The sequence below is a fragment of the Ascaphus truei genome, chromosome 4 (assembly GCF_040206685.1).
Source record: "Ascaphus truei isolate aAscTru1 chromosome 4, aAscTru1.hap1, whole genome shotgun sequence".
Classification (NCBI taxonomy): domain Eukaryota; kingdom Metazoa; phylum Chordata; class Amphibia; order Anura; family Ascaphidae; genus Ascaphus; species Ascaphus truei.
The window spans coordinates 361,626,142-361,698,230 of record NC_134486.1 but is presented as its reverse complement, the minus strand read 5'-3'; positions in this window follow the sequence as shown (position 1 = coordinate 361,698,230).

The following is a 72,089-nucleotide window of genomic DNA, read 5'->3' as shown; positions in this document are numbered from 1 at the left end:
TTTACCACAATATATATATATGTATATACGTGTCAAAAGGAGTGCTGCTGGGCGTGGCTAATTGTATAAAACAAGAAACAAAGAAGTCCAGAGCAACATCCAATGTGACAAAAATACACAGTGAAATACCTATATATCTCTTGAAAAAAGGGTAATTTAGTTAACCCTTTGGCCAAAGCGTATAAGCCTGCGAGCCACTTTCAAGGCATGACGATAATATCGCAGGTCCTTTAATTTTATTGATGATTTCGTCCACGATGTTCAAATTAAGGTTCCTAACCTCTTACTTTACAAGTCCTATATTCCTATATATATTTCCAATTTTAACCTAGTTAACCTATCCATATAGGTACAATAATACAATCCCAGCTAGTAAAGGTTTCACTGTTGGGAGCATAAGGTTGGATTGGGTGCGACAGTAAAGCAAAGCTGATTTTCCCTTATGGTATAATTACACATTCATATTAACTTGGATCGGTCTTTTTGTGGGAAAGATGTATCAAAGAAATACCACCAAGGCAGATAAGGGTACTCCAACCTGAAAATGTGTTCGCTCACTTGTTGTTTTTCTTACTTGGCCTATTTACTAAGGATTTAGTCTTTAATTAGCTGCTTTCCGCTGAGATAGAACCTGGCCGATTAAAAACAAAAAGAAAGAAAACTGCTAGTCTGTGTGACCCCTTGCAGGTGGCATTCTGAAGTCATTAAATAGAAGCAGTATTTTCATCAATTAGTTACTGCATGCTTGTCAGGCCTGTCAAGACCAAAGGCTGCAATGAGTGAGACTGAGTGAGATTTTATGACCGTCATCCCTTTAACTATTGAATCAATGTGTTTTCACGTGACGTATTTGTGTGTGTTATTGCATGGCATGCTCCGTCCCGCTATTTCAGGTCTCCATTCTGCTAAACTGCTGACCATTTTGGAATGTTACCAAAAAATAAATAAAATAAATGATACCAATAATGATTTCTGGCTGTGCTAATTCCATTGAAGTCTGTGATGCTGAGAACAAGTCAGACTGTTTTACAATGATGGAGCTTCACTCCAAATGGCTTGACACAGATTTTTTTTTTTTTTTTATTATTGCTGACTGAGCGGTGTGTCCGGTTTGTAATCATTAATGAGTTTTTCCCTGCATCTCTATTTAACCCTTTCAGTGCAGTAGGGGTCTTGGTGCCTGAGTGCCATAGCGGTCTTGTGGCTGCGGTGGCCATTTGGCCACGGTAGAGGAGGGACCCCCCCCATCTCTGTTTCCTCACTGGTTAGATGGGAACGCAGAGGGCGATTGAACCTGGAAAAAAAACCCCAGCCCTTTGAGCATGATGTAATCACGTCACGGAGCCTCCGGAGTACCAGTCTCCATGACGAGTGAGTACGTCCTGGGACACATACTCAGGGCCTCACTCACTGAAATGGCTGCGCACTAGCTACACTGATGTGAATGACATAATCCACAAGTACAGTTTTAGTGAGAAAAGTCCTAAAACTATTCACTGTATTAAACAAATGTTCACCCAACTTCTATATATATATATATATATATATATATATATATATATATATATCAATTAGTTAGCCACAGAACGGTATCATATATTTATTTTTTGATTATTGAAGCTCAGCTAACACAGTACTGATACCTCTACATGTATATATATATATATATATATATATATATATATATGCAAATATAACTGTATGCTCATCTGCATGTCTTAGGCAGGTCTGCAACCCCGCCTTTCCCCATTATCACCCAGCACACAGCACTTCCACTGCAGCAAGGGATTCTGGGAAATGACATGCAAATGAGGTGGCACTGTGTGCTCATTTGCATGTCATTTCCCAGAATCCCTTGCTGCAGTGGAAGTGCTATATGCTGGGTGATGATGGGGAAAGGCGGGGTTGCAGACCTGCCTAAGACATGCAGATGAGCATACAGTTATATTTGCATATTTGCTTTCCTGTGGAGGGTTTTTGTCACTTTTTTTACTCACCATGACTTAACTCAGTATTATGGTTTATATATATATATATATATATATATATATATATATATATATATATATATATATATATATATATATATATTAATTGGAAGATTCAACAGCGCCTGGGTGTGTACTAGCCCCACAGTAGACTCCTGACAACAAACAAACCACAACAAATGTTAGCACAGATAACCCGTATAAAACAATTGTAAAAATGTGTTATTATAAAATATATATAGGAACTCAGATGGTGGTCATAAGTATTGATGGTGAGTGTGTGTAAAATATAAAAAAAAATGTAAAAATTGTATATGTATAATTGTTGTGTGTTAAAAAATATATTCAATAAAAAATGATGAATGATGAACTATTATTGCAAAAAACACTGAAAAATATGATTATCAAAATATAATATGATTAGGGGAAATGTATTAACCAAAAAATGAAAATGTTAAAAAATGAAAAATAAAAAATAAAAAAAACCGTGTAAAAAATTAACTAAAAAATAAACATAAAAAATATATATGTGTTTTCCACAAAAAAAGTTGATGATTTTGTATGGAGATTACAACGTCCGGGCTGCTTCTTCTTTGGGGTCAGCAACCTCCCAGCAAATTCTATTGGAGAAACAATAGAAAAAGCGCTCGATCCATGTGTAAAATCTGGTAACAAAATTTTAATAAAAAATCACAAGACAAATGCACACTCACAATTTGTCAATGCAAATTAAGCATTGTATGAGTAAACCCATGCGCCAACAAGTAGCTACTCACCGAATGTTTACTTCAGTACATCAGACCTCACTGCTACCGGTGCATCACAGTCAGATGTCCCTCCAGAAATTCAGGTATACAGTCTGTTGTTCCAACATTAGATGCTGTATGTGGCTCAGGGAACGTCCTCCCTCTCCTGGAAGCAGCCGCACGAGCTATTCCACCAAACGAGTACGCGTTTCTTCCGATTGACGGATTTCATCAGGGGACCCTGATGAAATCCGTCAATCGGAAGAAACGCGTACACGTAGGGCACGTGGTTTCAAGGAGCTACGTTTGGTGGAATAGCTCGTGCGTCTGCTGCCAGGAGAGGGAGGACGTTCCCTGAGCCACACACAGCATCTAATGCTGGAACAACAGACTGTATACCAGTATTTCTGGAGGGACATCTGACTGTAATGCACCGGTAGCAGTGAGGTCTGATGTACTGAAGTAAACATTCGGCGAGTAGCTACTTGTTGGCGCATGGGTTTACCCATACAATGCTTAATTTGCATTGACAATTTGTGAGTGTGCATTTGTCTTGTGATTTTTAATTAAAATTTTGTTACCAGATTTTACACATGGATCGGGCGCTTTTTCTCTTGTTTCTCCAATATATATATATATATATATATATATATATATATATAAAAAGAAAAAAAGAAGTGCAAGCTCCATAACGTAACTATGTGACACAATTTTAATATGGTTTAAAAAGAGATAGTCTCTAGGGCCTGCACTCACAAGAGGACAGTAAAATCTCGCATTTCAGAGCTGTATCTCCTACATCGATTCAGAGTGTAGTACCGGTCCAGTGTCGGGGGACACAAGGGGTATGCCGTCTGGTTCTGTTGAAGAATTCCTCAGAATGGGGCCGTCTCTGGTGGTATAGGGCCGTAGCTGAAGTCCACGGAGTTCCCAAGATCGGCAATGAGCGGCTTGTATCCACAAACAGCTGGCTTATCGACAGAAGCTGATAGGCTGCAATGCAAGTCCTATTCGCACTGTCTCTGTCTCTCTATGGTGACATCAGCACGTCAAAAACATCGGGACCAACACTGGACCGCTATTACACTCCGAATTGGTGACGTCACCTCTACAGAGATACAGCTCTGAAATGCAAGATTTTACTCTCGTCTTGTGAGTGCAGGTCCTAGAGACTGTCTCTTTTAAACCATATTAAATTTGTGTCATAGAGTTATGTTATGGAGCTTGCGCTTCTTTTTTTCTTTTAGTTATCTTCATGATTTGGCAACATCATTTTTGAAGCTACAGTTTGCTCCATTAAGATCATCTACTGGATACTGGACTTTACATTCACTTTTCTACACTGGAACTGGTTTGAAATACTTATTCACTTTTTGTATATACTTAATCATATCACGTGTACAGTTACACTTTATTGATTAATTAATCACTTTATACACTGATAAATGTAGTGGCTTTAGCTGTCCTATATACAACTGTTCACTTTATCATTTAGTTCACTGGTACACCCTATAGCGCTGCTTAATTGTTCTTGTTTGTATGTATGTGTATATATATATATATACACACACACATACATACAAACAAGAAAAATTAAGCAGCGCTATAGAGTATATATATATATATATATATATTTATAAAAAATTATTAACTCCATTGGAAGACCATGCCACGAAACATGAAGTGAATATTTCCTGCTGCTTTCATAATAATCTCTGTCGTTTAAATTTCCAGACTTAAAATGAACTGTGAAAGAGAAATATTAACTCCTGAAATACACATTGCGAAACAAATAAACAGCTTGCCTAGTTTATTCAAGCATTGCGATCATGTAATGTGTGTAATATTGACACTTTTTTTGGTACGTTATATTTGTGCGAGAGAACATCCATGTATTGAACTGCTACATATTTAGGCAATGGAGACAATTGGTATTAGAAAGGTCAGGTCGGGTCGGGTCAGTGAAATGTAGTAGATCTCCCTCTTTATGTTCGATCAATGGACACAAATTTGACAATTGCACTCATTTGAATAATGCTGTTGTTGAATTGCTCTGCCTTACCATGCTGTTATTCCTCCCTGGGCAGAAATTGATGGTTTACAAATGCTCCAGTCTAGAGGTCAGATCCTCCTGCCTCAGTTCAAAGGATGTTGTAATCTGCTTCCAGGGCTTGAAGACAGTGGGATTCAGAGAAACCACTGAAAAAGCTTCAATGAACTTAATCACAGAGCAGAACAAAGTCAGTGCACTGGGAGTGGCCTAAATCACACTTTTTTAGTCAACAAGGAGTTTTTTTTGTTATTTTTTTTTTTTTTAACAAAACGTTAGGAATGCCAAACAGCAAAACTATAAAACAGGAAGATCCATTAACATTAAGGCCCATATTGACTAAATGGTGCTATGCCATAAGACACCTCTTGGCTCCGGAAGGCACCGTAGAGTCTCTTAATTATCAAAACATATTTATGTCTGGTAACAAGATGGTATTACAACAGTAAATATGTGCCTGATACACAGGTCATCTGGTTTAGTATCACTTGTCTTCATCTATATCATTTCATATAGTTAATCACTTAATAGAAGTGCATGACCCTAGATGCTTCCGCACTTGGAATATACAAACTCGACTCTGGAATAATGGATGGGACTTTCTAAAATAATGATCAATATTGGTCTTACGCCTTCAGCACCTGTGAAAAGATATACACATTCTATATAAATGTACCAGTGCAACTTGTGTACGTGTATATTTGAGCAGATAAATTAAAAGCCATTGAATGATTATTCCCACCACAAATATCTGTACATTCTTTCTGTATATACCGCCTACCAAGTTCAGTAGCATGAAGCCTTTTATCTCTTTATTCTACAATCATTATAACTTATTTTTTGAGACATGTTTCAACCTTGATGGGCATCATCAGTGTGACGTTGGTTTATACAGTACTTGCTTTGCAATATTTCTCGGCTGGGTAGGTTTACCATATACATTTTAAGTTATGGTGGGTGAAAAAGGAAACAAAAACCCTCCACCGTTCGCATATAGCCAATAAAGAATATAACTTGTGAGTGAGAATATGTCTGTGAGTGGTTTGACTTGCTTTGCTAGTCCCGTGCTGTGCTTAAAAGCTGTTTGAACGGCAATGCATTTGCTTAAATGGGCTCTATGTGAATGGATATTCCAGGCAAAAGGTGACAAATTGTGTGCTCATTTGCATGTCATTTCCCAGAATCCCTTGCTGCAGTGGGAGCACTGTATGCTAGGTGATAATGGTTAGAAATACACACACACACACACACACACACACACACACACACACACACACACACACACACACACACACACACACACACACACACACACACACACACACACACACACACACACACACACACACACACACACACACACACACTGAAAAAGGCCTTTTGGAAGACCTACCCAGCCTTGAAAATTGCAAAGCCAGCACAACGAGCCTCACACTGATGAGACCCGAAAGGTCAAAACAGCTGTCTGTGAGTTGTTTCACTGACTTTGCATCTAATCCCATGCTGTGCTTAAAAGCTGAACAGCGAGCATTGGCTTATAAGGGTTCCATGTAAAAATGGATTTCAGGCAAAAGGTGACACAGTTTGCTCATTTGCATGTCATTTCCCAGAATCTATATATCTATATATGTAGCCCGCTTCCTCTACTTCTCCCTCCACTGATTGGGCCTATGGCAGTGAGGACATATGCATAATTATGATGATATCATATAAGCATGTCCCATCTGGTCAAGTGTTCCTTCCTGAAAACAAATAGTTCTACTTAATTTTGAGAGAAACAGCAATTTAAATGTTCGTGTCATGGATGATTACATTTATTCAAGCAAGAACATTATAACGGTATTTTTTTTGTGTGCCAAGAAACCTTAATATGTATCAGAAGGTTTCTTAAAATATGTTAGAATTAGTCGGGTAGCTTGCGCTGTGTTCACTGAATTGTTGTATGCCTCCTCTAGAAGCAGGAGATTAGTACATCACAACAGTGAAACCAGCCCATGCAATAACTGTGGAAGCAGTTCCACAACGATGGGTTGTATGTATTAACTGTGCAGGTGCGTCTGCAAAAGGGAAAATCCATTGACATGTGGCATATGACCAAAATGTGATGAACACAGAGGATATTTCAGGATTAACTCACTTTTATACTATATATGGCAGGGAATCTCACAGCTTAAAACAGGTATAAAGCAGTACTGTATATCTGAAATTGGGGTCAAAAAGAAAGTAGTACATTTTAAAAATTGTATATTGGGTATAGGGGTTATTCAATAAGCTCCGAAGCAGTTGATCACACAGCATGGCTGCTGCAGGACTTATTGAATATGCCTCTAAAGTGATGCTATGCAATAAGAGACATTATTGAGCTATAATGGTGAGTGGACCATAAGGTGTATTATGGAGCCATTAGGACCCATATATACTAAGAGATGCTATTCTATAGGGCACATTTGGGCAACAGACGACACCTCCTATATGCAAATGTTGATGATGTTATTTATTATGGCATGTGTAAAAATGACTTTTAATTGCTGTTGACATGAAGATTTGTGTAGTTATTAGAGGGCCATATGGAGATAGCGCCTTCCAAAGCTTAAAGTATGGCAGAGCCGAGTGGGTAGAGAAAAAAAGGGGGGAAGATTTGATGAGCATAGTAGATGTAAGGTAAATGAATATTTCCCATAATATTGTAAGATAATAACATTTCTTGTACATCATATGAGTAAGGGAGCAAGGAAGGATTTATGTTCAATTAGATGCAGAGTAATATAGAAAGCACTGGGATGTATATATTAGCATAGTGGAGCCACTTGCTATATGCATGTACAGAACAGATGTAGCTATGGTTATTAGTCCCACTGGTGCATTATAGTGGGAAATTGTGCGTTATCACTGCCATTGAATTCTCTGATATTCTGCCTTATAATGAAATATTGAGCAGGTGAAATAACTTTGGCTACATCTATGATATGACAGATGTTACCATATTTATTTATTATCAGCAGGGCTGCAGATAGATTTCCAGGGGCCCAGGACTGGAGTTTCGACCGCCCCCCCCCCCCTCCCTGCATCTCCTCGCGAGCCCTATCCTCTCACCATGTATTTCTCTCCCCCCCATGTGTCTCTCACTCTCTCCACCCTCCGCAATCACTTAATTACCCCCCTCTCCCTCAATCCCCCTCTGTCCCTCAATCCCCCTACCCACACACATGATACCCATACAATACCCCCCCACAACCCCCAAAATACAGTACCCCCCACAACACCAAAAATACAATACCCCCCCACACACCAAAAATACGGTACCCCCTCCACACACCCAAAATACAATACTTCTCACACACCCAAAATACAATCCCTCCCACACACCCAAAATACAATACCTCCCACACACCAAAAATACAATACTTCCCCACACACACAAAATACAATACCCCTTACAAACCCAAAATATAATACCTCTCACACACCCAAAATACAATACCTCCCGCACACCCAAAATACAATACCCCTTATACAGCCAAAATACAATACCTCTCCACCCACCCACCCAAAATACATTACCCCCTCCCACCCAAAATACAATACCTCCAACCCAAACTACAATACCCCAACGCACACAAAATACAATACCCCTTCAACAATCAAAATACAATAAAATAAATCCCACCCAGCCAAAATACAATACCTCCCACACACCAAAAATACAATACTTCACCACACACCCAAACCACACACCCAAAATACAATACCCCTTACAAACCCAAAATATAATAGCTCTCACACACCCAAAATATAATACCTCCCACACACCCAAAATGCAATACCCCATACAAACCCAAAATACAATACCTCCACACACCCAAAATACAATACCTCCCACACACCCAAAATACAATACCCCTTACACAGCCAAAATACAATACCTCCACACACCCAAAATACAATACCCCTTACAAACCCAAAATATAATACCCCTTACACAGCCAAAATACAAAATCTCCCACCCACCCAAAATACAATACCCCCACGCACACAAAATACAATACCCCTTCAACAATCAAAATACAATACCTCCCACCTACCCAAAATAGAATACCTCCCACACACCCAAAATACAATACCACCCACACACCCAAAATACAATACCCCCTCCACAAATACAATTCCCCCCACACACCCAAAATACAATACCCCCCCCACAAATACAATTCCCCCCACACACCCAAAATACAATACCCCCCCACAAATACAATTCCCCCCACACACCCAAAATACAATACCCCCCCACAAATACAATTCCCCCCACACACCCAAAATACAATACCCCCCCCCCACAAATAGAATTACCGCTCCACAAATACACTTACCTCTGGTTGCCAAGGCCAGGCTCCGGCACTCCCCAGCTGCTGCTTCTTCCCATGCCGGGCCTGCCTCTCTCTCCCACCGGTGCACACCCAAAGCTGGTCTTGACTTCCGGGTGCACTCAGCTTCCAGCACGCCCTAGCGGGAGAGGCCCGGTGTGGGAAGAGGCGACAGCAGCTGAGTAGAGCCAGGGCCCTGCGATGGCGGCGTAAACCAGAGGACTGGCAGCTGGATGCAGAAGCTGGCAGTCCGGGCCAAACTTCTAGCCCCGGCTGAGCCCCCCACAGCCATCGGACCCACGGCACGTGTTCCGGCTCTCCTCGCCTGTCGGCGGCCCTGATTATTGGCACTATCGCAGTCTAATTAATAAGCTCCATAATATTTGTGGGACAAGAAAACCTAGGGAGACTTGGGGAACAGGTCATTTTGAGCAGCTTAAGGGCAAAGTACACAGTGCAAAGCATGCACTACAGAGGGACATTGATAATAGCCTGACTGAAGGTGAGCTGAGATCCATCACAGAATACAATGCCGCATTTAGATACAGATCAAGAGACAAACGTCCCGGCCACAGCTCTATCCTGCAACATTGCATTTTACATAAAACTGTACAAAATCATTGACATTGAGGTAGTCACTTTATCTCCCTGTGCCCCAGGCACCAAAAACATAGATTGTAAGCTCATCTGGGCAGAGACTGTGTCTATAAGATCCCTAACAGCACTGTACTGTAATTGTGAAACGCTTTGTGTCCTACTGTATTGGGAGAAAAGCACTATATTAAATCAAGTTATTATTATTTATTATTAAACAATTTTACGTGTTGGGTCCTTTGTACCTCACCCAAAGAGGAATTGTCTTTTAGACATTCTAATGTACACAGACTAGATAGTGAATAAACATTCCTGGTATATATACTGCATTATGCACTCAGTTGTTGGAGCAGGGACAATATACTGAATTGTACTGAAAATGTTAAAGGACTGTTTGATTTGCTCCACAAATTGTTGTTGTTAATACTGGCAGCTTTTGATAGATCAATATTTGACGGTCAAGGAGCGATGTAGAGTGTTTGAACAATTTCTGTTGAGATTTTCGAATACACGCTTCCTATTACTCCAGTTATTTTAAAGCAGTAATACTACCCCCCCCCCGGACTTTTTTCTTTCTTTCTTATTTGTATATGCAAAGCTTGTGACAATGTATAATTCCACATTCTTACCTAAGCTGGCCATCATTTGGTGCTCCTGTTATAAATCTGTCAAAATCCTGATTGTGTGCCTAACATTATGGCCACTTTTCAGTTTCAATCAATCCGTCAGTCAGTGTAATCCAGCAGCTACAATGTATCCTTATATTACTACGGTAACATTATCTATTGTTACAGTTTGCAGCTCAAACTGCTGGGAACATTGGCAACAAATTATCCCAAACAGTGACAAAAAGTGTTGCAAAGATCTTGCACTGCTTGGGAGGTGGGCTGAACCTGCTTTAGAAATCAAAGGATGCTTTAAAACATATTAAAAAAGGCATTAAGAGTTGAATAATAATAATAATAATAATAATAATAATACAAAATACAGAATTATTTAATACTACAGAACAAATTTATTTAAAAACAAAAAAAAACGATAAGATTTCCCATGTTTTGCTTTAATACAATTATTTGTAATTCATTGAGTTAGTTACATGTTAGACTTTCATAGGCTTTTCATGTGTACCTTGTTAAATGACAAATGCTGTATAACTGGTATGGTGTTAAATGGTTATACATGAATTATAAGGAAGGGCTGATAGGAAACAATGTTCCTTTTTCACCAGATAATTTAGTAAAGATCAAACATGAAATAAAAAAAATGATCTCCAACAGTGACCATTTTCTTTTAATTTATGTGCAAGAAAGCAGAGAAAAAATACCCAGTTCTTGAAATGAACGATTTCTTTAGGTCTGCAGAAACCTTAATGTGATTATCTAGGTTACAATGTTGGTAACGCCAAAGACGCAGCTTGCCACAGCGTTTCAATGAACTTTTACTTTCTTTGTTAACTATCCAAACAAAAATATCCCTTTGTCCTTCTGGAAATAAATACCCGCAGGAAGAGCTGAAACAATTAAACATGGTACGGCGGGAAAAGATGTAACCATTTAAAAGCCAATTAAGAACAAAAGACATATTTTTTAATGAATGCTAATGGCAGAACAGCGAGCGATTTATAGAATGGGAGGGGAGCTATTTTCATTTTTTTTTTTTTATAATGGTTGTGTGTCAGTCTTGTGTTGCCCCCTGTTAACCAGTTTGTAAGGCAGGGGAGGGCAATAAAACATGCCAGACACCAAAAAGGCAAAAACACAGTTCACAGATGTTGTAATGTTATGAGATAATTTTAGGGACTGAATGGGGTGAAAAGGCTGGATTTGTTAGAAAAGGGAATACCTATGGAGGCCTTTTCTGTGAGCAATACCATGACTTCATTACCATGTCAATTCTGGGAAAAGGCCCTGATTTAACACAGCAGTTGGCTGGATCCATATGGAGCCGATGAGACTCTGAATGAATAGTGAATGGAAAAAAACTGCTGGAATCTGCCTTTCACTTTGTTCCCATGATGACCAGTGTAAAAGACCTGAGAGCAATTCTGCACAGATGGTCTAAAGAGGTACGAAACTGGCAGGATTTAGTTTGCTTTTAATCTGGCCTGTCTGTTTTCTTTTCTTTTCTTTTGTCACTTTTTTTTTTTGTTATACCCGTTTCATCCCACAGAAGTATGTGTTTCTAACTTTCCTACGGCAAGAAAAAAAAAGTTACAGAAAGTATCACAAAGGGGGTACATATCTCATTGGAGTTGCAATAAACTGAAAGCGTTCAGCCATGCAACTTGTCCCGTGCTGTTTTTCAAATATGCTCAATATTTCTAATAATTAATGCAGGTCTGTGCCAAGTCCCACTCATCTTATTTCTTGTCTCGGCCTTCAATGGCATCTTACTTTAATTTAAATCAGTATAATTACCATATGGAATGTCTATTTAGTCCAAGACCACTAAATTTACTCAATTCTAATGACAACGATGCTAACAGCATTCTGTTGGCAATTTTAGGACTAATGAACAACGAGATAAGATATATAAGATAAGATATATCGAACATTCTTTCCTTGTATATAAGTTGGTCTCATGTGAAGGGGAACGCTGCAGAGATCCTAATTCGGTAATAATGACTTAAGACTGAGTTCTAAACAAGTTTTGGAAAGTTCACAATTTTTAGCTTGTCTTTTTTTATGTCTTCATGTAAAAATAGTCATGAGTGGAAACAGCATTCAAAGTAATGGAAGCAAATGATGACGCAAGATGGTTAACTCTATATTGCAGTTGAAAAGACCTGTTATTGCAAAGTGTATATGGGAGGTTGTACACCTAAACTCCTATACTTAGGCAGGGCGTTGTACGATAAATACTGTACGTGTGATATAATGGTCAATGACTTAAATGTATTTATTTATTTATAAAATGTTTTACCAGGAAGTAATACATTGAGCGTTACCTCTCGCTTTCAGGCATGTCCTGGGCACAGGTGGCAATACATTGTTACACATTATATTTACAGACATTTCGTGGACAGTTAGGGACCATATATGTTGTGGACGTATTTAACAGCTACAAACAAGACTAAAATGTGAAACAGCTGAGGTTGTGAGATTGCAAAATAACAATCTATCATCTACAGTAAAGTGAAACCACTCAGCAATGTAATATTTTTTTCTGACATTTTTAGAGTTGCTTTATAATTTAAGATATACTCAATTGCTGTTCAAATTTAGGCGGCAACGCTTGAACACTGCAGTGGCCATTTTTGGTGGAGTTCCCACAAAACTGTTTTGTATCTCAATATTTCTCCAAATAAGAAGAATTATAAAGGGGAATTCACAACGGAGTGAGTGTATGTTTTGCAGGCCTGGCAACCTGTAAAGAAAGAGGCAGCCATGTTTTAACTACAGGTTTACCTTTATCTTTATATTTCTGAATACATGAAAAAATCCACAGTAGTTACATATTTGTATGAAACTTTGGTAACAAATAAATAATTTTAAATGGTTCATTAAATGTCTGCCATGTTTTATTTTCTTAAAGAAACTCAGCTGTTATTATTGCAGTGCAGGGATCCATACACCATTCTTCCTCTAAATAAAGCAGTGTAAATGTTGTGTTATTTGCTATTGTAGCATTTAAAGCATTTTTTACAATACAAACCGGCGGGTTGTCCGCTGCGGAACCGCAAAGTCTGGTTCCCGAGAAACTTACCGGTTTAGTTACCGGTGCTTCTTCCTGAACATATAAATGTCCGTCCAATAGGAAGCTGCAGCGACATCCCCTCAACCATGTTGAGGCTTCCTATAGGCCTGTGAGACCAGTGAGATGTGGCGGCCATTTTACTTTCACTAGAGTTTAGGAAAACGTTGGCAACTGAAACAATAAGTATCTCGGGAACCGGTTCTGTAAACAAAACAATAGTAAAAGTGAGATTGCTGCTTTTAAAATATGGATTTCTGGTTTAAATGAAAAATGATATTAAACATATCTAAAACAAATCAGAGAATATGTTACATAGATAAGTGCTGTCACTCCATTGTGGGTCAAATACTAATTTCTAATAGATGCGGGGTCACATTTAGTAAGCAGTGCTTTGCAAGGGAGCACTGTATGTTCAAGTGAATAAGTTCTAAGGTACTTACGGCTTAGCATTGTTTGGTAGTATATGTCCCTTCCTGCTTTAATGCTATTGCCTCACTTATCATTATAAAATGCAGTTGTAATAAAATGAAAACACTGAAGCTTTTGATACCATGTTTACAACTTTCTCCATGATTTATAATAATGTTTCTATGCAAGACTAAAAATCTGACTCTAAACAACACAACAACTATAAGCAACATGGAATACATAGCACGAAAATACAATACCATACACACTGCTTTCATTAAGGGACTGATAGGGTCTGGTTTGTTATTCAGATACAGATGCAGCGGCCGTTATTCGAACATTTCACGCGTTGTAGACCTCGGAATACCCATGTCATGGCGCGGGATTTCTGCCAACCGTACCGCCTTAAGACGCGAGCGCATGCGAGTGCAGAAAATGGCATTTTACTGTTCTGGTTTTTAAACACCTGAAATTGACACAGTAGCACAGTACTGTACACATTACAATTCATTCATTTCATTGCACGCAAAGAAACAGAATCCATGAAATTCAAACAAAGCAACCGCGATAAACACGTGTGCCTGGGGTGATTGGCTGCATTAATGACGCGTGGAATACAGCAACGCACATGAAAACGGCTCTGTGATTTGTTCGAATAACGGCCGCTGCATCTGTATGAGCCTATAAATGCTAGAGAAAACAGTGGGCCTATATACTAAGCGTCGCAAATGGCATCTTTGGAGCAAAATTGACGCACCGTCACAACCACTGTCTGTAATTGCTACAAAACAACAGCGATTCTAAAGCTGAGCCTGTTGTGGGAATCGCTGGATGTTTACGCTTACACATTCATGTGCAAACACTGAGGTTACATGCCTTTACGGTCAGGATTCAGGAGCATCCTCACAAGTGCCAATACAGTAAATCAAAAGGCTCCATTGCATTATCTGCTTTCCTTTCTGGCTTTAAAAGTTAGAACAGATGTCACAAGAGAGGACAAAATGGATTTCACCCATCGAGAGTAGCTTTTCTTGCCATCACTATTAAGAAGCTCCTTGAAATGCTAATGTACACAGTTTGTGTTGCCGGGTTTGCATAGAGATGGTGGGAAACAGCTCTGATCCCAACAAAACCTTTTGTTATTAATCAAGAAAATCTGCTCTCCTGAAACAGCAGAGTACTTGAGACGCTGGTGCCACTTGCAATGCTGAGATCTCTATAGCAATCACCAGTGAACAAAAATGCAATAAAAACAGTTTGGCGGCTGTATGGGAGATTGCTCCTCCAGTCATTTATTTCCACTGGTTTCGCACACACACCACTGAGGCTTTTTGTCACCGGGGAATGTAGAAGTACAGTGAAAAGAACGGACAAACTTTTCATGCATTTTTTTTCCTCACAGTTTATTTGGAAAAAAAATAAAATAAAAAAAAATGTTGTCTTACTTACTTCTTCCAAATATGGGATTAACCATTTAGCTGCCAGACCTTTTATCTCGATGGAAAAAAAGGGGACTTTGAACAGCTGGGCACAAACCTTATGTCATTATGCAGTGAAGCATGTTTAGTTTTTAAGGAAGAAAAATCCTTTCCAAAAAGGCTGGTCCCATTGGCAGCAAAAGGGTTCATATTTCAGAACTATTAAACATATCTTATGAGAAAACACACGGATGTGAATATGCTCATCTCAAACAGGTCATAGAACCACACCGTGCTTCCACAGCAGCCAGGAATTCTGGGTAATAACATGCACTCATAGTGCATCATTTTTTTTTAATTTTATCCCTGTTGACTTGGACTTAAGTAAAATGGATTCACCAGCAACCACAGTCACATTGATGAGACCAAAAGGTCAAAACAGTTGTCTGTGATGTGACTAGGTTTGTTGGCTATGTAATTCTGTGACCCAGGCTTTGCTTGAAAAGCTGTGTTATACAGCAGGCATATGCTTGCAGGGATCCATGTTAAAGCAGCAATCCCGCCCAAAATGCATGTTGATTTTTTGTTACATGATTGGAATACTCTCATTTCAGTTCCAGAACCCGACATACTTAGGTTGCAGCCCCAGTGCTCCCTGCTGCACGCGCGCCTGGCAGCCTGGTGGCGCGTGCAGAGACTAAAGCCGCGATCTGCGGTCTGTAGGGGAGCTATGGGATACGCAAGGGGCTCCTGCCATGACGCTGGGGGGGGGGGGAGAGGGAGGGGCAGGCAGCCATGGCGGGACATATCTGCCCTTCCATTTGCCGCCCGCCGAGCACGTGACCACATTGCGGCGCGGAAGACAAAATTCCTGTCTTCCCTGCCAGCGTGCGCGTCACTGCGCTTTGCGCGCCTACACACACACGGCCACTGGGGCCTGCCCCATTGAAGGCTGTTGTGTGGTATGTGTAACGCATGCCGCAGCACGCACCGCTGGGGACCTGGCCTTACAGTTTTAGCTACTGGTGAACGGCCTTTTTTCTTAAAAAAATAAATAAAAAATTATGACACCGACGGTCATCCGATAAAAAGCCGCAATGTCATCTGTTGGGGCTGCCTATTGGCCCATGGTTTGGCAGCCATCTTGGTTACTAGGAACTGGGTATAGGGGAAGATGTCCAGCAGCTAAAACTGTACGTATCTGAGAAACCATGGGAGCACCAGAGCTTAAACCCCGGGTTGCAATCATATTAAAAAAATCATTATAAAAAAAACTGAGAAGCCACAATTGATGCTTGAAAGCTGATAGCAGCAAAAAGTGATGCACTATGCGTGCTCATTTGCTTGCCATTATTACCCAGAATCCCTCACTGCTGTGGAAGCACAGCATGCAGTGTGATTGTGTTTGACCTGTTTGAGACGTGAATGTTCACATAAATGTTTTTCTCATGATATCACTATTTTCTGTCCGGTGTACTTAGTATGGTGGTGTGTACCTCCCTGAGGAAGGCCCTTGTGGGGTCAAGAGAGGTGCCATTTTCATGTAATATTATAAGTGTCTCGACCTGTGTGATGAGCTCCCACTGCTCCCTGGCAGGTTTCTCTCCAATGTGCTTTGGACATGAGAGCAGCAAATAATAACGGCCTTTAGCCTTTAAAAGGGGGGTGTCCATGTTGAGTCAGATCTGTGTGTACTTGAGGGCTATCCGGTTTGGTCGAGGATTGCAGATTGTGCACATGGCAGCAGGAGCAGCGAGTCACAGTCCGGGCGTGAGTGAGAGGTGGAGCGCTGTCGGAGGGGGCCCTCAACGGCTACAAAACACAGTGGTACCGAAAAACTCTTTTCGAAGTACAGGCCTGAAACAGTTAGTACCTGAGTCCCTATTAATTACTTACTGGGCCACATGTGGCCTCCGGTCAGATAACAAGAAGAATACGGGCACAGTATATGGGTGATACAACAAGTTTACTTATCGACTAATAAACTTGGGTACCCTGGGATCCTCAGTCGAGGATCAATACACACAGTATACAAATATAACACAGTCCAATAACACATTATTTTACTTTGAAGAAACACTGTTAAGCTTAACGTGGCATTAATTCCGGTTAACATGACATTAAGTCACTTCGCTGAGCTGTGTGGATCCACGCCTTAGGGGCCTATTCACTAAACTCTGATAAGTGACTTAACGCCTGTTAAGTGCACTTTTCAAGCGACTTTGCATGTGTAGCTATTCACTAAGCTTCGATAACATGGCAAAATCGCTTGAAAACGGCTTTTTAACGAGCGTTAGCACTCTTGCTACAACAAGCCGTGCGAAGCTCCGAAATGCAAATCCCGGGTTAAACACTCGCATTTTTTTCTTGTACCTAAAGGGTGGCGAAATCGGAATTGTGAATTGTGATTTGCATATGACTTTTTTTTTTTTAAATTTTACTAAATAGGATTGAGTCCGGGGGTCTCCGGCACTGATTAAAACTGCCCGATCGCCTGTAAAACTGTGCAGGGAGATGCAGCTTCGTCTCCGTGCAGCTCTTACAGACTACAGGAGCGAAATGGAACGTTCCGTTCATTTCGCTCGTTCAGCAAATACAAACGTGTGTGGTTTGGCATTTTTTTACAAAACGCTAAAAAATTTGCAATTTTTCTTAGTTTATACAAATTTCATAGCTTTCGGTAGGAACGTGCCAACCCGATCGATGTTGCAATGAACTCATCAGTTTAGTGAATAGGCTCCTTAGATTGGTACATTTATCCACAATTTGTTCGGAAATTCAGCTGCAATTTGAATGACATAAATGTTATCATTAAGCATTTCCCCCCGAAAACTTAAACTAATTAATAACAATGTTAATTGGATGAACCTAACCAAGTGTCCCACTTCCCAAGATTCTTGGTTAAGAAGGCTTGATCTTGCCCCACTTGTGTCAGTGGACGGGGCACTATATTACTGCATGATAAGGTGCTCCACTAACTCTTTACATGTATAGGGAAGGGCCGATGAATGGGGGAAAGCCAATACTTCTGATTTTCTTCCTAGGCTATTAAAAGAAGTCGATGCAGCAAGATACCTAAATGAGGAAAGATTTCCCTTTGCTTATACAGTACCAGGAGAATATCCCAATGATGGCCATATTTACCAGAAAAGGCCCCTACCTTTGGCATGGGACGAGGTCCTTTATGGGGGTAGTTATTATTCTTTTATATCATTATTTTCAACAAACTTTATATGTAATAAGGTTTTCAGCAGTGGAAAAAATATTGCTTTGTGACCGCTGTGCTGGAAAGCTGGAGTTTTTTTTGCCAGACATATTTAATAGGACCTGGAGAAAATAGTTTTTGCATCACTATTTCTCATAAACTGAAATTCATGGTCCCGAGGTTCAGCAAAGTATCCGATTTGATCGTAGCTGGAGAGACCTGCAGATTAATGTATTGCTGGTGACATCAAAAGCTGAGACGTTAAAGCCTGTTAACTCTCAGAATTAGGCTAAAGTCCCTTTTTTAAGAAAGGAGAATTGCCGAGTTTTAACGTGTGACTTTTTAATTATCTGCTGAACTAACCTAATTTAAATGTACTAGAGTTAATATATTAACCTTTATGCCTGATCTAACTTTCTCATTCATGCCCTGGTTCCTCTTCTATTTATACTCTTACAATGAACCTTGATCCTGAACTGGATTGCTACTCGTGCACTACTTGTATGTATTTATGTATATATGTATGTACGTATGTCTTTATTTATATAACGCCATTAATGTAGTACATAGCGTTTCACAGCAGTAATACACGCGACAATCATGTAAATAACAAATAATACAAATAAGAAATCATGGGACTAAGTGCTTCAGACATAAATATTAACATTTAGGAAAAGGAGTCCCTGCTCCGAGGAGCTTACAATTTAATTATATGTTATAACATCGTCACCACGGATTGGTTGGTTTCTAATTGGGTGCACAAAGGAGTGGATTTCCCAATAGGCCCGGGCCTAGAGCAGCAAAATTTGGAAGTGTCAAATTTCCAGTTATGTGTATATATCTATATAGCTATAGCTCTGTAACCTTTCCATATTTTGGGAGATACTGTTAAAGAGGCCCCAACCTATGATGTAACTGTTATCTTATGCAGCGCCACGGTGTGCCTCGTAGGTCAATAACGCAAGGGGCTAATTGACCAATAATGCAATAAACTCAATGGGCCTTATTCTGCAACGTACGCGAGTGCCAATCCAGTACTATCGCAAGGAATCCCCTATTGACTTGAATGGGACCCTTTATAGAATATGGGCCAATGAAACCATGTACCCTTGCCTCGTATATATTCTAAGTACATCGTGCACTAAATATATAATGAATTAGTGCTGTGAAACTTCGCAGCTGAGAATTGCTTCCTGGAACAGTTTTGAAATGTGTATCTTTTGAAGGCTAAATGGAGAAGTTGGTAAGAATTGGAGACAGCTTCCAAGTACATAAGGGGAAGGGGCAAAAAACATGCGACACGTAGTCCTGACCACTTACTTATTACTAGGAAGTGGTTAATCTGTGAAAATAAACTTGACATAATTCGGGAACCATATCATAAGGGTGTAATTCTTCCCCCAGTCCAAATTTTTTTTTAAAATCACCTTTATACCTAAGGAGACTCGACTTCAATTTGAGGCTCTGATTAAATTGGTTTTAACTCCAGACGTTGCAGATATATCATGTTTTGCAGAAAGGTCGTTCTGTGACTTCGTGCGCATGACACATAGTTCATTGTTTGAAATCAAGTTGAATACCTTATTTGATACAATTTAAATTAAAATAGGATCGCGTATTTTTACATTTCTAACTAGCGTGAGTACAGGAAATATAGATGATTAGTGTATTATTATTTATAATATCCGTAATGGAGAAATAATACGTGTGAAACCTCCGTGATGTTAATTCAATGACAGCTTTGGTCGATACACAGCAACTTCATTCTGCGTTAACCATATAAACAGACTTTTTAGGATTTAGGGCAGGTTCAACAATTTTTTTTTTTTTGGTGCACAGATATCATTATTTTAGTTTATGCCATTTACTACTTTACTACCCAAAACATCTGGGAAAATAACCTAATTTAAATATGCAAAGTTAACTATATACAAATGATTTTAATTGGCCTACTTACCATGTAGCTCTGGTACTCCACTAAATAGGACTCTATCTCTCTCACGCAAGTTCTCAAATGTCTAATCAAGATCAAAAACTAGAGCACAGGCCCCGTATGTGTCAAAGAAAAAAGTCTAATTGAAACAAAAATTGGGCCTACATATGAAGTGCATTTTGGAGCAAAGCAGGTGCATTTTCACCCTGCCTCTGTGGGTGCCGTGTCTGCTCTGTCTGACGGGTGACTGTAGAACTGTATTTCTACTGTTGGACAATTTGGCCTAAGATGACGAAGAAAACCATCAAGGGAAGTGAAGCAAGTCGCACATTTTTTTAAAACATATATCTGCCGCAATATGGAAATATAACTCTGCCCTGACTCCTCCCGCTTGCTCCATAATTCGCTCCTCTCGATGCAGGCGTACCCGAATATGGTGCAACTAAGGCCGCGCTTATAGTCCCGGCGACGGTGCCGCAAAGCTGACGTCACGCTGCGGTCGCTGTAAATAAATCAAATTGAAGTGACTTCCAGCGATCGCGAGCAAGCCGTCGCGCCGTCACCGGGACTGTAAGCGCAGCCTAAGATTAATACATAGAGGCTGCGACAAAATAATGACTTTGTGCCGGCATTTGCCCTTTGATACATAGAGTTCTAATGCAGGGGGGCTCAACTCCAGTCCAAAAGCCCCCCGCCCAACAGGTCAGGTTTTCAGGATATCTCTGCTTCAGCACAGTTTGGTCAACCAGTCCCTGCTTCAGCACAGGTGGCTCAATCAGGGGCTCAGTCGGGAGCTGGGATATCCTCAAAACCTGACCTGTTGGTGAGGTTTGAAGAATATAGTTGAGCACCCCTGTACAAATATATCAAAGCATTTTTCCCCACCTGCCCCGCACTTTCCCCATGGGGAGTGTCAGCAGGAGGAGTTGGGGGAGGGGGGGTTACATGGTGCACAGATTATAGGATTGCGCCATTCTTTTCCACTTTTATGCGCCCCCCAAAATCCAGCAAACCTGAAGTGGCGCAAGTCTAACATTTTGCATCAGATGCTGCTGTTATACAGTATACGCCGCAGCTCTGTGCCAGCAAACAGAGCACAGCGTCTAGACACACTTCTCTTCACGCTGATACAGGGCCCTGAATAGGGCCTTTTTTCTTTGATAAATCTGATCCAGTTCCTGTGCTCTGGTTTTGTCCAAGCTTTGCAGCAGGGAGATGGTAATAAATAACCCTCATAGAAGCTCAAGATAAAAATGATTCTACTGTACAGTATATGGGGTCCACCGCCCATATGTATCAAGGCAAAAGTGGAGCATTTCTGGAGCACAAAAAACTGCGTAAGGCCGTGTCCATGGTATGAGTGACGGCGCGAGTGCCAAAAACAAAAGGCCGTAAGGCAAAGTGCACGGCCATAGAGCATGCGTGCACGAGAGAGACGACGCTTGCGATGCTTGAGGAGACAAAATTATTTGAAATTTCCGCGCGATGGTCCGGGTCAAGTGCGCGGTTCATCCAATAAGGGCGAACCACTCATGTGACATCACAAGCATGCCACCGGCAAGCCCCCCGTTGTGCAATCCTACAGGACACGGATTGCTTCTAGGCCTAAGATGTATCAAAGAAAAAAATCCTGTTGATTAAGATGGGACTTTTTTCTTTGATACACACGGTGCAGTTATTTTGCTCCAGAATTGCTCCACTTCTGCCCTTATGTTTGAAAGGGCACATTCGGATGCAGTCGTTACTTTGTTGCAACGCGCGCTGAAATATACCCGCACCAGGCAGCCTCTATGCATTGATCTCAGATGCACCATTTCCGGGTGCGTTTGCTTCTGCCTGTGATGAGATGAGTGATTTATGCAGCAAGTGGGAGGAGTTAGGGCGGAGTTACATTTGCATATTGCCGCAGGTCTATGTATTAAACAAATCTGCGGCTTGCGTTACTTTCCTTGATATTTTTCCGCGTTTGTTTTCTCTGTCACCGTATGGTGGTGTAAATTTTCTTGTCAGCGCAGAATACTAGCGCAGCGTGCGCCAAATTGTACAAGAGTACAAATAAAATCAATAAATATATTGCATTTCAGATATAAAAAATGCTAATTGTATTTTACCCAGCTGCGTCAGCGCACATGTACCTCTTTATATATAGAACCCATACTGTGCAGGGATTTTGCCCCCAAATTACTTCACTTTTGCCTAGATACATATTAGGGGGGTGGGAGATATAACAACGTAAATAAAGTGCGTATAGAAGTTTGTTTGCTTGTGTTTGAATTAAATGTAACAACGTGTTTCTTGCATTTGAAGCAAATTGTTGGCCAGAAAAGTTTATCGCACGGCAGACCTGGCGCATTTTTTGGACGCACATAAAAAACAAAAAAAGGTGATGACCCGAGATGCATTGCTATATACCTCCCATTATAATCTGTACATCCTCCTGAACCCGGTGCAAAGCATTGAGCAGAGACCTTGATATACTGACGCAAAGAGATGCATGATAAAAATGGTGCCATTTGAGTAAATTTTGCTCCAAATTTGCTTTAATACATCTTGATGTAACGTGATGTCACCATGTCTCCACCAGCTTGTGATATGGGTAGTGCCAGTAGAAAGCGTTGGGGAGGAGTTATATGGTGCACATATCGGGACATATTTACTAAGCACTCTTCTACACTAAGGCAGCATCCATGGTGTATGCTTGCGCTGGTGTGAGCGCTCGCGCGGCGTCACGCTAGCCTGTAGCAGGAGAGATTTTCTGTCCTGCAGACACGACGGGGAGGCGTGGCGTTGCGCGTGGTAGTGGCGTCACGGTGCTGGTTCGCCCTCATTGGGCGAGCTGCTCACGTGACCCTGCCTTCGTGCCTCCAAGACAATTTTTTTTGTCTCTCCAAGTATAGCTCCTGCCGGCGCGCAGGATAGACGTTCCCATTGGCCGAATGTAACTCATCGCGCAGCATGCACGCTTGCGAGAGCTTCGTCACCATGGACAAGGCCTAAGGCTAAGGCCCCGGTCACGCCGCTGTAACGCGCGCCCGCGCTTTTGGCGGCGCGTTCAGCCGATTCCCCGGTCTGCAGCTCACTGCAGGAGCAGAGACCGGGGGGGGGGCGTGGCGGAGGAGTGACGTCACCCGGCAGGTACGCCCTCATTGGCTGAACCGCCGGGGGGCGTGCCTAATCGCTCGACGCAAGTCCTGCTCTCAATTCTATTGAGAGCAGGAGTAGCTCTCGCGCGAGCGCTGCGGCCCCCCCTCGCAGCGGGCCTTTTGCAATTGCGGGGAGGGCTCTCGTGCGCGCAGCGTCCGCCACAGCGGATGCTGTAGTAGGCAGCGGGGGCAAGGCCTAAGGCATCTTCCAGCTCTACATCTGCAGTCTACACCTGTGTCACTCCGAAGGCGGACATCTCAAAGGATTCCCCAAAAACTGCTCCCCTCTGCACAGGACCACTGTGCTAAGGCTTAACACCTGGGATTTCCTGCTGATATGTGTTTTGTCAGCCCCACCCCCTGCAGTGTTTATGACTCTAGACAAAGAAATTTCAAAGCCCAGGTGAATTCATTCAGTCTACATCAGCATCGCCCCAAAGGGTGTCAGCCGGTTGCTGCTGTTTGCTGCTGTTTGCTGCTCGGTTACTGGGTTGGGTAAAGTCTTCTAACACAACACATTGGAGGCCTATCCTACCTCATCTAACACAATTTTAACCTGGTCTGTAACTGTTACATAGACCCATAATCATACATTATGTTTAACTATCCATGAAATGTCTGTACATTGAATATAGAACCTCTATTCATTTAATGCAGCCATACATTATCATAACTCTGTGCCCAGGACATATTTGAAAACGAGAGGCAACTCTCAATGTATTACTTCCTGGTAAAACACTTTATAAATAAATAAAACTGTCACAGCGCCTCCCCTGCTGAAATCCCTCTCCTGGCTTCCTATCAAATCCCGTATCACACATTCAATTCTCCTCCTCACTTTTAAAGCTTTACACTCTTCTGCTCCTCCTTACATCTCAGCTCTAATTTCTCACTATGCACCATCCAGACTCTTGCGTTCCGCTCAATGATATCTTCTCTCTATCCCCTTTGTATCTAAAGCCCTCTCCCACCTTAAACCTTTCTCACTGACTGCCCCACACCTCTAGAATGCCCTTCCCCTCAATACCCGACTAGCACCCTCTCTATCCACCTTTAAAACCCACCTTAAAACCCACCTGCTTAACGAAGCACATGAGTAGCTCTGTGGCTAACACTATACACATGATACATAAAGCTTGGCCCCTTGCAGATGCATTTACCAGAATGCCCTCCTACTGTCCCTGTATGTTCCTTCTACCAATTAGATTGCAAGCTCTTCGGAGCAGGGACTCCTTTACCTAAATGTTACATTTATGTCTGAAGCACTTATTCCCATGATCTGTTATTTGTATTATTTGGTATGTATATGATTGTCACGTGTATTACTGCTGTGAAGCGCTATGTGCATTGATGGCACTATATAAATAAAGACATACACACATAAATAAAATACAGTGCATTCACGTCAATAGGCTGTAATGTGTCTTATTCAGAAGACTAAAAAAAAAACAGATACTGTGCTAATTAGTAAACTACTTGACCATTCACTTATTATGAAAGTAAATGTTACCAATGCAACCAAAACAGAAACAGAAAATAGAAACACCATTAGACAAATATATATAAAATATGTCCAAGTGATACAACCATAAAAATGATCCTAATTGGTGGTGTTCAGTCGCTCCAAAGTTGTTGATTGGATCAGGTGAATCTCAGCACATGTGAAGAGAAAAACATGCCAACCATAGTGTATTACTGTATATGTGTAACGATGCTCGTCTCAAGCAGGAAATGGACCCGCAGGGCTGAGGTAAGAAGGTGAAAGAACCAACCTGAGCCGAGGGACCTGATAGAGTAGAGCGTTATAAGCCGAAGGTCAGGGCTGGCAGCAGAGTTTCATAGTTGGTGTGGATGCAGATGTCGAGGCCGGCTGAAGACAAGGATAGTCGAGGTACGTGAGCCGGGTCCGGTAACGAGGAAGACAATAGGTAAGCGCGTTGCATGAACTGGAACTTTGCTCGGCAACTTCCTGCTTACAGGGCTGTCCTTTTAAAGGAAGTTGCCAGGAGCAAAAATGGATGATCCTGCCACAGGGCATCTTCTCCGGACCAGCTGGTGTGCATGGGTTCCCCTCTTGCCACCGTAGTGGTAGTGCTGCCTTCTCTCCATCCTAACAGCGTCCTACTGCCTGGCTTACTGGGATCCTGCTCGTACTCTCGTGGGAGCGGGTGATGGAAAAAAGCCGGTTCCGGCTTCCCTGCAGTTAGTTTGGACGCTGTCCAAGAGGATACTGTGCACTCCTGTGCTCGTTTGATTTGGCGTGGAGCTATGGTTTTCTTCAGCCTACGCGTTTCACAAAATCTTCGCTTCGTCAGGGGAATATTGTATGAGAGTTGGATTCTCTCTTTCATTTAAATAGTCCCATCAATTAGTCCATTATGGAAAAATCATGTGAAACAATAAAAAAATAAAAAATCCATACATGATTCAACTTACATTCCTTGCAACTCCTAAATCTCTGATTATTCAAAAGCTAACAACAATAGTAATACAAATAATAATTTTAAGAAAACATCTTCAATCAGAACCATAGTTCCAACATTGGAAATAATTAGATATTGTCTGTTTTATAACTTTGGATATTTTCATACTCTAATATAGACATTTATATAGATAATCCTATTTGGACATACAAAACACTCAAAAATAATAATAAAAAAATATTTACAATATTATTGATACGCTAATAGTTATCTAAGATTTCATATAGGACATTCCTGACAGTAATATTTTAAAATTGTACATGATATCTTTAACCTGTGCCTGTGACACAAGTTAAACGTCACAAGTGTGGGAATCTGGTTCAGGGAGTAATTGCTCATTCTTTTTATGGCAGAAGACTGCTGTAGATATGGGCTATTGCATTGAGAGGTATCAAATTCTGCCTCATTATGTTTCTCCCTTATTGGTGTCAACAATACACCAGATCCAAAGTATCACACGTCTGCACCAGATGCAAGAAACTGATTCTAACATATGATGCAACTGTATTGTACTTAAACAAATTGAGCAGTGCTTCAAAACACATCTTTCTATGTGCTGATACATAGAACTCTAACATATGAATGCTCAAAATAACTCCTAGTTTCAATTCAACAGGGAAAATGCAATTCTTGAAGATTGATGAATAGACTTTCTGTGATTAGATGGCGTCCAAGAAGTCAGCCCATACGCCGTTGGAGACCTGACCCAAATTGCAAAAAGCTGGTAGTATGTTTTAGCATGAAGTAGAGTATCGTGTCAAACTGCAGTGGGTCCTGTAGCTACCCTTTAACATTCCATACCTATTAAAATAATAGGGCAAAGTGGTCAGGCTATTTTTATTTTACAAGTAACAGGGAGAAATTATTCAGCTGGCAGCAAAATGCCAAAGGAGCATCGACAAGTATGTAGGTGAGAGAACAATGTAAGGAACGCATTTTTTTTTCAGACAGGTAATGTGACATCTTACGTGACCTGTTTTATGTCACTCTTACTAATGATTAGAGGGAAGATTGCAGTCTCTCTCGCATTGATGCTGTTATGAGTACAAATAGTGTGCACTGCACAGTGATGCTGGTGTACAGGTTTCTCTAGAAGTATTTGTCCTTGGTACTGGTCTTATGTTAATGACAAGTACAAAAAGCTGTATATAAAAATAGATAAATAACAGAATCCATTCCCTGTATTGCCGACCCCAAGACTTAAGTAGACATTATTAAAAAATCAGAAGAAAATATATCTGGTGCATTGTTATTCCTATTGCATACTTTAAAGCAGCAATACTACATGCCCCTCCCTTTTTTGTCTTCTTATTTGTGTATGTAAAGCATGTGACAATGTATAATTCTACATTCTTACCTAAGCTGCCAATCGTTTGGTGCTCCTGTTGTAAATCTGTCAAAATCCGGATTGCGTGACTAATATAATGGCTGCCTTTCAGGTTCAATCAATCGTTCATTCAGTGTAACTCAGCAGCTACAATGTATCCTTATATTTCTACGGTAACATTATCTATTGTTACAGTTTGCAGCTCAAACTGTTGGAAATATTAGCAACACATTATCTCAAACACGAAAGTGTTGCAAAGATCTTGTATTATCTAATACTACAGAACTGATTTATTTATTTAAAAAAAAAAAAAAAAACATAAAATGCAGGTTTTGATGCTTTAAAAAGCTCTTGCACTGAAGAATCACAGACGTAAATCATATGTATTCAAGAGGCAATACAAGGTAGGTTCTATGTATCAAGCAAACACAATGTCGCTGATTAGTGACATATTCTGCCCTTAAATGTCGGTCTGTGCTGTTTTTTTAATTTTTTTTTATAAAAGTGGGTTGATTATTACCTTTCCATCTCGTATAATGAGACACAGACACATACGTCTTTTTCTTCCTTAGCAGAAGCATGCTCTTTGTTACAGATACATAGCAAACACTGACTGTGCCTTACACAGGGAAGGCAAATACATATTCTTGCAATTGGCATGTGTGTATATATATACACACACACACACACACACACACACACACACACACACACACACACACACACACACACACACACACACACACACACACACACACACACACACACACACACACACACACACACACACACACACACACAATCCTATACATTTAGACGCCCGGGGCGGGTGGATTTAACCTTCGGGCGAGTAAATATTGGCCCAAGCAGCACACGTGCTTTTTTTAAATTTCCCCCGTTCGCGCTGAAATTTCCCTGCTCACGCTGAAAAAAAAAAAACTCTCCCTACCTGACAGCTGATTGGCGCGCGTTCCCAGGCTTTGTGGGCGCGCGGCCAGGCTCTATATGAGCCCGCCCCCAACGAGCGGCCATTCTTTCTGCCCGGACATCTGTTGGAGCGTAAGTACTCTCCAATCTCTGCATGCTGCGGCCCCTCTGCTCCTTCCCTGCGATCCCCCTGGTCCCCACATGGCTCCCTACTCCCCACCGCGGCCCTCTGTGCCTTTACGTTAGCTCTCCTGTCCCCTGCTCCTGTCCCCTGCTCCTGTCCCCTTCCCCTGCTCCTGTCCCCTTCCCCTGCTCCTGTCCCCTTCCCCTGCTCCTGTCCCCTTCCCCTCCTCCTGTCCCCTGCTCCTGTCCCCTTCCCCTCCTCCTGTCCCCTTCCCCTGCTCCTGTCCCTTTCCCCCTCGACCCACCGATCGCTGCCCGGGGCGGGAGGTCCCCACTGCTGCAGCCGGTTGGCGTGTGGGGGGGGGCCTCGGCCCTCGGCACGTGACTCCCACCTACCCTGCCACCTCCCCGCCAGCTAGCTTCATGCCGCCGCGGGCTGGGGGGAAGAAGCAGTCTGAAAAGCCGGCGAGGGAAGCAGGGCAGTTGCGGACACGGCGGGGCTGACTGTCCCCTGGGGCGCCCGCTGGGGGATACCTCGCCACGTGCCTCCCACCCACCCTGCCTCCCCAAAGCTTCCAATACGCCCACGTGAGGTATGGGGGGGGGGATTTCGGCCATGCCCCCCCCCCCCACGAGCGGGAGATGGGCGCGGGTGGGTGGGGGAGGAGCGTGGTGGTGGTGCTGGTCGCGGCCTTTCCTCCCCCGTGTGTGTGTTTGTGTGTGTGTGTGTGTGAATGGGTGTGTGTGTGTGTGAATGGGTGTGTGTGTGTGTGGGAGAATGTGTATGTGTGTATGGGAGTATGTGTATGTGTGTGACACCAGAGGTACCCCCCCAATCAGTAACCTCCCCCTCCCCAATCAGTAACCTCCCCCCCCAATCAGTCACCTCTCCCCCAATCAGTCACCTCTCCCCCAATCAGTCACCTCCCCCCTCCAATCAGTCACCCCCCCAGTCAATCACCCCCCCCCCCAGTCAGTCACCCCCCCCCAGTCAGTCACCCCCCCCCAGTCAGTCACCCCCCCAGTCAGTCACCCTCCCCAGTCATTCACCCCCACACAGTCAGTCACCCCCCCCAGTCAGTCACTCCCCACCAGTCAGTCACCCTCCCCCAGTCAGACATCCCCCCCAGTCAGTTACCGCCCCCCAGTCAGTCACCCCCCCCAGTCAGTCACCCCCCCAGTCAGTCACCCCCACAGTCAGTCACCCCCCCAGTCAGTAACCCCCTCCAGTCAGTCACCCCCCAGTCAGTAACCCCACCATGTCAGTCACCCCCCCCAGTCACCCCCCCCAGTCAGTCACCCCCCCAGTCAGTCACCCCCCTCAGTCAGTCACCCCCCCAGTCAGTCAACCCCCCCCAGTCAGTTACCCCCCCCCAGTCAGTCACCCCCCAGTCAGCACCCCCCAGTCAATCACCCACCCCCAGTCAGTCACCCCCCCAGTCAGTCACCCCCCCCCCAGTCAGTCACCCCCCCCCCCAATAAGTCACCCCCACCCCAATCAGTCACCCCTCCAGTCAGTCACCAATCCAGTCAGTCACCCCCACTAGTCAGTCACCCCCCCGCCCCAGTCAGTCACCCTCTCTCTCTCTGTGTATCACCCACCCGCTGTGTGTGTCACCCACCGTTTCTCACCTCTGTGTCTCTCCCCCCACACTCTCTCTCTCTCCCCCACACTCTCTCTCCCCCACACTCTCTCTCTCTCCCCCACACTCTCTCTCTCTCCCCCCACACTCTCTCTCTTCCCCACACACTCTCTCTCTTCCCCCACACACTCTCTCTCTTCCCCCACACACTCTCTCTCTTCCCCCACACACTCTCTCTCTTCCCCCACACACTCTCTCTCTTCCCCCACTCTCACTCTCTCTCTCTCTCCCCCCACTCTCTCTCTCCCCCAACTCTCTCTCTCTCTCTCTCTCTCTCTCTCTCTCTCTCTCCCTCTCTCTCCCCCCACACTCTCTCTCTCTCTCCTCTCTCTCTCTCTCTCCCACACTCTGTCTCTCCCCCCCACACTCTCTCTCTCTCCCCTCTCTCTCTCTCCCCCCTCCCCCTCTCTGTCTCCCCCACTCTCTCTCTCTGTCTCCCCCACTCTCTCTCTCTGTCTCCCCCACTCTCTCTCTCTCTCTCTCTCTCTCTCTCTCACTCTCTCTTCCCCACTCTCTCTCTCTCCCCCACTCTCTCTCTCTCCCCACTGTCTCTCTCTCCCCCACTCTCTCTCTCTCCCCCACTCTCTCTCTCTCCCCCACTCTCTCTCTTCCCCCCACTCTCTCTCTTCCCCCCCCACACACTCTCTCTCTCTCCCCCCCACACACTCTCTTTCTCTCTCTTCCCCCACACTCTCTCTCTCTCCCCCACTCACTCTCTCTCCCCCACTCTCTCTCTCTCCCTCGCCCCCACTCTCTTCCCCCCCTCTCTCTCTCCCCACTCTCTCTCTCTCTCCCCTCTCTCTCTCCCCCACTCTCTCTCTCCCCCACACTCTCTCTCTCTCCCCCACTCTCTCTCTCTCCCCCACTCTCTTCTCCCCTCTCACTCTCTCTCTCCCCCACACTCTCTCACTCTCCCCCACACTCTCTCTCTCCCCCCACACTCTCTCTCTCTCCCACTCTCTCTCTCTCTCCCCCAACACTATCTCTCTCCCCCAACACTCTCTATCTCCCCCCACACTCTCTATCTCCCCCCACACTCTCTCTCTCCCCCCACACTCTCTCTCTCCCCCCACACTCTCTCTCTCCCTCCACACTCTCCCTCTCCCCCCACACTCTCTCTCCCCCCCACACTCTCTCTCTCTCCCCCCCACACTCTCTCCCCCCCACACTCTCTCTCTATCCCCCACACTCTCTCTCTCTCCCCCCCACACTCTCTCTCTCCCCCCACACTCTCTCTCTCTCCCCCCACACACTCTCTCTCTCCCCCTCCACACACTCTCTCTCTCTCCCCCCCCACACCCTCTCTCTCTCTCCCCCCCATAATCTCTCTCTTTCTACCCCCCCACACACTCTCTCTCTCTTCTCCCCCACACACTCTCTCTCTCTCTTCCCCCCCACACACTCTCTCTCTTCCCCCCCACACACTCTCTTCTTCGCCCCACACACTCTCTCTCTCTCTTCCCCCCACACACTCTCTCTCTCTTCCCCCACACACACACTCTCTCTCTCTTCCTCCCCACACTCTCTCTCTCTCTTCCCCACACACTCTCTCTCTCTCCCCCCACACACTCTCTCTCTCCCCCTCTCTCTCTCCCCCCCTCTCTCTCTCTCCCCCCTCTCTCTCTCCCCCCCACTCTCTCTCTCTCCCACTCTCTCTCTCTCCCACTCTCTCTCCCACACTCTCTCTCCCACACTCTCTCTCCCACACTCTCTCTCCCACACTCTCTCTCTCCCACACACTCTCTCTCTCCCCCACACTCTCTCTCTCCCCCACACTCTCTCTCTCCCCCACACACTCTCTCTCTCTCCCCCACACACTCTCTCTCTCCCCCCACACACACTCTCTCTCTCCCCCCACTCTCTCTCTCTCCCCCCACTCTCTCTCTCTCCCCCCACTCTCTCTCTCTCCCCCCACTCTTTCTCTCTCTCCACCCACTCTCTCTCTCTCTCGCTCTCTCTCCCCACTCTCTCTCTCTCCCTCCACACTCTCTCTCTCTCCCCCACACTCTCTCTCTCTCCCCCACACTTTCTCTCCCCCACACTCTCTCTCTGTCCCCCCACACTCTCTCTCTCTCCCCCACACTCTCTCCTCTCTCCCCCCCCACACTCTCTCCCTCTCTCCCCCCCACACTCTCTCACTCTCTCCCCCACTCTCTCTCTCTCCCTCGCCCCCACTCTCTCCCCCCCTCTCTCTCTCTCTCCCCCACTCTCTCTCTCTCCCCCACTCTCTCTCTCTCCCCCACTCTCTCTCCCCCCCACTCTCTCTCTCTCCCCCACTCTCTCTCTCTCCCCCACTCTCTCTCTCTCCCCTCTCACTCTCTCTCTCCCCCACACTCTCTCTCTCTCCCATTCTCTCTCTCTCCCCCACACTCTCTCTCTCTCTCCCCCAACACTATCTCTCTCCCCCCACACTCTCTATCTCCCCCCACACTCTCTCTCTCCCCCAACACTCTCTCTCTCCCCCCACACTCTCTCTCCCCCCCACACTCTCTCTCTCACCCTCCACACTCTCCCTCTCCCCCCACACTCTCTCTCTCCCCCCACACTCTCTCTCTCCCCCCACACTCTCTCTCTCCCCCCCACACTCTCTCTCTATCCCCCACACTCTCTCTCTATCCCCCACACTCTCTCTCTCTCCCCCAACACTCTCTCTCTCCCCCCACACTCTCTCTCCCCCCCACACTCTCTCTCTCTCCCTCCACACTCTCCCTCTCCCCCCACACTCTCTCTCTCCCCCCACACTCTCTCTCTCCCCCCCACACTCTCTCTCTCCCCCCCACACTCTCTCTCTATCCCCCACACTCTCTCTCTCTCTCTCTCCCCCCCACACTCTCTCTCTCCCCCCACACTCTCTCTCTCTCTCCCCCCCCACACTCTCTCTCCCCCCCACACACTCTCTCTCTCCCCCCCTCTCTCTCTCTCCCCCCTCTCTCTCTCTCCCCCACTCTCTCTCTCTCCCACTCTCTCTCCCACACTCTCTCTCCCACACTCTCTCTCCCACACTCTCTCTCCCACACTCTCTCTCCCACACTCTCTCTCTCCCACACTCTCTCTCTCTCCCCCACACTCTCTCTCTCCCCCACACACTCTCTCTCTCTCTCCCCCACACACTCTCTCTCTCTCCCCCCACTCTCTCTCTCTCCCCCCACTCTTTCTCTCTCTCCACCCACTCTCTCTCTCTCTCTCGCTCTCTCTCCCCACTCTCTCTCTCTCCCTCCACACTCTCTCTCTCTCCCCCACACTTTCTCTCCCCCCACACTCTCTCTCTGTCCCCCCACACTCTCTCTCTCTCCCCCACACTCTCTCCCTCTCTCCCCCCCACACTCTCTCCCTCTCTCCCCCCCCACACTCTCTCACTCTCTCCCCCACTCTCTCTCTCTCCCTCGCCCCCACTCTCTCTCCCCCCCTCTCTCTCTCTCTCCCCCACTCTCTCTCTCTCCCCCACTCTCTCGTTCCCCCACTCTCTCTCCCCCACACTCTCTCTCCCCCACACTCTCTCTCTCTCCCCCACTCTCTCTCTCTCCCCTCTCACTCTCTCTCTCCCCCACACTCTCTCTCTCCCCCACACTCTCTCTCTCTCTCCCATTCTCTCTCTCTCCCCCACACTCTCTCTCTCTCTCCCCCAACACTATCTCTCTCCCCCCACACTCTCTATCTCCCCCCACACTCTCTCTCTCCCCCAACACTCTCTCTCTCCCCCCACACTCTCTCTCCCCCCCACACTCTCTCTCTCTCCCTCCACACTCTCCCTCTCCCCCCACACTCTCTCTCTCCCCCCACACTCTCTCTCTCCCCCCCACACTCTCTCTCTATCCCCCACACTCTCTCTCTCTCTCCCCCCCCACACTCTCTCTCTCCCCCCACACTCTCTCTCTCTCCCCCCCACACTCTCTCTCCCCCCCACACACTCTCTCTCTCTCTTCCCCCCCACACCCTCTCTCTCTCTTCCCCCCCATAATCTCTCTCTTTCTTCCCCCCCACACATACTCTCTCTCTCTTCCCCCCCACACTCTGTCTCTCTCTTCCCCCCCACACACTCTCTCTCTCTCTTCCCCCCACACACTCTCTCTCTTCGCCCCACACACTCTCTCTCTCATCCCCCCCACACACTCTCTCTCTCTTCCCCCACACACACTCTCTCTCTCTTCCCCCACACACACACTCTCTCTCTCTTCCCCCACACTCTCTCTCTCTTCCCCCACACTCTCTCTCTCTCTCCCCCCCCACACTCTCTCTCTCCCCCCACACTCTCTCTCTCTCCCCCCCACACTCTCTCTCCCCCCCACACACTCTCTCTCTCTTCCCCCCCACACCCTCTCTCTCTCTTCCCCCCCATAATCTCTCTCTTTCTTCCCCCCCACACATACTCTCTCTCTCTTCCCCCCCACACTCTGTCTCTCTCTTCCCCCCCACACACTCTCTCTCTCTCTTCCCCCCACACACTCTCTCTCTTCGCCCCACACACTCTCTCTCTCATCCCCCCCACACACTCTCTCTCTCTTCCCCCCCACACACTCTCTCTCTCTTCCCCCACACACACACTCTCTCTCTCTTCCCCCACACTCTCTCTCTCTTCCCCCACACACTCTCTCTCTCTCCCCCCACACACTCTCTCTCTCCCCCCTCTCTCTCTCTCCCCTCTCTCTCTCTCCCCCACTCTCTCTCTCTCCCACTCTCTCTCCCACACTCTCTCCCCCACACTCTCTCTCTCCCAAACACTCTCTCTCTCCCCCACACTCTCTCTCTCTCCCCCACACTCTCTCTCTCTCTCCCACACTCTCTCTCTCTCTCCCCCACACACACTCTCTCTCCCCCCACTCTCTCTCTCTCCCCCCACTCTTCCTCTCTCCCCCACTCTCTCTCTCTCTCTCTCTCCCCACTCTCTCTATCTCCCTCCACTCTCTCTCCCCCACACTCTCTCTCTCCCCACACTCTCTCTCTCTGTCCCCCCACACTCTCTCTCTCTCCCCCACACTCTCTCCCTCTCTCCCCCCCCACACTCTATCTCTCTCTCCCCCCCACACTCTCTCACTCTCTCCCCCCCACACTCTCTCTCTCTCCCCCCCCACACTCTCGCCCTCTCCCCCCCCATACTCTCTCTCTCTCTCTCTCCTCCCCACACACTCTCTCTCCCCCCCCACACTTTCTCTCTCCCCCCCACACTCTCTCTCTCCCCCCCCCACACTCTCTCTCTCCCCCACACTCTGGATCTCTTATTTACCCTATATAACTTACTTGCCCTATACTACACCGAAATAACCTATACTGCTTTCTTTCAGATCTGACTCAAGCTTCACACGGAAGACATCGGAACCCCCCCTAACCCCGAAGACAGGTAGGGAACACCTCCCCTCCAATGTATAACATTGCAGGAATGAGGGTACCTGGACATTGAGGGACTACGGATCAGGTAAGATCCCAGGCGGGATTGCTGCTTTAGATATTGTGAAGCGGGACGTCCAGACACTGGTTAAGGGGTTCAGGAAACTAGTCATTCACACCTGGCTTTTATTTCTAGATCCAACATTTACACACACACACACACACACACACACACACACACACACACACACACACACACACACACACACACACACACACACACACACACACACACACACACACACACACACACACACACGTAGCAAGGACTAATTGTAGTATAATGTAATACATTTATGTCAAAAATGAATGTTGCTGACTAGGAATTTATTAAATGTATTTTATTTATATATTTTATTTTAAAGCGGGGTTGGGGGCGGGACTAGGGTTGGGGGCGGGACTAGGGGCGGGACTAGGTGGCGAGTAGATTTTTTGGTTGGGCGAGTAGATTTTTGGGTGAATTTGTAAAAATATGCAACACATTGCAGTTAAGTGAATTAAAATAGTATTTTGTACACAGAAACCTTTGTACATATACAACTTCTGACCACAGGTGCACTTGCCACTAAATGCCTATGCTTGTGTAGCCAGGTCCCCCTCTGCGGGTCAGAACTCCCCTCTCCAGGTACTCACCGGGAGGTGCGGGAGCGTGTGCGTGCCTCCGGTGTGCATGAGTTGGTTGTTGGAGGTGCAGGAGGACAGCTGGTGGTTGCGCAGGGTGTGCGCATTGCAGGTGACTCCCGGCGGCTCTAATGTAGGGCGCCGCCATCTTGGGCGAAGTCGCGCATGCGCAGTGGAGCTTCGGCGGCCCTTACGAGTTGCGCATGCGCAAGTACAGTCCGCGAAACACTAGCCTACCAGGGAAGGCTCTTGGACGGGACTACAAGTCCCATGAGCCTCGGGAGCTCCCCACATGATGCCAGGGAGCCAATAGGGCTGGAGTATCTCCCTGCTCTGGGGGATAGAGACATTTTTGCGCGCTGAGCCTAGGTGAGCAGTTGGGACCAGGAAGAGCTAGGGGTAGGAGGTGAATGCAGGGTCTGTGACCCACTGCAGTAGGCCAGCAGCCCCCTAGGCCCCAGTCAAGTCCTGAGCCACATTATAGTTTGTCGTGCTACAGGGACAGGCCCTAGGTAAGGGACTTTGCCCCATTAGTGATATTGTCAGTTAGGGACACAGCGGACGCTGCGCTCCCCGCGAAGAGGTTTGGGCTCAAGCCTACGCTACAAAAGGATAAGGACTATCTCCAGGGTGGGATCGCCCCTGACAGAGCCTCGTGCTAGGAAAGGCAGGAAATCACAGACGGGATCACTGAGCGGCGGATCCTTTTCGAAGTTGTCTGCAGGCCCGGGTGCAGGAGTACTCGGCAGGTACCTTCATAAGTGCACCAACAATACACCTTCTATATACTATACACACGTGAGCAGCGCTGCCACACATCTGGGTGGGGATCCAGTACACTGGGACGCTGGTGCCGAGCACCCAATTATTGTGGGCACTGTATGGTGGTGGGACATTGGACACGGTGGAGAGTTGCATCCTGCGTGACGCTTTGGCCAGTGGTACTCCTAGTCAGAAAGGGGATACACATATTACGTTATCTGTGAAGCTATGGTTATGTTGCATATACAGTTAACTGTTCATATATATACTTTGGTGTATGTACTTATTGTATATGTGGGTCCTGTGTAGGCAACCTTCTACACTCCTAGAATCCTACACAGGTGGAGGCGCTGTAAACCAGATCGTTCCAGAGGTTCACCCCAGGTTCCCTGCAAGCGGAGGCTCAGGCCTCTTGTGAACCTACAGGTATACACACCACACCTGGTAACACATAGGTTCCCCTCACATGCACGCTATCTGCGATTGGGGTAAGGGGAATACACGTTACACTTGCTATAGATGTGTCCAGTGTTGTGTGTGTGTGTGTGTGTGTGAATATATATATATATATATACACACACACATCAAAAACCTTATAACGTTTCCCTACACAACACATTTTGCACCCTTTCACTCACAAAAACCTAATTCTCTTTTGACTTGTAACACAATTTGTTCATGCCCATTTGCGGGATTGTGCTACTCCACTTGTTGTACGTACACAACTCCTGCTCATCATGCATTCCATTGTAATCTTTGTGTACAGCACATACCAGCATACAGTATATCAGTAATAATCACAGACGGGTTTGACTCTTACACAGGCAATCACCAAAAACAGACAGTCTTTTGCAATCTCGAAAAATCCCCGGATGAGTTGTGTTTCTTGACTTTCCTGATTCCATCTTTGTCAGACCATTGCTTTATCTTACGGTCAGATCAGTTGTCCTCAAGCTGACTGTAAAGTATTGCGATGGAAGGCCTGTATTTACTTTAAAAATAAAGGAGTATGATTATCATCTGTTTTCACGCTGGATTCATTTGTTACAATGTTACCTTTAAGTAATTTCACTTATTGACCCACAAAAGAGCATCAAATAGTAAAAGAACCATTTATATATTCCATTAAAATATGGAAAAATATAACATATGAATTAAGAGCATAGATGATGTTCTTGAAAGGGGCTGTCCCACACTGTGAGTATTTTTTTTAAACGCACCTAAGAAAAAGAACTCAGCTGATAGCACTTTATAACTCGGAGTGCATTTATTATAGTGATTAAAAGACTTTATTATTAATGTTTAACATAAATTGGTGTACATAAATGAAGCAAAAAATGACTGTATATCCCAGTCAAAACCTGCTATCACTGGGGTTTGGTTGTATGTATGATGCTAGTGTTAGCATGTAACAAGATAGCACACACACACACATATATATATATATATATATATATTAGAGGTATCAGTACCGTGTTAGCCGAGTTTCAATAATCAAAAAATAAATAGATGATACCGTTCTGTGGCTAACGAAATGCTTTTATTTGTGCGAGCCTTGCTTGCTTCATTCATTGTAACATCGCCGGAAGAAGAGATCAGTGTATCTCGAAAGCTCGCACAAATAAAAGCATTTCGTTAGCCACAGAACGGTATCATCTATTTATTTTTTGATTATATATATATATATATATATATATATATATATATATATCTCACCCTATAACAATGTGTGTATAGGTATATTGGCCCTCTGTCATATCTCTATTATAATCCCCTGAAGGGTAGATGCCATAGATAGTTGAGGTGTTTCCCTCCAAAATAATTGCTGTAGTCGGTTTAGAAGCTTGTCAGCTTACAGCAAAATAAAGTGTGCTAGTTAGATAGTATAACCCCATAGTTGTTATAGGTGAGTATACTATACAATTACAAGATAACCCCTAGTTGATGCAGGTTTTCATACTAAAATATCCAAGAAGGATACCTGGATAGGAGATCAGATATACATCCAGACACCCATACTGCTTATGTAATAAAGGCAGCAGTTCCGGGTGCTCCTGATCTAGTAAATCAATCAAATTTCAGGCTCTTTAATATGTCTTTCTAAGTCGAGCTCCTCACAGCTGGTCAGGTAAATCTATATGGTGTTTAGAACCACTAACCACAATCGCAGTCCATAACAAAAAAAAAAATATATATATATATATATATATGTTGGTGAGGTAGTGCTCTGAGCTCGACGTGACAGGAGCTATTGCAGTGTAATCAGCCTTCGCCGACGGCCGTTTCGCGCATGCGCGCTTTCTCAAGCCCTATATGTGTACTATTTTTTTAAAACCGCTAATCAATATAATTGTCTTACATAAATTGTTGCTTTTAAGGTTTATTCAATCTGTGATGCTTGTTTGTTTTTACACGTTTTATTCATTTTGTTACCTAATTTAAAACAGCCAATTGGAGCTGAACTGCTGATCTTGGGAACCCCTGGATCCTGAGATCTTTCATTTTGAAGTTCTCATACATGAATTCTAGTCCGGGAGAAAGAATATGGCCATTGGGCTCAGCTTCACTCTGGCAGCTAATAGAAAGCAATGACATCAACGTGAGATGACATTGCAGCTTCTGATTGGGTGGCCACGGAGCCATCTTTGTTTTTCCTGACAAGTACTGGCAAAAGTAAAACATTTTTTATATCTGAGTAATTTGTGAGTCTTCAGAGGATCAGCAAAACTTGATTGTGGAGGAGGGAGTATATATATATATATATATATATATATATATATATATATATATATCTATATATCTATATATATATATATATATAAATATATATATATATTTGTATATATATATATTTGTATTTATTGTTTTTTTGTCCCATGTAGCTATACTTATCAGATAATCATTGTAATTCTCATTTATCTCTTTGGCTAATGATTGCAGCATAATGATTATAAAAAAAATAAAAAAAACAATCAACAACAACAAGAGGAGAAGTCTGAAATCCCCAAGAACTACCAGCTCACTCTTCTCATTTTGAGAGGAAATGGAGCGAAGAAACTGGGTTATGTCAGTCAGGGACTGTAGAGGCGGTAGATGCCAGCAACAAAGATGGGCTTAGAAAAGGGGTGGCAGATTTTGCCAACTAGGATTTCAAAAGAGGATGTGCTTGGGGGCAATTTAACAGTGTAAATTGTAAGGTGTCTGCAATATAAAATAACATCCATCCTCCTCTCTTTGACCTGTCTTTCCTAGAAATGGAGTATCCCTGAATGGCAATATTTGCATTGGGAGTTTTAGGGGTTAGCCATGTTTCTATGAGAACGATGGCTTTGGGTTTATGCATAAGGCACCATGCCCTTAGTTCATCCAGTTTGGGCAGCAGGCTCTGTATATATAAATGGGTGACAGATAAGCCTTTTTGGAATTTGAAGGGGGTATTATCAGGGGTATGGAATAGAGTTGAAAAGGGAGGGCCTGGGTTAAGTTCAATATCACCTGCTATTATGAGTAGAAATTTGAGTAGTTGTTTGCAAGTTGTAAATTTGTGATGTTTGCCATTAGAGTTAGCGGTGGTTGGTGTGCAGGTTTTCAGAGTTCTCCACCAACATTCAGTAGATAGTGCAAAGCTTTTGAGTAATCCAGGGTGTATGTGATATTGGGTGCAGGCCAGGAGGGAGGAGTTTGTAGTGGATAGAAAGAGTAACATTTCCAGGAGGTCATGAGAAAGAACAAAGTTAAGTTACATACCAGGTTCATTATCACAAATGTAGGTAATGCTGCATGAAGCTGTTGTGAGCCGAGTGTGTGCAGACTAAACAGCAGGGTGTGAATAGAACAGTGTATTGGTGCATCACCATGAATAGCTCATTAATTATCAATTAATTCCAATAGTAGATCCAGACTTCAGGACATAGAGTATATTGGCATGACATCTCAGGGTGAGAAACTAGAGGCCTGGTAGTCCCCACGCGGGTATCCCAAAATAGGTCTCCTAATAACAGTATACTCAACAACCCGAGGGATAACTCAAGTAAGTCCAGCAATGGATGGTAAAAATAATGGACTGTAGCCCTTTACCTTCCTATATGGTGTCCTTGGTTAGTGGATTGGTCCTACCATTGTTCTTCTTTTCAACTGACCAATAAATTACTATTTTTATAACTTATCCCTATCTGGAGTTACCCTCATTTTTTGGCGCTACACTAGCTGGAAGCTGCTGGGAATCGCTGCTGTGCTCCTCTTCATCCTTTGCTGCTTGTAAACAGCAGGGGTGTGCTTTTTCCTTTTAAAATGTTGTGCTGCATTGCAATGCTAGGGCCTAATCAGGGTTTGCAGAGGGTGAGTGGTGTGAGGGTTGGGGAGGGGGAGGGCAGTTGTGTGCTGTCAGTGTTGGGAGAGGCTGCAGTAAAATAAGGTGTAAATGGAGGGGGGGGGGAGTTTAGTGTGCAGGCTAACAATCAGGGATCATAGTGTGGTCAGAGTAGCTCACTGTTTGTTGTCTTGTGTAGAAGAGTTTGCAGAATATCCAGTCCCCAGTCAACCTATAGTCATACTATAATCTAACTATATATTCTCACTTAAAAATGATCACTTAAAATGCATCACTCTAAAATGCCAATACAAACACTGCCAATGCAGGGGGTAAAAACGGTAGTAAAAGTACTGCTGATGTTGATGCGGCTGGCCTTAATTCCAGCAATATGTGTGATCTAGGGGCGTGGATAGGAATTCTCTCCTCTCACCACATATTGCTGGAATTAAGACCAGCCGCATCAACATCAGCAGTACGTTTACTACCGCCTCTAATGTCATCAAACGGAGTATTAGAAAGAACTGGAACATCTTGAGCAATGACCCCAAAGTAGGTAATATCTGTCAGGTACCACCTAGGATGTGCTATCGTCGGGGTAGAAACCTGAGGGACTTTCTCGTGGAGGCTGATCCATCGAACAAATATGCACCTATAACAACATGGCTAAATAAGAAACCTGGTGTGTATAAATGTCATGGATGTATTAACTGTGGCTTTTTACAGATTGGCCAAACTTATGCCCATCCACACACTGGTAAATCTATACACATTAATACACCCATGAATTGTGAGACGAGATTCGTCGTGTATTTCATCAGATGTCCGTGTGGGCTTTATTACATAGGCAAAACTAGCCGTATGTTGAAAGAACGCATGGCTGTTCATAGATCTACAATTAGGAAAGCACTGTTGGACTCGAACACAGTGGAGGATTATAAACTTCTCCCGGTGGCAAGACATTTCAAACAAGAAAAAACACAGTCTGTCGACTTTAAGGTGTATGCCCATCTTACAAGCTGACACTTCGTCTCGAGGAGGTGATCGTAGTAGACTTTTGCTGCAATTGGAGGCTAAAATGATCCACGACCTTAAAACTATGTCACCGTTTGGCCTTAACGAGGACTTCAGACTTGGATGTTTTATTTAAGAATGTCATTATTTAAGAATGCCATTTTCTAGAGTCCCCCTTTTGTGATCATTGCGTTGGATGTTTCTCTCCTTCTTTCCTTTTTCTGATTTTCTCTGATTTTCTCTGATTTTTGGCATTCTGCCCTTTGACACTGTCCTCATTATGGACCTGCATGGTTTTGCCCTACATTCATTTTTTGTCATTTTACTTTCTACCATGTCTTCCTATCCCTGCTTCTCACCTTCCTCCCCTCCCTTTCCCCCCTCTCCTTCCCCCCTTATACACGCCCCCTTTCCCCCTCTCCCTGCTGTCCCTTTGCCCAGCCGTGATGTTTGCACTTTGGTGGTGTTCTATGCATCTTTATTGTTTATATGCTATTCTGGCTGCTGCCTCTATATCCATGCGCTCTCTAGCTGCTGTCACGGAGCACTCTGGCCCCCCCCTCCCCCTCCCTCCTCCCTCCCCTTACTGTTGCCTGTCATTGCGAGGCAACCTGGGACTTGAGCGCCACACATGCGCAGTAGAGCCCGTTTGTTGGCTGAGGGGGTGTTTTCCTTAGGTTCCCTAGTTACTCATGATGCTCCTCACTGCTGTGAGCACATGTGATAGACGCGAGGCGATGACGTCATCGGTTCCTCGCCGGAGATGGCTGCAGTCACACAGGTGTGTGCAGTTTTGGTTTTAATTAAGGTAGTTAGTTATGGGTATATATAGGTGGTGATGGTTTATCTGTGTTGAGCACTCCCTTGATAAAGATCCTGTTTTTAGGACCGAAACGTTGGTGTATGTGCCTGCTATTCTAATACTATTCTTTTTGCTAACAAGTGTGCTGTCTCTTCCTTGCTGTGCTTACTCTGGATTCTCTGGACTCTCTGGTCTGCCTGGTAAGGAGCCTTTGATTATATATATATATATATATATATATATATATATATATATTTTTTTTTTTTTTTTACTAACCTTTGCACACCTCTGTTTCTAGCAAAGTTTGCTGCCCATTCTATTACATTTGTGTAGATTAGGTATGAGCATGCACTCTGTGTATTTTTGGCCAACCTACATGTGTGCTTTGCTCCTTTTTGCCAGTTCTCTTTGTTTGAGCTGTTTTGTGTGCGATTTGGCTTTATTGCGCTTTGCTATGCCTCCAGATACATATTCTTTGTGACTCTGAATCCTTTTGGGCTATGTTATTATTATTGTATTATTGCCTCCAGATTTTGCTGTTTTTTGTCCCTAGTTAGGTAGTGATCTGTCCCCTCCCACTTTTATCCTTTCTCCCCTGTTTTTATTGTGTTAATAAACTTTGCTTATTTTTCGATATACTTGTGTGCTCCTCCAGGGATTCTTTTTTGTATTGTGTTCTTATGATTCTTGTCCTTGGAGCACCGCTGGCCCTATATATATATAATTGGTATAAATGCCAGCTTTTGTGAGTATCCTATTGATTATTTTAGGTGTGCATGCGGTAGTCTGTGTCTTACTATATATATATATATATATATATATATATATATATATATATATAGATATAGACAGTATAAAAGACTGCGCTCAAAGAAACGAAATAATCCTATTAAATCACATTTGATGTTAGAAGCTAGAATAATACCTAGAATAATGAAATTAAATAACAGTTTAAGACTAGAAGATATAAGGAACAGATACTTAAATAGCATAAAAGTCCAAGCTGTATTGGTCCACAATCAGTCCCTAGGAGGAAACTGGCTGCCTTCTCCGTCGGGAAAAACAAATCCCAAATAAGAATCTAGAAAAGGGAGAGAAAAAAAGAGAAGGCGCACTACTCTCCTAGTGAAATACTGCTAGAACAATTTTAATTAAAGGTTAAAATCCCCAACAGTTCAACTCACAAACAGGAAATATGATGCATTTATGAGTGCAACACTCAAACACCGCCTCGGCCGCTTGTACCCTAACCGTCACGATCTCCCACTTGCTCGATCCGTGGTATGGGTCTTCTCTCAAGGACCGGAAACCGGAAGTAGAAGTGGTGTCCTTCAGACTTAGCCCTCTGGAAATGTGTCTCTCTTGCCAGGAGATTGCCCCTTCTCCCACTCACGTCATTCGGAGGAATTAGCTCCGTCTTTAGCGGGGATCTGGTCCGTAGTGAGGTGCCACTCTAACCTCTTCAGCCGGGGACAGAGTAGAATACACCTAACGCGTTTCGTTGCATCCTTGCAACTTCGTCAGAGGTTAAGGCTGTCTTGGATCTGCCCATATTTATAACTGTAATAACCAGCTGATGCTTATAATAATAATAACAGCATGTTTTTGTATAGCGCTGCTAGTTATACGTAGCGCTTTACAGAGACATTTTGCAGGCACAGGTCCCTGACCCGTGGAGCTCACAATCAATGTTTTTGGTGCCTGAGGCACAGTGAGATAAAGTAACTTGCCCAAGGTCACAAGGAGCCGACACCGGGAATTGAACCAGGCTCCCCTGCTTCAAACTCTCAGTGCCAGTCAGTGTCTTTTACTCACTGAGCCACTCCTTCTCTACTGCCGTCAGTACACTGTGCTAAATAGAGTCTTTTCAGTCACTTTATCAGCCTTCCATCGTTCTTCTACTTCGGCTGTGCTTCGTTTACGCCTCCTGCGGGAGGAGTTCCTGTGTGTTCCTGTCTATTGCCGATAGCACGCCGGGCTGTTGCTGTTCTGCCCGCTATTCCGGAAGCAACATAATCTCCGCAGGTCATGTGACCACCCACTGTGACGGAGCGGTTGCAGGAGGGTCGGCGGTCGGACGAATCTTGAGAGCATCGTGGTGTAACGGCGCCACACACTTCATCTGTACTGCAGCCCCCGCCGGTCATGTGACCACCCACCGTGACGGAGCTATGACGGAAGGGTTGGCGACTGGACAAGCTACGTAAGGACTTCGAGGGCACGGCGCCATATACTCCATTCAAACGTGAGTCTTTTTATCTCAACGCTATTAGTGCTCATTCTGAGCCAGTTGCTGGAAAATACTATTTACTTATTCACTTGTTTGGAGTTTGCCATGATCAATATCCCTATATCTGTTTCAAGTGACATTCAACAGCTACTCACACTTCTGAGCGCCTGGTGGGTTAACTCCTTGTTTACCCGTCTACATAATGGTAATTCATGGTAATCTTGATGATTATAATGCTACAATATCAGACTATTATGGAAATATCCAAGACTTCCTTAAATATTATGCATCACAGAGATACAATTAAAGCAACACAAATATAAAAAACAAATTGTCTATAATTGTAAATTGTATAAATATTCACACAATTGGAACATAATAATGAACAACATGATTAATGCTCTGGAAAAAAAATGCCCATTAATAGATCATTAGAAATAGGTAAATACCATACGAAGAAAAATATATTTCAAATGCATCCAATGATATATCTATATTGCACAGAGCATGCAAACCAATATCACAATAGAAGAAGAATATTAACAGCCTACTAAAACCGTCTGAAAACAGAATAGAGAGAGCCAGCGGAGCAAAGGTAGAACAATAAATATAGATACTAATTTTAAAAGTATATATATATTTATATATATAAAAAAACTGAAAATAGCAACATTCCTAGACAGCACTAGGAATATAAAGAATTTGAATAAATAAATGAAACTATGAATACTGAAATAATATAATTAAATTAAATGTTTGTATATGTAAACTAAAACTATAAATAACTACAATAAAAATGATATATATTAAAATCTCCTGGCTGCAAAACCAGATTTCACCAGATATATCAATGTAAAATGGTCTTTGTTTTAAATGGGATTCTCATGCATTTTTATGCACATATTTTACAGCTGAAAAACCCTGCTAAATAGACCCAGGGCTGCCGACAGGGGGGACAACCAGGACTGCCGTCCTGGGCCTGGCATGTCAAGGGAACCCACCCTTCCCCCGGGAACCCACCCCCCCCTGCCGGAGACACTAGACTTTATTGCCTGCAGGCAAGAGCGGTCCTCCCATTCCCCAGGCCCAATCAGCAGGACCCTCCCTTTTGCTGGCTGATATGCCCTTTCCTCTGTTGCTCGACTGCTAAAACTCTGACTCAGGCCCTCATTCTCTCCCGTCTCGATTACTGTAACCTCCTGCTGTCCGGCCTTACTGCTTCTCACCTGTCTCCCCTACAATCTATCCTAAACGCTGCTGCCAGAATCACTCTACTCTTTCCGAAATCTGTCTCAGCGTCTCCCCTGCTGAAATCCCTCTTCCAGCTTCCTATCAAATCTCGCATCTCGCACTCAATTCTCCTCCTCACTTGTAAAGCTTTACACTCTTCTGCCCCTCCTTACATCTCAGCCCTAATTTCTCGCTATGCACCATCCCGACTCTTGAGATCCGCTCAAGGATGTCTTCTCTCTATCCCCTTTGTATCTAAAGCCCTTTCCAGCCTTAAATCTTTCTCATTGACTGCCCCACACCTCTGGAATGCCCATCCCCTCAATAACTGACAAGCACCCTCTCTATCACCTTTAAGACCCACCTTAAGACACACTAGCATATGAGTAGCAGCATGGATAATACTCTACACACGATACATGAAGCTTGGCCCCCTGCAGACGCATTTACCAGAACACCCTCCTACTGTCTCTGTACGTTCCTCCTACCTACCAATTAGATTGTAAGCACCTCGGAGCAGGGACTCCTCTTCCGAAATGTTACTTTAATGTCTGAAGCACTTATTCCCATGACCTGTTATTTGTATTATTTGTTATTTATAGGATTGTCCCGTGTATTACTGCTGTGAAGCGCTATGTACATTAATGGCGCTATATAAATAAAGACATACATACATACACCAGGAAGGAGGGATTGTGTAGGCTCTCATTCCGCGGGCTTCAAGTGTCACGGTAACTTATGACAAGATATAATATACACCAAATAACTGGGTTGAACTGAACGAGGCTTAGATATAATAAAGTATATTTATTCCTTAGATAGGTGAACACAACAAGATAGTACAATTCACAGAAAAAAAGGTAACACTTACTTAGGGGTTGGAATGAAGAAGTATCAAATATCAATTCTCCAGCCATCAGGAATCAATCAAGATGTAACAAGAAGACAAAGACTGTAGGGTTGACAACAGTTTATATAGCTTTGCAACCCTATTCTTACTATTGAGTGCAGACTACTGGTGAACAATTACCTGCATCCAATCTCTAACATGGGAACACAGTTTAACCCATGCCCCCCAGCTAGTTGGCACATGCGTCCTGGGACCCTGAGGGTCTCATTTCTGTAGCCCCACACCCAAGTCAGGGGCACCGGGCAGTCTGCCAGATGGGGTATCTGGCAGAATATTCTTTGTTTGTAGGTGTGAATTATGGCACCTACAAACCACTCCAGCTTCATGCTTCTCCGCTCTCATGTAAACAGTTAGAGTGGCTGAGTCTTTGATCAGGGGCATGGTTCTTACACATTAGTTTGCCCCCCTGACCATTTGCATTCCTCAGTGGGCAGGAATCTTCGCGGGCTTTTGTCCCCGCTTTGAAATACAGTATGGTTTTTAATGTACACCCATATTAAAATAACCGGTTCTGTTAGGTTCAGCGGGTCCAAACTACCCATAATGCCGGAAGTGGGACACTATAGTGTCCAAGTTTCAGCCCGCTGCGACCTACAGAACCAGAGATATGCAAATACCACATAAACCGTTTCTTATTTTATTACAAAATTCTCCGCTGTAAAATAAATCTCAGTTTTTCACTCATTCCCCATTGAAAACAATGGGCTCCGCCGCCATAGACTTTCAATGGTGAAACTCCGCCATTGGCGTCTATGGGAGTCTGCCGCCATAGACTTACAACGGGGCACTGCCGCTATTGAAGCCTATGGGATTTCTCCGCCATAGCCGGTCAATGGGGAAACGGCCGCCATTGAAGTCTATGGGAAAAACTCACGAACTTTTATGGTGGTCCAAACCCCGTCGGGTTGGTCAGAGAGGGTCGGGAATGGATCCGCGGTCATGCCGGAGCAGTGACTGCAGGCACCCCAAACCTCGGCCCCCTGGACCCTCCAGAACCGGAGATATGGGCTTATGGTTTTCAGGGTTTCGGACTTAGCCGTTTTCTTGTGCTGCTTCTTCCGCCGCCATTGGAACCTATGGCGAGACCCGCTCTGCCAGCATGACCCTTTCTGTGAGTCCTGGATTCTTGGACCCGGTGGTGGTCAAGTGAGGGGAGGCCTAGGAGCTAGGGGCAAAAATAATTTTATTCCTGGGTTCCCTAGAACCTAAGATCCCAACGCCACTTGTCTTTGAACTTGAACTTACAGTGATCAAACTCTTTTTTAGACAAAGTATCCGCTTTTGCGGTCTGCGGTTTGGACGGCTGCCAACCTGTTCCTGGAGATCACCGTTGAGGAATCTCCATTGAAGTCAATGTACCCATTGACTTACAATGGGAAACAGCCGCTCCTCCTCTTGGACACCCCCTGCTGGTCTTCGAAGGAAACAGGTCCAAAACTGCTCTCTCCGCCATTGCAATGAATGGAGCTTCAATGGCGGCCTATGGGACTCTGCAAAAGGGTGCCTGAAAAGGCGGGAACATTAAACAAAGGGCTATAATCACTGTCTAACTATTAACCCTTGTCCTCCCGGATGGATCCCAGTGTGTGTGTGGTACAGACACGTACATGGTGGAAATACATTACAACAGGGGAACATACATTTTCATGTTATAGCAAGGTGAAAACCACATTCCTGGACCGCAGTCCAGTTAACCCCTTGCCTCCCTGATGAGGTTGGGGTGACCATATGGGGTGCAACCCCTTTAATACCAGGCCAACCCCCTCTCCCTCTACATCCACCAGGCCTGCAGGCCCATCCGAGGGCCCCAGGTAAACCTACTATGCTTCCTAACCCAGTATCCTGTTTTCCCCCCACTCCAGGCCCGGTACCCTTTGCCCAGTGCCCAGTACCCCCTTTTACCCCAGGCCCAGTACCCCTTGCACCATACCCCCTTATCCCTGCATCCCTATACCCAGAACCCCCTACATCTGCCCTTCCAGGCCCAGAACCGCTTTATACCCCCTCCCCAGGCCAGTACCCTCTACATGCCCAGTATCCCATTATAACCCCCTCCCGGGGCCCAATACTCCCTTTCCTCCACCCTGGAACCTCCTTATACTCTCTCCCAAAGAATCCCCTTATACCCTCCCCCCAGGACACCTACTGATATCCCCCCCGACACATTACCTCCTTATAGCTCCCCCCAGTCCATAACCACCTTACATCCCTACCCAGGTCCATTACATCCTTATAATCCCCTGCCCCCAGGTCCATTACCTCTTTATAATACCTCCCCGATCCATTACCTCTTTATAATACCCCCCCCGATCCATTACCTTCTTATATCCCCTCCCCCCCAGGTCCATAACCACTTACAATGCCCAACCTTAGGTCCATAACCCCATTATAATACCCCCCGGTCAATTACCGCTTTATATTCCCCCCCAGGTTCATTTACCCTTTTAAAATCTCCCCCCCTCAGTGCATTACCTCTTTATAATGCCTCCCCCCCAAATCCATTACCTCTGTATAATCCTCCAAGGTCCATTACCTCCTTATAATCCCCCCTGAAGTCCATTACCTCCTTATAATACTCTCCACCCTTGGTCCATTACATCCTTTCAATACACCCCCCAGTCCATTACCTCTCTATAATACTACCCCTCTTCTCTCCCCCCACCCGGTCCATTACCTCCCTATAATTATACCCCTCTCCCTCCCCCCGGTACATTACCTCCCTATAATACTACCCCTCTTCCCCCCCATGGTCCATTACATCCCTTCAATTCTACCCCTTTCCCTCCCCCCCCGAGTCCATTACCTCCCTATATTACTACCCCTCTTCCCCCCGGTCCATTACCTCCCTACAATTCTACCCCTTCCCTCCCCCCCGGTCCATTACCTCCATACCCACCCCCACCAGTGCATGGGGGGGGGGGGGGGGTGAGGGGCCCTGGTTCATATGTTTGTCCTGGGCCCAACTATTTCTGTTGGCGGCCTGGAATAGACCCATGTACGTGCTTTCAAATTCAGAAGTCGCGGTTTGGGAGCTTGGTAACGGCCCTGGGTGTGTGTACACACAAAGCAATGCTGGTTGCTTTGCACAAAGTAAGCCCACTGCAGTTAAAAGGATTAGCTTGTGAGCGGACAGTAGCACAGCTTTGTGAATAAGCACCAAGGTCTTCAATAAAAATGCTAGTTCTGTCATGTCAAGTATTGCTGCTTAGACAGCATTGGTGTTTATTACAACTAACAGATAAGAGGTATTAAATATGTATGCAATTTGCTGTATATTTGCATTTGAGATACTTGTGGTAAGTGACCATAGTGCATGATATGTCTGATATTTTACACTGTTGACCACTTCCTTCCCCTTTCTGCTGCCCTATTTGAATAGGTCAATGCTGACCACGAGAACAACTGTTACAACTCCTTGGTAAATAGGTTGTTTCCTTTCTCTGACACACACAGGGGTTGGTCTGAAGTGGCCAATTGCACCGTTGGCGGCTGTAAATAACCAGGAACTTGAATGTTTTTTTTTGGAGTAACACGGTAGGATCGGCCTTTTCAGGGTATATTGCATTACTCCCCTAAGAAAAGCAATGAGACCTAGGCAAGGTGTGACATGACCGCAAGGCGCAGGCACACCCGACCCCCACCTTTTACTCCTGCCCTCTCCACCCCCTCTTGGTTACCGGCGGCACCCCGGAATGGGGATGGGGCCCGCTGGAGTTAAAGGCAGGCACTGAGGGGCGGGACGTCATGCTGTGCCCCTCGCTGTGTTTAGCAGTGTCTGTGCAGAAGCTTTGCTAGTATCTCCAGACTGGGACTTGTTCCTGGGATGAATGTGGGCTGCGGCAGCAGCTGCTCTGCATTTTGGGGAAGTGAGACCCCGTCAGCATGCAGAGGGCCGCAGACAGCTTTCCCAGGGCACAGGACTAAAGTTTCCACGGTGCCCCCCACCCATGTGTCGGCGGACTTGCGAGACCCCCACCCTTCTCACAAACCTCCTCGCTCTCACCCCCACATCCTCTTACTCCCCCACATCACCCAACCTGTCCCTCCCCCCATGTATTTCTCCCCCTCCTCACACTCAATAACCTTCTTCCCCAATACACACACACACACACACACACACACACACACACACACACACACACACACACACACACACACACACACACACACACACACACACACACACACACACGCAGCCCTGAGCATGCACATCGATCAAGGATCTGCTGATGTAAGGGGAGGCCTCCTGCTGCACCTTCCCTCCCCCCACCCCCCGTTGACATTCCTTGCACTCCCATTATAGAGCCTCAGGCGGTTGTGTCAGGGGTGAGCTCCGTGTTTATCGGGGGATCTGCACGGTGAGTGGGTAAGGGGAGTGTCCTGGCCATAGGGCCTCCAGCTGCTGTCCCCCCACCCCCCTGGATATTCCTTGCCTCACCCCTGCATTACATAGTCCGTTTGCGGGTGTTAGCTCCATGAGACCCCCCCTTGGTGGTGACGACAACCAGTAGGGGTTGGATCTGGAGTTTAGGGGGTTGGCAGAGGCTGCTGGCTCTGATGGCATCATCGTGGGGAGCAGGGAGCCTGCTACAGTGGATCCTGGCTGGACCAGGAGCATGCACCACTGAAGGTGGATTGGGTCACGGGATGGCACAACAGAGTACAGGCCCCCGGGCCATATTGTGACAGGCAGAGGAAGGATAATTTCAGAACTTTCCCCTGATAGGCTAGGCCTTCTGCTGCCCCCTCGGTTCCCCTTCCTTCCCACTGAAATATCTCCAATAGCCCTTGGGGAGCCTCGTAGGTGGTTCAAGGTCCTTGAACCAGCAGCACCGGTAAACTGTATGTATTTCATTTTCCAATTTGGTGTGCAGCATATCCCTTTGTTTACATTGGGCCTCGTAGATTATGGCCAGGTTATAGGAATGGCTGAGCTGAGGTCAATTTCAGGCACAGGCAGAATTTTTTGGGACCTCTAAGCCATGTTCAGGGAGCCTGGGAGGGAGTTCATTATTGGCCTCTAGGTGCAAAACACCCAAAGGGGGAGCTTGACCCTACCTGTCTTTCTAACTATCGGCCTGTCTCCCTCCTGCCTTTTGCCTCTAAGCTCCTTGAATTTCTTGTATTCCCTCATTTACCCCATTTTCTCACCACCTATTCTCTCTAGACCCTCTACAATCTGGCTTCCGCACTGATCACTCCACTGAAACAGCCCTCACTAAAATAACTATTGACCTCCATGCTGCCAAAGACAAAAGGTCATTACACTCTGCTCATATTACTCGACCTCTCTGCAGCATTTGATACTGTGGACCACCCTCTTCTCCTTCACATTCTCCATACTCTTGATATTCATAAGAAAGCTCTATCCTGAATCTCCTCTTTCCTGTCCCATCGTACTTTCAGTGTCTCTTTTGCTAACAGAACGGGAGGAAAAACAGCGACGCACCCCCATCCGGTCAGTATTGAAGAAGAGGGTGACTCAATATTGAAAGAAATGGAAGGTTTAATGGAACATGTAATACATGTTATACTGTATGAACCAAGGTATAAGGGGGTTAAGCACTTTCAACGAGGATGTTGAGGAGAATTCTTGCGCTGTTGACTTCCTTGAAGCATATGTTCTATTGAGAGCTAATCCAGTTAGGTACTATCTTCATTTATTACCAGCTCCATATTATTTTGCTTGTGATTGATCTTAAGTTGTTTCAACTTATTATTTAAAAGATTTCATTAAAAAAAGCTGAATGTTGTTTGAGCCCTCTTGAGCCCCAGATCCACTTTTCTGTACTTTCATCTATCTTTTGCTAACACCTCCTCTTCTATCAATCTCTCTGTTCTGGAACTCCAGGGTTCTGTCCTGGGACCTCTTCTCTTTTACCTTTACACACTCTACCTAATAACTCTGTGAACTAATCACTTCTCTTGGGATCAAATATCACCTCTATGTTGATGACACACACATTAACTTTTCAACCCTGACCTTACACCTGCTGTACAGACCAACGTTTCTGAATGTCTCTCTGCTATATCATCCTGGATGGCCCTCCGCATGACGTAAACTTATCATGTCAAAAAGGAGCTCCTCATATTTCCTCCCAAACCTGGCCCTACTTCTACATTACTGTTGGAAGCACTATCATACACCCAGTACCACAAGCACGCTGCCTAGGGGTCACACTTAACTCCTCTCTCACATTCTCATCTGACATTCAAAAGGTAGCTAAAGTCTGTCGTTTTTTCCTTTGTAAAGCTGTGATTATACCGAAAAACGCATGTAGAGTTGAGTGGAGCGGCGCTGTGTGGCGCAAAAACAACTGGTATAAATACAATTAAAGTGATCATACCGATGGCGACGGTTGCGGTGCGCCGTACTGCAAAGCGGAAGACTAGGGAAGAGACTTCCAAATTTGCTTTTCTCTGGAGACGGCCGTGCCACAAGAGTGGTTCAGCCTATGAGGGCGAACCGCTCATGGCCACGCCTTCCCCACGCCTCCAAGCATCCCCTGCTCTGTCTCCCCGGTATAATCAAGATGCTCGGCAGCAGCGCAGGGTGCAGGCTGCAGGTCTTGGTATAATTGAGGCCTACAATTACAAAGATACGCCCTTTCCTCTGTTGCTCGACTGCTAAAATTCTGACACAGGCCCTCATTCTCTCCCGTCTCGGCTACTATAACCTCCTGCTGTCTGGCCTTCATGCCTCTCACCTGTCTCCCCTACAATCTATCCTAAATGCTGCTGCCAGAATCACTCTACTCTTTCCGAAATCTGTCTCAGTGTCTCCCCTGCTGAAATCCCTCTCCTGGTTTACTATCAAATCCCATATCACACACTCAATTCTCCTCCTCACTTTTAAAGCTTTACACTCTTCTGCCCCTCCTTACATCTCAGCCCTAATTTCTCGCTATGCACCATCCTGACTTTTGCTTTCTGCTAAAGGATGTCTTCTCTCTACCCCTTTTGTGTCTAAAGCCCTCTCCCACCTTAAACCTCTCACTGACTGCCCCACACCGCTGGAATGCCCTTCCCCTCAATATCTGACTAGCACCCTCTCTATCCACCGTTAAGACCCATCTTAAAACACACCTTCTTAAAAAAGCATATGAATGGCTCCGTGTCTGATACTTTACACCTCATACATAAACCTTGACCCCTTTACCAGAACACCTTCCCACTGTCTCTGTACATTCCTCCTACTTACTAATTAGACTGTAAGCTCTTCGGGGCAGGGACTCCTTTCCTAAATGTCACGTTTATGTCTGAAATCACTTCAGCCCATTATGTGTTATTTGTATTAGATGTTATTCATAGGATTATCGCGTTTATTATTTGCTGTGAAGCGCTATGTACATGAATGGCGCTATGCAAATAAAGATATACATACATACATAGGAATGGATGACCAGGATTTCCGTGATCAGCACCCACTCCTGGGGCTCTTTTGTCTCTCGGCATGGCAGCAGCATGGGAAGGGGCACCACCTTTGCGGGTGGGGGCTAATACTTGCCCTGTTGGGCTTGATGCAGCATCAGGGCCGCTGCCGCTTCAGACAGGGGGGGAGGCAGTGTTCGCACCTCTCACCCCTACTGTTGTCCTAGCTAAAGCTGGGAGGGTTTCTGATGTTGACTCGAGTGGGAAGGGCTCATTGTGTTTGAGTGCCTGGGGCCCATCTCTGAAACTGAGGACTAATCTACAAGGAATACATTTGGATGATGTTTTTTCATGAAAAAATGTAGAAGATAAATGGGCAGTCTTTAAAACATTGTTAGAAAAGCACACATCAGTGTATACCCTTTGGTAATAAGTATAAAAGAAATAAATCAAAACTAATGTGGCTAAATAAACAGGTAAGGGAGGAAATTGAAAAGAAGAGGCAGGCGTTTAAATTCTTGAAGTCAGAAGGGATGGAGGCAGCATATCAGAATTATAAGGAATGTAACAGCTATTGCAAAAGGGGAGTCAAATTAGCAAAAATGGATTATGAAAAAAGGATTGCAATAGAAAATAAGATCAACCCTAAAAAGTTCTTTAAGTACCTTAATAACAAAAAAAAAAAACAGAAAAGAAAATATAGGACCCTTTCAGTGTGAGATGGGTAGGCAGATTATTGGAGATAAGGAAAAAGCAGACACCAAAACACCAACGGGCGAAGAGGCGTTCGACGCCTGGATAGAGTATACCTCACAGGTGGTGGAGGAGTGGACATGCCCTGAGCTAGTCAAACGACAACGCATAATGGAGTGTCTACGGACCCCCGCTTCCATCACTATACGGCTGGCTAAGGATCAACATGCAGATATCACTGCTCAGAAAATGTTGGAGACGCTCGAGCGTGCTTACGGGCGGACCGAGGATGAAGGCCAACTGATGCTGAGCTACCTCAATCTTCGCCAGAAGCCGGGGGAGGAGCTGTCTGTCTATCTCCACCGAATTAGGAAAGTCCTATGGGATATGCGGAAACGAGACCAGATCAAGTCCACTCAGGTGGACGAGTATTGTTGGAATCAATTCCAGAAAGGAGCCCTGCCCTACAACCCTATCGCCCTCCTGGTCTAATGCTCCCTGATGCGGAACAAACCCCCTAGCTGGGAGGATCTAGTAGATGAGATCAACAAGCATGAGGCATATGGCCGGTTGCATACTCCCGCCAAGAGTAAGGAGTCCACCCCCCAGTGACCCGACGAAAGCCACTGGGGCTAAAGCCAAGAATCCCTCGACTCCAGAAGAGGAAGTCGCCCCTAAGGGCGCGGGCCCCAAAGCTAGGCTGAATCGAAATTCCCCGCCCCCATACCGTGGCCGTCCTGAATCAAGGGACCGCCTTTGCTACACCTGCGGTAAGAAGGGCCATTTCACGCGGGCCTGCCCAGAACGGGATGAGCTCCCCGAGGACAAAACTTCCACTCGACCAAACCCAGCTCGGACGATGGTATGCCAAGCGCAAGCCGCCGAACCTGACGTGGAAACCCCCCATGGGAACTTCCAAGCCCCGGTCGATACTGAGGCCAAGACGGACACCTCCAACCGAGGGCCTTACAGCCAAGTAGGCCCTGCAGCAATTGTACCCATATTAGTAGAAGGGATCTACGCATCGGCCCTACTGGATACAGGGTCGCAAGTGACCATCATATACCACCCGTTCTACGAACAGCACCTTCGGCACTGTACCCTGCGAACGGCTGAGCACGTGACCGTACGAGGGCTAAGCAATGAAGACTACCCTATCGTTGGAATTGTACAGGTGCAGATGGAAATACTCCAGCTGAACACCGGGAAACGACACCCCATGCAGTTAGCGGCCTTGGTATGCCCAGAACCCCAAGGCCAATGCAAGTACCCGATCATTCTAGGCACTAACGCGGATATAGTACAAGCAGTGTTCCGGCAGTACCTAAAAGAGACTAACGAGTTACCCCTAGCCACCGCTCTTCTAGATCCAGTTCTACGAGATGAGTGGCAGCGGATCTATGCCCTGGAACGACATGGGGACCTATACAATCGCCAGGCCGGACTGACGACCATATTACCGGGGGGAGTGCGGAGACTGCCCGTCTGGTGTTGCTACCCGGACCGAGATGGGGAGGATCAGCTTTTCTCTCTGGAAAGTACCCCGGAAGAAGAAGTCCAGAGAGGATATAAGATACTACCAGAGGTGAGGGAATGGACAACTAAGATTCCACGCCGAACCCACGTGTATGTACAGAATATCTCCCCTTTTCCGATGGAGTTGGATGTCAGACAGAAGTTGGGGAGCATATATCCGGTCAGCCCTGTTGTAGACAAACCTGAGGTGAAGGCGGCGGCCGCGGGTGAGTGGTCCGTTGAGATGAATTTCAATTTCGGTGAGTCGATACTATCTACCCAGTGGAAAGAGCGGCTGGTCGCGCAGTTGGCCCAATGACGACATGTGTTCTCCACAAGTGAGATGGATGTGGGGTGTAGTCGCAGTGCCCAACATACCATCCGATTGAGTGATACCACCCCGTTCCGAGAACGGTCACGCCGCCTCGCCCCACGAAATATAGACGACGTGAGGAACGTTCTCCACGATATGGAAGATTCCGGGATTTTGATAGAGTCTTGGGGCCCATATGCGTCCCCCATCGTGGTGGTGCGTAAAAAAAACGGAGCCGTACGACTGTGTATTGATTATCGGACATTGAACAACCGTACGATACCGGATCAGTACACCCTCCCGCGCATCGAAGAAATACTGAACACGCTAAATGGAAGTCAGTGGTTCAGTGTGCTCGATCTCCGATCCGGGTACTATCAGGTACCTATGAGCGCGGAGGATCAAGAAAAAACAGCTTTCGTCTGCCCCTTGGCATTCTATCAATTCACCTGTATGCCCCAAGGTATATGTGGGGCGCCGGCCACGTTCCAGAGGTTGATGGAAAAGACTATCGGGGACATGATTCCACGGGAATGTCTGGTATACCTAGATGACATTATCGTCTTCGGAAGAACTCTAGAGGAACACGAAGAGCGGTTATTTAAGGTAATCGACCGTCTGGGGAACGAAGGGTTGAAATTATCCCTAGACAAGTGCCGGTTTTGCCACACATCGGTGACCTACGTGGGACACATAGTGTCCGCCAAAGGGATCGCCACTGACCCTGCCAAGGTAGAGGCCGTAGTAAACTTGCCTCGCCCCGAGAACGTCACAGAGTTGCGGTCCTTCCTGGGATTCTGTGGGTATTACCGCCGCTTTGTGGAAGGATACTCGAGCAAGGCTAAGCCCCTGAACAACCTGTTGAAAATATACCCTTCAGAGACCGGGAAGAAGGCTGTATCGGCTAGCCAACCGTTCGGTGACAAATGGACATCGGAGTGTGAGCAGGCCTTCCTGAAACTGAAGGGGTGTCTGACCGAAGCGCCCGTGCTTGCATAAGCGGACCCCGAGCAGCCATACGTCCTGCATGTGGATGCCAGTCTAAATGGACTAGGCGCCGTCCTGCACCAGAAGCACCCTGAGGGTCTGCGGCCTGTGGCTTACATCAGTCGCAGCTTGACACCCAGTGAGCAGAGATACCCCGTCCACAAGTTAGAGTTCCTGGCTCTCAAGTGGGCTATTACCGAGAAACTACACGATTACCTGTACGGGGTTGCCTTCGAAGTGAGGACAGATAACAATCCCCTTACTTATGTCAATACCTCGGCCAAATTGGACGCCGCCGGACACCGCTGGTTGGCCGCCCTGAACAGTTACAAGTTCTCCATGAAGTACAAGCCAGGACCCCTGAATGTCGGAGCGGATGCCCTCTCCCGAAGACCCGGGCTAAGTGCTATCCCAGATGACGAGGAATGGGAAGAACTGCCCAGGCCCGCAGTGCGAGCTATGTGTAGCATGGCCGCTATCATCGACGACCAAGTGGCGTTCTCAGAATTAAGAGTGGTCGATTCATTGGGATGTCGGTCGCAGGCTGTCCCAGATGCTTACTGTGATCCCAAAGGGATGAATATCACGCCTGATAAAGTACTACGGTGGAAGGACCTAGTAGATTACCAAGTGCGAGATCCTGTTATTGGTATCATCCGGAGAGCCGTAATAAAGGAGAACCCTGCCCTTTTTAAGTGTGCACCCAAAAACTTGGTGGCCTTACTCATGCGGGAGTGGGACCATTTCGAAATAGACAATTGCTTACTCTACCGGGTGGTACAGTATCACAACCACCCGGATAGGAGACAACTAGTCCTCCCTAAGAACCTACAATTTCTGGTGCTGAAGGCTCTACATGATGATCATGGACACCTTGGTACCGATAAAACCTTTGGGCTGGTCCGAGATAGTTTTTTTTGGCCTAAGATGCGAGAGGCCGTTGAGCGTCATTGTCGCCGATGTACCCGGTGTATACAGCGAAAAACCCTGCCTACCCGAGCGGCCCCCATGGGTCATCTGCAGAGTTCGGGCCCCATGGACCTTGTGTGTATGGACTTTCTGTTTATTGTACCGGATAGCCGGGGAATATGCAACGTGCTGGTTATCACAGACCACTACACGCGTTATGCTCAAGCTTTCCCTACTAAAGACCAGAAAGCCATCACCGTGGCGAAGATATTATGGGAAAAATACTTTGTACATTACGGCCTTCCCAACCGCCTCCACTCTGACCAAGGGCGGGATTTTGAGAGTACCTTGATCAGGGAACTGCTACGAATGCTGAACATTGCCAAATCCCGAACGACCCCATATCACCCCGAAGGAGATGCCCTACCCGAGCAGTTTAATCGGACATTGCTAGACATGCTCGGAACACTACAAAGTGCGGAGAAATCGGAGTGGAGTCGACATGTAGAAACCTTGGTGCATGCGTATAATTGCACCTGACACGAGTCAACAGGGTTCTCCCCGTACTTCCTGATGTTTGGGAGGGAAGCCCGATTACCAGTGGATGTGCGTCTTAGAATCTCCACGGATGGGATACATAATGCTACCCATTTTAAATATGTGCAACGACTCAAAGACAGCTTGCAACAGGCATATCAGCAGGCAGAGAAATCCACATCTAAGCTAAATGCTGATAATAAGAGGCGATACGACCATAAAGTCAGATATCGGGAACTTCGGCCAGGAGATGCTGTGTTGCTTCGGAACTTAGGCGTCCCAGGAAAACATAAACTGGCCGACCGTTGGAGAGATGGAGTGTATGAGATAGAATCCCAAATGCCTGGCCTCCTGGTCTATCGTATCAAAGACACTGACGGCCGGGTAAAGGTATGGCACCGCAATCATCTTCTTCCCATTCCTCAAGTGGAAGATGAAGAGATTGAGATATTGGCCACACCTCTCAACGGTGAGCCCGATTTATCAGAGCAGGGTCAAGAGACTGTCCATAATGAGACCCCCTCTGACACTACTGAAGATCCCTTGGAGGGACCCTCTCAAAGGGACTACTCCACAGAAGGGGCATCTCCCGGAGGAGCTACGGGTAAAGGGCCCTGTAGGCCAAAGCCTACTCAGGTGGCCCCAACAGGCCAGCCTTTGGATCCACAGAGCCCGAGCTTTGTGCCTAACAGAGACTGTTCAGAGACATTTCTCCCCTCAAGGGAAGAGGCTGAGCCTCAGGACTGTACTTATTACTCCCCCGAGGGAGTTGCCGAAGAACAGCTCCGCCGGAGCCAAAGAAACAGGTACCCTCCAACTTGGGTAGCCTATGATCAGATGGGGGCACCCCATTATGAGACTCAGCAGTGTTCTTGGAGCAAGATCCAATCTGTGATTGTGATGCTCATGGAGTTGTGTAACATTGTATAGAGTCATGCATGTGCTAAGTTATGTCTCCAATGCATTTTTCATTATATAACTGCTGTATATAGTTATGTTATTTGTGTCCCAAGCGAGGACGTTGGGGATTTTACCGGGGGGAGGATGTAGCCAGGTCCCCTTGAGGTATTACCTTCTCCCCTGTTAGTATACGAGCCGAGTAGCACTAAGGGTTGCGGCCGGTATCGCGTTGTGGTGATTCCGCCGGTTCGCGGAGCAGGGCGCCACTATTGTTAGGGGCGTTGCGCATGCGCGAGGAACAGGAGCACTCCAGGACTACAGGGAGCTCGCGCCTGCGCAGTAAAGGTCCAGTAAGCCCTTCGAAGGACTAGCCAATAGGGATGGAGGATCTCTGTTGGCAACATAGAGATATATTTCGCGCGCAGGGACTACGACGTCAGTCGGCGACTGGAGCGGCTAGGGGTAAGAGGTAGGGTGCTGGAGTCCATGACTCCTGGCACTAGGCCAGTACTCCCCTAGGCCCCAGAAAGCCCTGAGCCACCCTAGCGGAGTGTGATAAGGACCGGCCCTAGGTTAGGGACCCTGCCCCTTTATCTATAAGCTAGTGAGGAATCGAGAGGCTTGGGCCTACGCTTGGTCTCTAAGGGATCTCTAGACAATAAGTGCGGAGGCTCAGTACGGAGTGACTGCAGCCTGTGGACATCAATCGGGTTATCCTCAAAGTACAGACGGCGGAAGAAGCGGTGATATTATCCACGCCGGAATTCACCCCACCTTTGGAGGACATCCAGCGTTCCCCTTGCGGTATAGCAGCACCCGCGGCTGGAGCCCGGGCAGGTAACGCCACAACTCACGTGCACCAACAAGGCCTATTATTTGACATAGTGGCTGCGCAGTCACACACAAATACATACACGCTTGTCTACGTATTGGGAGTGCAAGACATTGGGTGGGACTCAGTGGACTTGAGGGTGGGATTATTGCGTTTGGGACAGTAGCGTCCGCCGTGACGCATAAAGTGTGGACACCCGCCATGGTGTCCGTTATAGTTAATCTTGAGGAAACGTTGAGTCGTGTTACCTTTAGAGAGGGACACCTGTTACTACTTGTTTGACCTTACATGTTCTAGTCATCAGTAAAAAGGTATTCGTTCTAATACAATCAGTTGTATGTGGTTATTGGATATTGTCCTGTGAGGAACCACTCCCCCTCTGGCGGGAGCCATCGTAGGTGGAGGCGCTGCATCATTGTATGGTATATGCTAATATTGTGCCCCAGGTTTCCCCGTGGCGGAAGCTCAGCCCTCCTGTGAGCCAACAGGTAACGCACCACACCCGAGTAACATTGTATGTTCCTGCACCCCCACAGTATAATCTGCGATTGGGGGGGAGGAAACCCGTTACACATACATACAGTATAGAAGATGTAAAATATTGGACTGATGCTTTAAATGTGTAATCTTACCTTTATTTCTCCTTTCTCATTCCGATCTTAATCTATAATATGAAATCCTTAATGCATATGTGAGGACAAGTAAAACGGCTCCCATTGTGATTTTTTTAAAATCCGCTCTTATCATTGAAATTCTTATTGCTTTCCTAATACAGTTAGATATGATCTCCTGAGTTCCTAGAAAAAGTAGTATATCAGGATATGCTGTGTACACTGTTTATAATCAGCGGTGCTCAACACCAGTCCTCAACTCCCCCCCCCCCTCTCCACAGGTCAGATTTTAAGGGTATCCCTGCTTCAGCACAGGTGACAGTCAAATATTGGGCCCCTGATCGAGCCACCTATGCTGAAGCAGGGATATCCTTAAAAACTGACCTGTTGGAAGGTCTTGAAAACTGGAGTGCGGCTTTAGACCAGCGTTTCTCAACCAAGGTGCCTGGGAAGCCTGGTGTGCTGTAACTTTCTGCCAATAATCCCGTGGCCCCAGGGGAAAAAATCAGTGTGCTCATCTTGTGTTGCATGGAAAAGTAGAGCTTGCTATCCACCTCTCCTTTCCCAACCCGGCACAGAGGAGAGACTGCAATCCACCTCTCCCAGCCCGGCACAGAGGAGAGACTGCAATCCACCTCTCCTTTCCCAACCCGGCACAGAGGAGAGACTGCAATCCACCTCTCCTCTCCCAGCCCGGCACAGAGGAGAGACTGCAATCCACCTCTCCTTTCCCAACCCGGCACAGAGGAGAGACTGCAATCCACCTCTCCTTTCCCAACCCGGCACAGAGGAGAGACTGCAATCCACCTCTCCTCTCCCAGCCCGGCACAGAGGAGAGACTGCGATCCACCTCTCTTCTCCCAGCCCGGCACAAAGGAGAGATTGCGATCCACCTCTCGTCTCCCAGCCCGGCACAGAGGAGAGATTGCGATCCACCTCTCCTCTCCCAGCCCGGCACAGAGGAGAGATTGTGATCTACCTCTCCTTTCCCAGCCCGGCACAGAGGAGAGACTGCGATCCACCTCTCCTCTCCCAGCCTGGCACAGAGGAGAGACTGCAATCCACCTCTCCTCTCCCAGCCCGGCACAGAGGAGAGACTGCGATCCACCTCTCCTCTCCCAGCCCGGCACAGAGGAGAGACTACGATCCACCTCTCTTTTCCCAACCCGGGACAGAAGAGAGACTGCAATCCACCTCTCCTCTCCCATCCCGGCACAGAGGAGAGATTGCGATCCACCTCTCCTCTCCCAGCCCGGCACAGAGGAGAGACTGCAATCCACCTCTCCTCTCCCAGCCCGGCACAGAGGAGAGACTGCGATCCACCTCTCTTTTCCCAACCCGGGACAGAAGAGAGACTGCAATCCACCTCTCCTCTCCCATCCCGGCACAGAGGAGAGATTGCGATCCACCTCTCTTCTCCCAGCCCGGCACAGAAGAGAGACTGCAATCCACCTCTCCTCTCGCAGCCCGGCACAGAGGAGAGATTGCGATCCACCTCTCCTCTCCCAGCCTGGCACAGAGGAGAGACTGCAATCCACCTCTCCTCTCCCAGCCCGGCACAGAGGAGAGACTACGATCCACCTCTCTTTTCCCAACCCGGGACAGAAGAGAGACTGCAATCCACCTCTCCTCTCCCATCCCGGCACAGAGGAGAGATTGCGACCCACCTCTCTTTTCCCAACCCGGGACAGAAGAGAGACTGCAATCCACCTCTCCTCTCCCAGCCCGGCACAGAGGAGAGACTGCAATCCACCTCTCCTCTCCCATCCCGGCACAGAGGAGAGATTGCGATCCACCTCTCCTCTCCCAGCCCGGCACAGAGGAGAGACTGCAATCCACCTCTCCTTTCCCAGCCCGGCACAGAGGAGGGACTGCAATCCACCTCTCCTCTCCCAGCCCGGCACAGAGGAGAGATTGTGATCCACCTCTCCTTTCCCAGCCCGGCACAGAGGAGGGACTGCAATCCACCTCTCCTCTCCCAGCCCGGCACAGAGGAGAGATTGTGATCCACCTCTCCTTTCCCAGCCAGGCACAGAGGAGGGACTGCGATCCACCTCTCCTCTCCCAGCCCGGCACAGAGGAGAGACTGCAATCCACCTCTCCTCTACCTGCCCGGCACAGAGGAGAGACTACGATCCACCTCTCCTTTCCCAACCCGGGACAGGGGTGGCCTTGGTTTAAAGAAAGGTTGAGAACCACTGGTCTAGACTCTAGAGACCTTTAATCAGCCATCCTCAAAATACATGAGCTGTATTGCTTGCTGAATTGGAAAAACTTTTATTCATGTCGAGTCCATAGAACTCACTATATGAAACACCTTCACTGCATGAGAGGCAAGGACTGTCTTTTGGGTAATATGTAGTGCCCTGTAACAGAAGTGGGTACCACATTATTGCTTACAGATGGTTTGAGGGGGTGGAGCTCACCTATTATTATAGATTAGCTGTTACAATGTTTTTGGCACGGCTCTCCATGGAGAAGAGGCTTTAAGGGGGTGGAAGCTTATACTCATACATTGCTTTTTACTGTAGCATGCTGTTGTATTTAATTAAACTCAGGGTAGACTTAGTCATGTGCTGATATTTACTTACTCATAAGGAACCAGTAATATAATTGTGGGTTTTGCAGAATAACAAGTGCACAAAGCATTGCATTTTTTTTGGTAATATATATATATATGTGTAGCCCCGGGCCCCCTTTGTAGTGACAGTGACCCCCCCCTCGTTATCTCCATTGCCGGGGGCGATGGCGAGTGCTGCCGTAGCCAAGCGACAGGCCCGCCGGCGTTTCTGGAGGGTGGGGGCCGAGCAGGGAGTGCCCCGGTGCTCCGGAGGCTCCGCGGCGGCCCGGCAGTACAGGGCGCCACCATGTTTGTTCTTTGCGCATGCGCAATGTAGAGGTGCGGCGGGAGGCCCCTGTTAGGTTGTGCATGCACAGTACACGCGCGCGAAAGGGCAGCCAATCACAAGGAGGCTATAGCAGGGACTACAAGTCCCATGAGCCTCAGGAGCGCACCACATGACGCCAGGGAGCCTATAGGGCTGCAGCAATTCCCTGCTTCCAGGGATTGATACATTTCGCACGCATAGCTCACGCTAGCTGTCAGGACCAGGAAGAGCTAGGGGTAGGAGGTGAGTGTAGGGGTCTGTGACCCACTGAATTAGTCCAGCAGCTCCCTAGGCCCCAGTTAGGTCCTGAGCCATATTATAGCTGCTCCTTAGTGTTATATATAGTGGCAGTAAGGGATACAGCGGATGCTGTGCTTCCCGCAAAAAGACTTGGGATCAGGCCTAATCCACCGAGAGAGGAAGACTATCTTCAGGGTGCGATCGCCCCTGATGGATCCCCGCGCTGGTGAAACCAGGACGTCGCGCAGGAGGTCGGCGGATCCTTTTCGAAGATATTTAAGGGCCCAGTTGCGTCGCTCTGGGCAGGTATCGTATCTTACGTGCACCAACATACCGGTATATCAGGCACTGATCACGCCTAATAAAGTGGGGATTACACTTGAGACACTTTAGTGACAGAGTGGCCAAGGGCCTCAGACATTACTGTGGACACGGTGTGGGGGTACACGGTGGTGGGGGAAGGGTTATACTTCCTATGAGGGAGAGTATTGGTTATGACAATTATAGAGTGATAAGTGATATATATGTGTGTTCATTAAAGTCCTTTCTGTTAATGCGAGTGAATTTTACTGTGGTTGTGTCCTGTGATGGGCTCCCCACACTCTGTTGGGATCCGTCCCAGGTGGAGGCGTTGCACCAATTGGTAGAACTATATCGCCCCAGACTCTCCGTGGCAGAGGCTCAGGCCCTGCGAGCCAACAGGTTTATAAACAGCATTAGTAGTTCTGTGTGCAGGGGGAAACAGATCCCATATATATATATATATATAATTATATATATATACCTCTCTGCCCGGCTCTTACGGAGTTTCCATCAATGTTGGTGTTAGTTCTGCTCAGGATGCATTACCTTATTCAGGGTGCAGGCCTCATGCAGGCTGGGCGTTGGTATACAATGGTGGGAGCCAGGAACTTTATTCAATAAAAACAGCAGATTATTATCTGACATGTACATGTAATATAGAACAGTCATTTGGTATTTCCAGAAACATGTCCTTGTCTTATGCTGTGCGCGGCTTCCCTAGCGGCCCCCATGTTGGCATTTTAGGAAGGTGCGGAGGTGTTGTATGGCGTGGTCTGTTTGCAGAATCCCTCTTCTCTAGCGCAAGCATTGCTCCATATACATGGAGCACCTGGTGAGCCTAGTACTACTCACACTGGGATCAGCCCCTTTCTCTTCAGGGCGGGTTTCCACCGCGTGGCCTTCTGGGTGAGAGCCAGTAAGGGACCCGCCTGTGGGGTGGGTCTCACTATACCTAGGGACTGCGGCTTGTGAAGCGCCCTCGGGGCATAGCCTGTCTCTCATAATATCTTGAGAGTAATGCCAGTCCATTTCTGTGGGACTCTAACTACACAGGGCACTTTCTCTAACAGAAAACAATGAAAGGGAAGGGGAACCTATCCTATACATAGGGCTTACATAACTATTCACAATGGGGTCGCTCTTCTGCTAGTCTGGGGATCTGCCTACCCAGAAGCTTCCCCCCTCTATTTATAGCCTAGCATGATGTCACAGTATCCCCTTCTGCTATCACCCCAGCACCATGTCATAGACAAGCTACATTACTCTGTATGAGCACACACAGTTAACCCCTAAAGGCCCTAATAATCCCAAAGGGGGTTACATATTTTCTAACAATGTGCACAGCGTGTTTCATAGAACTCTACAGATATGGCCAAGCTGTGCTCAAAGATCACAATCAAAGTTTGAGACCTCAGTACCTTGACATGGCCAGTTCCTCCAGCTTCTGCTGGCCCACACCTTCTTTCTAAGCACAGTGGTCTGTTTCCTGATGCATTACAAATGTTCACTGTGTTTGATTGTTGTGCTACACAAGGCAAGCCTAACAATGGTTTCCAAACGTATATATTGCTTTTTAGCCCCTGTACCTCCCAACACCATATTTTTAGGAGAGACATAACGAAAACACATTTTTAAAGGAATCTTTAAATGAAAAAAAAAACACAACTTCTTTTGTAAAGAATGGACACCGCATTATCAGTAATACTTAGGACTTACAGGAGGTGCCAACTAGTGTAGGTCTTTAAGCCCAAACATATGGGGGCAAATCATTTTCATTCTCGAAACATTTCAATTCTAGAGGGACATAGAAGTAATGTGTGTCCCCTATGATATATGTACGTTAGAGAAATATGCAGCATCCAGCATTTTTACAGTCCAGCAGAGGAGAGGGATTTCTTAGTAGGAGCATGTAGCAGTGGCAGAGTTGGACTAAAGGGAGAAAATTGTGTCCATGATAATACCTCCTTAACGAGATCAGGAAGCCTTCTGCACAGACTACTGCACCGGAGGTTCCTCGTCCTTTTAATCAGCAAGTTGCATCACTAGCATGTATCCTGGACCAGGAGTGACTTCCAGTCTATTTATTAAAGTCTCCCACCTGCAAAAATGATAAATCCGGTGTTTCTTACACTAGTTTTGCCCCAAAGAACAGGCATCCCCATTCAAAGCAATGGGGATGTTCCCTAAAATAAATCTGATGCAGTTCTTTTACATTGTTTTTGCCCAAGCATTGCAGCCTGGAGGCATTAATAAATAGCCCCGTAGTCTGGAGACTCACCCTACTCAAATTACAGTCTATAGGTTCACATTATAAATGTGTTATGTCACTCTCCAGGACTAAAGGCATTCTAATATTGGAATTCTTCATGAAGTAAATGTGTGTTTTTATTTTTAAATGACTACACTATACAAAAGTATCCACTGCCTTTTGTTTTTGACTATGGGTGGGAAGGAAGGGGTCAAATCCAGTGTAAATGGCCATTGACGTAACCCCTGCAGTGCTGAAGGGGCCTGCATCAACAGCGCTATATTATATTTTAGCCTGAATGAACCCCAATTATTAAGAGGATGACAAGAAGTTAAACCACGACAAACATGGGATGGTCACCTGTCACCACTTGTTCCTTAGAGTGGACACCCATGACACCACATACACAAATATGACAAAAATAAATAAATCAGTGATGTGTACAAGAACAATAAAACAAATGTGTGGATTTGGACCTCACGGCTACGTGAACATCACACGATTGCTTAGTTTGCTTTTGCCTAGGACCAGCGTGTATGTTCCCATGTTTTTCTCAGATAAAATGACAAGATGCTGATTGCAGACAGAACACTGGGAGATAGTCTGATGCTGAACTTTGGGACTGACAGCCTTTCTGCTCAGCTCTTACTTTATTTTCATTTTCTTTTTGTCTCCTCTCAGACTTTCGACAGCAAGCTGCTGTGGCGCCGACACCTGACACTGGCTCACAGGCCCTGCGGACATTCAGCTATAGAGAAACAGATTGAGTTTGTAAAAATATGTGTGTATGTTCTCACCGAACCTGAGAAAATCACACCTTCACTTTGTTAAAGCAAAGAGAAAAAAAAAAAAGAGGGGGTAAAAAAAAAAAAACTGTTTGTGCCACTTAAATAATCACTTCAGAACTGGTGGGATATCAGCCCATATGGCTCCTGAGTGTAGGCGACTAGCTAAATCTGGAGTCATTTTTAAAGATAACTTGCATGGGTCATCTGTGCAAATCCGGCCAATGAGGTCAACTGAAGAACCTGTGTGTTTTAACGTAACTTTTTGTGAATGCTTAACTGGCAAGATGTTCTTTTGATCAATTTGAGGAATCATGTTAATGAACCAACCTAATTTTTGGGGGGTAATTTATCAGAAATGGACACATTCCAGAGGTGACTGAGTGGTTTAAACAATACCATATTATCACAGCAGCCATGATAATATCGAAGTGGGAGCACTGTCAATTAATGTCAGTTGCATATGCTGCAATCGATTGCAAAATGTGTGAAAATATTACATATTAATCCATTCTGGGCTGTCTTTTCGGCCAATTATATCATGAAAATATTTGGAACTTTGACTCTCAGTGGAAGGGTTTTTACAATAATTTGTCAGTCCAATGTAAGGTGCAATTAATTTTACGTCGTATTAGAAGTGACATCAAATCCAAATGATCCTTTTTTTTAAAGGTGACAAGTACATTTTATTTTACCAGCATAAAACCTTCTTGAGCATTTGCATTCTTCATATCTTTCAGGTTTTTGGCAGCGGTGCAGAATCAAAAGCCCGGTGTCAGCTATTTAATTGAAGAATATTCAGCTACTGTACTCACAATGAATTCAAAAGAGCCAGCTCTAGAAGAAGTACTAACCCACTGCAGGAGAGGAGATTGTACGGGAAAATAGATAACAACTAATTAAGATAGACTAATTTGGTAAGAGAATGCATTGAGAAGAATACAGAAATGTCTTTTTTTGGCCAGATAAAGAACAACAAAGCAAAAACAGCCATTCTTGAATATTTTAATTTGCTGATGCAAGAAAATAGGGCATTGCTTTCAAGCTATATAAACACGGGGACAATAAACATGGTGTAACCAGAGAAGGCATTGGGAATATTGTGGAATCTATTTACCAAGCTAGCAGGGTAGCTAATAAATGATGCTAAGTGTCATTAAAGATATGGGTCACTTATTATCAATGTATCAAGGCACGTTCGTTAATTTTTTTTATTTGCATTAGCAAGGGATTTAGGATTGGTTTTAATAGAGTAGTAGAGGATTTTTTTTTCTTTAGACGCTACCTCACACATCAATAATGCCTTAACTTCTCTTCCACATTTTGTGAGCCAATTAAACCGCTATGCCTGAGCGGCTGCTAACCTGCTCACCATAAATATGCTTGAACAGTGTCAAACGTGAAAAAAGGTTTGTCATGTTTCAAGACAAAATAGAAAATCATTAATGGCATGCATAGTGTTTTAATATAACCTGCTTCATACATAGTGTATGTGCAAACAGATCACGTGGAACATTTCCGCTTGAGGTTATGAAATAGCTGATATGCACAGGTGGATCATCAAAAGTGGTTATTGTTTTTGCCTCTTACTGAACAGTTCTGAATATGCTTATACAGATGTAGCTTTATTTTATCTACCGGAGGGTCCCGGGCATGCGGCAAGTTCCGTTCTAAGGGCCCGCCGCAAAGTGAAAATCGCCGGTTTTGCAAAGCAAAACCGGCGATTGTTGGCTTGTGCGCATGCACAGACCTGCAATTCCCCCTTCTGTGCATGCGCGACCTCCGTTCTGCGCATGCGCGACCTCCGTTCTGCGCATGCGCGACCTCCGTTCTGCGCATGCGGAACCTTGGACTTCCCCGTTCTGCGCATGCGTGACCAAGGACTTGCCCTTTCTGTGCATGTGCAGGCATGGCAGCCCCCTTCTCGGTACCGCCTTATCGGCGGATTGCCAAAAAATTGGGCGCCGAGAAGCGGGGCCCTACTGTACTGATAACGCAGAATATGGCATTTTAACGCAGAATATCACAAAGTTTCCATAGGATTCAATGGCAATGGTAGCACAGAAGATCTCAGAATATCCCACCGGAACGCGCCAGCTGGAACAATAACTCCGGCTACATCTGTATATCAGATATCAGAAGTGTTTTACTGTTAAGCTGATACAAAGAGCATCAATTTCAGATGAGGTCTAAGGAAGCAGGTTACAAGAGGAGTTTTGTTCCTGGGGCCCCTATGCTCTCTTCCCTTTGCTACGTATATCAGTCCATTCAAATGAATACTGCACCAAGCTGGACAACCTACACAGGGTACCATAACTAAGCTGTAACAGAAGATACTTTGCGATTCAGGGATCATTCTGAGAATACAAAAACATTTGGAATGCTGCCGCTCTCCTAAGGTATACTGAATAATGTACATGTATAGAGTGCATACGGGAGTAACAGTAATGCAAAAGAGAAGGGGTTAACAGAGCAACCAAAAGAAACCTATGTGCACTCACTATAAACATTAAAGGGCTAGGAAATATTCAATCCTAGGGAATAATCCCTATATAGCCACTCAGCGGCACAGCAAGACTCCTTGAAAAAGCGCCATAGTAGGCGTGAAACGCGTGGGAGAGTTCTTTTGTGCTGTCTGTTTTTTGTTTTTTATGTAGTTTAATAAAATAGCACCTCTTTGCTGGTGAGTTCTTACCTTTTTTTGGAGCGGATGGACCACCGATCCTTCCCCTTCTCTGCTATCACGTGAGAGGATCAGCATTCACCACCGGATGCAGATGCAGCTGCAGACACAGAGGAAGACGCTTCTCTAACAGCGTCAGGACTGGAGCTGGAAGGAGGGAGAGCAGAGCGGTGATACCTTGTGAGTCGCGTGGACTCCACACCGGGCATGATTTGGCCAGGGCTAGGGAGACTGAGTGAGTATCTCGTTGTCCCCAATGTATTAGCCCTCTCTTGCTTAACCCTTTACTAAGCGTTTGGTTATTATTATCACAGTCTTTCAACCCTTACCCCCGGTGTCAACTCCATTCATTATTCACTATTGATTTTGCCCTGCCTGGCATCACTCACCTACACTCTTGGAGCTCCTACACGGTTGTTGTTTCCTTATCCCAGCTTCAGCACAGATCTCTCAATAAGTTCCTGCTTCAGCACAGATGTCTCAATCAGTCCCTGCTTCAGCACCAGTGGCTCAAAGCAGGTATATCCTTAATACTTGACCTCTTGGTGGGTGGATAGGGTGGCGGCTTGAGGACTGGAGTTGCGCATCACTGCATTGATACATAGGGGTCTATGCACTAAGCAGCGATAATCCACTTATTGCCAGCTTCTCAAGCTCGTGCTATTCTAGTAGCCCCGATTAGCTGATCGAGGCTAATCGCCGCTCTTGAATTGAGATTTCCTCTCAAAATTGCCCCGCCAGGAAAAGTTGGCAAGAAGCTGCCGACACACGGCGAGATGGGACTTAGAAAAAATAATGCATTTTTCCTGCATCGGATTAATGTCGGGAATCTCCGGAGCTGATACCTATTAATATCATCACCGGAGATCCCCGGCATCAATCCGATGCAATAAAAATGCATTTACAGTCAACTTCATTACCGTAGCGGCTAACCGCTAAGGCAGTAAAGGGGTTAAGGAACAACAGTAG